General features: G+C 40.4%; 3 protein-coding genes and 1 pseudogene across 7 annotated transcripts in view; all 4 read left to right on the top strand.

Moving 5' to 3' along the window:
* Window positions 1-1,834, top strand: part of LOC306870354 (transmembrane channel-like protein 2-B) — a gene marked incomplete at both ends in the record, with an annotated part of 10,680 nt that extends 8,846 nt beyond the window's left edge. Inside the window, 5 exons of the mRNA XM_079417581.1 lie at window positions 1-119; window positions 925-1,050; window positions 1,143-1,221; window positions 1,311-1,431; window positions 1,596-1,834. The exon at window positions 1-119 is cut by the window's left edge and continues 121 nt beyond it. Coding sequence (XP_079273707.1) covers window positions 1-119; window positions 925-1,050; window positions 1,143-1,221; window positions 1,311-1,431; window positions 1,596-1,834 — 684 coding nt within the window. The remainder of the gene's footprint in view (window positions 120-924; window positions 1,051-1,142; window positions 1,222-1,310; window positions 1,432-1,595) is intronic.
* A 10,949-nt stretch (window positions 1,835-12,783) lies between these two features.
* LOC306869499 (cytochrome P450 1A1-like) lies at window positions 12,784-13,622 on the top strand (annotated as a pseudogene). Its single transcript has one exon. The product of its transcript is annotated as a cytochrome P450 1A1-like (transcript).
* An 18,391-nt stretch (window positions 13,623-32,013) lies between these two features.
* LOC306870426 (annexin A1-like) lies at window positions 32,014-36,620 on the top strand. Its single transcript, XM_079417690.1, has 13 exons — window positions 32,014-32,128; window positions 32,699-32,801; window positions 33,072-33,156; window positions 33,260-33,354; window positions 33,431-33,544; window positions 33,675-33,765; window positions 34,093-34,172; window positions 34,343-34,399; window positions 34,468-34,561; window positions 34,661-34,756; window positions 35,075-35,133; window positions 35,245-35,367; window positions 35,495-36,620. The coding sequence occupies exons 2-13, from the start codon at window positions 32,727-32,729 to the stop codon at window positions 35,546-35,548; spliced, it is 1,023 nt and encodes a 340-aa protein (XP_079273816.1). The 5' UTR covers window positions 32,014-32,128; window positions 32,699-32,726; the 3' UTR covers window positions 35,549-36,620.
* LOC306870424 (major facilitator superfamily domain-containing protein 3-like) lies at window positions 36,504-64,066 on the top strand. Of its 4 annotated transcripts, none has more exons than XM_079417687.1 (7): window positions 36,540-36,620; window positions 37,502-38,234; window positions 47,483-47,630; window positions 54,403-54,503; window positions 58,892-59,001; window positions 62,041-62,281; window positions 62,391-64,060. In XM_079417687.1, the coding sequence occupies exons 2-6, from the start codon at window positions 37,544-37,546 to the stop codon at window positions 62,242-62,244; spliced, it is 1,254 nt and encodes a 417-aa protein (XP_079273813.1). In that variant the 5' UTR covers window positions 36,540-36,620; window positions 37,502-37,543; the 3' UTR covers window positions 62,245-62,281; window positions 62,391-64,060. The 4 variants fall into 4 exon arrangements, with proteins under 4 accessions (XP_079273812.1, XP_079273813.1, XP_079273811.1 ...); XM_079417688.1 differs by having other exon boundaries at window positions 36,542-36,611; window positions 62,391-64,061; XM_079417686.1 differs by having other exon boundaries at window positions 36,504-36,620; window positions 62,041-64,066.
* Window positions 64,067-72,089: the final 8,023 nt, after the last annotated feature.

Below are 72,089 nucleotides of genomic sequence, written 5' to 3'. Positions count from 1 at the left end.
GCCTCACGTTCTAACAACTTCTACATGGGACTGCTCCTCCTCGTCCTCTTCCTCAGTCTCATGCCTGTGATCTACTCCATTATGACCCTGCCACCGTCCTTTGACTGTGGACCCTTCAGGTAGCTCTTAAACCTTCATGTTGCTAATACTTGAAAAGACATGCTCTGGTTTAAAAAAAAAAAAAAAGGCTGAAAAAGTACAGAATGCCTGAACTGCAATAAATTATTCAGTAAGAAGAGATGTATTGTCCCTGTTTATTTATTTGTTAAATATGGAAGCCCATTTTTGCCACATTAAAAAAAAGTTAATCTTTGTTCAATCATAATTATTACATTAAAAGTCAAAATTATGAGAAAAATTCATAGTTATGAAAAAAAGGAAAATTATTAGATAAAAAATAAGAATTATGAGATACAATGTCAAAATTATAGCATATATATCAGAAGTAAGACATTTTAAGTCATTATGACATAAAAAGTCAACAAGTCTTAATTATGACAAAAATGTTTGACATATTTCATAATTATGTAATTTTATCTCGTATTTATCTCTTTATCTCAATTATGATTCACCAAAGCATGATTTGTGTATGTGTTAGAAAAGGGCTTCCATAATTAAAGGCAAAATAAAAGAGGAAATATTATAAAATACTTAATATAAAACATCAAAAGGGATTATATAAACAGAAAATGTTTGTCAATTGCAGGTTATTTTGGCTTAAAATGTTACAAAAACATATTGCTACAGTATAACAAGCTTGGTTCGTGTTGCTCCATCAATATGAAATAAAAATGATTATTTTTTCATTTTCATACATTTTTTAGACCAACAATTTTTTTTTTCTTTCTAAAAGGCCTAAACCGTAAACTCAGACAGAAATATATATTTTTTCCTGAGCAATATGAAATCCATGTCTCTCCACAGTGGTAAAGGTAAGATGTATGATGTGATCATGGAGACTATAGAGAAGGACTTGCCACCTTTTATGGCGGACATCTTCAGTTATGCATCCAACCCAGGCCTCATCATTTCAGCAGTCTTGCTCATGGTGTGAGTAGTCACCTAATCACCTTAAGTATAAAGATATATGTTATATTATTTAGCTTTTAATAAAACTATCTGTCTGTCTTGTCTCTTGACAGGTTGGCTATTTATTATCTGAATGCTGTGTCCAAAGCATATCAGAACGCTAACTTGGACTTAAAACGCAAAATGCAAATGGTTGGTAAATATTTTGTGTAAATGATGGTAAAGTTCTCTGACATCAGCAGTGTCAGCAATTGGTTGTTATGTTCTGCTCCATCATTAAGCAAAGAGATGAGGAGAAGAACAGGAGGAACAACAAGGACAGCACCAACCAGGTGATGAAAGACCTGGAGGATCTTATGCCCAACAAGTCCCTGATTCCCCCACCATCTGCTGAAGAGACTGGTCAGTGGGCTAAACAACTCGTTCAACTAGTCATGACTTGTTTCTTTTGCTGTGACATTATGAGACGCCTTCAGACTCTTGAAATCTTAAAACTTTAGTGTGTAAGTGTCTTCATCCACAATGAAGTTCCTGTTTCTGTGACAAACCTGCCATTTTTATTACAGAGAAACCAGCTGACCTGCTCAGCAAGTCACCAAAGGTGACGGGCAAACCAGGTGCTGCAGCCACTGGGAAAGGGGTACATGTTCAGAAGGATGTGTCTTTGGCTGCTGCAAATCCTCGAGCTCCAGTGACTCGTCCGCCAGGTCCCAGGCCACCTGGGCCTCTGCCAGGTAATGCCCGCGGACCTCCACCAGGTCAAGGGATGGGAAGAGGTAGAGGTGGACCACCACCACGAAGATAGTGCATGAAGAATGCACACACACACTCAAAGAGTTTCTTTTTGTACTGTATACTAAATTTGGAACCAAATCTAATTTTAATACTATTACGCAGTGAGGAGGACCTGCAGTTAATATTTTTGTGTAAAATGTAAATATTTGTGTAAAATGTATTTGTATGCTACTGAATGTGCAATGTGCAATAAAATGTTTGGTTTTACATGTCTGTGGTGGTTTATTCAGCAAATAAATTACTTTATTATTGCAAACACATCCGGATTCTAGGATGAAATAAAACATGTTTTCCTTACAGGATTACCTTATTATGACCCTTTTTGTGCTGAACACTTTGATAGTTGCCAGAAGATGAAACCTGAAAACATGAATTAAACCTTTAATTATAACCTATGCTTTCAGTTTCACTGAACAAAAGACATTTAAATGCAACATTGTACATTATAAACAGCAATTTCAAATTAGTTTTGTTTGCTTAAGCTTATTTTATTTATTTTTAATTTGTACTGTTAAATGAAGGTTTAAGTAAGGAAAGCTGACCCAGAGTTCGGTCATTATTTCCACTTTTCCCTTATACCACATATTAAATAATTAAGTAGGACAGTAGCCTACTTGCATTACAGGATCGTTTATGGCAAATGTACCTCCACAAGGATAAAATTACTGTTGGTACACTGTACTGAAAAATAAGTCGGCTTATGTACGTTTTTGAAATGTAATGATTTGCGTGTTTTTATTGTTGTCGTCGTTACGACATGCCCACCTATTATATTTTACAGCGCAAATGAAAACCAAACGTCAGAAATAAAGCTCTACATTTTATCTAATTTTAAAACCCTTTTAAGGTGTCCTTGTGTATATATATTTCAGAAACTTTTTCTCAAGTAGTTTATTTCAATAGTGGTCTCAAAGGTAAGATACGCATATTACTTTTTTTAATTTACCTATTTGGCCTTTTCTGTTCAGTTCTCTCTTCAGCAGTTTATACACTTACCATAACGTAAACAGTATATATACAATAATAACTGTTTTATTACTGTAGTTTTCATATCCTTAAATCTTTTTCTTCAAAGCTATTGTCACAGGTCGAGTGGGCCAAGCTAGACTGCACCCACCCCTGAACCAGGACCACCTCGAGGAGCGTGTCAGAGGGAAGAGTCAGAGACAGAGAATAAATTTAACAAGTTTTATTTTGAAGTAAAAGCAAATTGGAAATCCTAATCTAAAATCTTCTTCCTTGTTGCCCTCAAAGATCGAGGGTGAACGATGCTGCGACTAGAGACTCCCCCGCCCTCTTCCTCAGTGCAGACCCTGCAGCAGATGGCCGGCGAACAAGTGGATGGTCAAGTAGGTCTTTCACAAGTGGGGATGCAGTTGGCAAGTGAGCGGTCCGATAAGTCTGCCCTGGTAAGGAGGTAATTCCAACCTTCCTTCCTTCTTTCACAAGTGCGAAATTTGGGGCAGATGGATATCAGTCAGGTGCGTATACGGCAGGTACACGGTCTTATGGTGGGGTGGCTAAGGGAGTCTTTCTTGGGTAAGTAGATAATTCCAACCTTCCTTCCTTTTTTCACAGATACGGAATTTGGGGCAGGTGGATATCAGTCAGGTACGTATACGGCAGGTACACGGTCTTATGGTAGGGTGGCTAGGGGAGTCTTTCTTGGGTAAGGTGTGATCGGGCTCTTCTACTTTCTTTACAGCACCAGAGCAGGGCCTTCAGCAGGTACACAGCAAGCCGGTGAGTAACTAGGAAGGGGGCACACTGAATGGCGGCTCCAACACGGCACACTGTTCCCACGCTTGCTCGCGGCGGGAGCGGGCACTTCTCCAGTGCAAGGGGGTTACAAGTGGTAACGGACTCCACGTCGACTGCTGAACGGGGATTCTTCTGACACCGACAGAGTGGATATTCCAGACAGAGTGTGCCAGCCTCACGTTCGTGACAGAGGGACAGCCCCTTCTCCCAACACAGGTGACTATAAGGATGCAGCAGACTCGAAGTCGACAGGCTGCACGGGGCTCCTACTGAGACAGACAGAATGGATGCTGCAAACAAGTATACAGTTCACATGCGCTGACAGGAACAAACACTTCTCACAATGCAGGTGAGTTGCAGGAATACAGCAGACTCGAAGTCGACGGGCCGAACAGGGCTTCTTCTGACACAGACAGAGTGGATATTTCAGACAGAGCGTGCCAGCCTTACGTTCGTGACAAGGGGACAGTCACTTCTCCCAGCACAGGTGGGCCACAAGGATACAGCAGACTCGAAGTCGACAGGCTGCACAAGGCTTCCACTGAGACAGACAGAATGAATGCTTCAGACAAAGTATACAATTCCACATGCGTTGAAAGGAGCGAACACTTCCCACAGTATAGTTAAGTTGCAGAGATACAACAGACTCGAAGTCGACAGGCCGAACAGGGCTTCTTCTAACACAGGCAAAATGAATATTTCAGACAGAGCGTGCCAACCTCACATTCGGGGCAGAGGGACAGTCGCTTCTCCCAGCACAGGTGGGCTACAAGGATGCAGCAGACTCGAAGCTGACAGGCTGCACGAGGCTTTTACTGAGACAGACAGTGAACATTGCAACAGGACATCTCCTCTCCTATTAGGGCAACAGAGGGGTTAATTCAAATCCCAGATGATAATTCTTCAACATCCAAACAGTTAAAACAGATCAATGTCACAGAACTCTCACTATTGACGGTAGACCAGCATAACACAGGGAGAGTGCACGGCAAAAGGGGATGTATCTTCCACACACACGGCAATTCCACTTCAAGCATATAATGTGGGGGAAACGTCAATCATCGGCACTGCAAACTCACTTCACAAGTGCAATTTAAAGCCAGCACTCACCCTTGGGTCTCTGTGCGAGGGGCCGTGATCATCAATACTGCTGAGGATGGTTTAGGATGTCTTTCTTCACATACACAGGCAGAGTTCACCTCACCATTTTTAATGGAGGGAGAGATAAGAGATCGGTAATGAATCAATACAATCCACTCAGTGATATTTTTAAACGTGATCCAAACACTCCCAGCCACATCCAATTCAGTGTCAAACACATGTAATTACGAGACTCCGTTCTCAGTTACTTAGCTCTCCTCCAATGCAAACGGGGTATTTCACTCTCCCTCTGTTGTCCTCAGGTCTCTCATCAAGCCAACACTCTCCTCTTCATTCACCCGTACTCAAATAACTGCAACCACCCAATAAAACAACTTCTCACGGGGGAGGAAAGACCAACCACAACCGCCTCTCTCTCCTGCCTTTTATCCTCTCAAATACTGACGGGGCTTCTTCCAAACTCTCCGAGTAAATTCCCCACACCTGTCGCCAATCTGTTGGGGTTGTCATGACAACAGACACACACTCAGGCCGGGGGACGGAGTTTCACTCACAAGTGTCCCACCGGAAACACTGCTTCAGCGGGAATAAGTTCCATATGCTTTTTGTCACATCGTGACATACCCCCCCGCCAAACCGTTCTAGTCCCAAGAACGGTCTCCAGACACCCAGTCTCCATACCTGGCTGGAGGCTGACCTCGATTCTCTCGCTGGGACCGTCGAGGTGGGGAAATGGGTGCTTCAGGTCGTGGCCCTAGGCCTAGGCCTCTCGGAATCACTGCCCATCCTACCAGCGGGGGCATCCCGGACGTCTCGACCGGTGGGTTCTCTACAACACATTTTGGATAGTTTGGGCAAGGGCGGATCAAATTGCGGTGTAACACCCGTTCGGGGCCCGCCTTTCCTTCTGGCCGCAATACATATACAGGTTGGTCTGGGTGTGGCTGTCGCTGGACGACAAACGGCTGAGCCTCCCATCGGTCACTCAATTTCCCCTTCCCTTGTCGGCGATTGTCCTGCACCAGCACCCTCTCCCCTGGCAATAGCGGTGCCTCTCGAGCCGTCCGGTCATACAACCTCTTGTTCTTTAGCGCTGCTTGATTAATCTGGCCAGAGACTCGTTCGTACGCCGACTGGAGGCGTTGGTGGTGTCCCGTCACCCAATCTGTCAAGCTACTTCCCTCTTCCCCTGCAGTGGTCCCCAGAAGCATATCCATCGGAAGTCTCACATGTCTGCCGAACATCAGGTAAGTGGGAGCGTAACCAGTGGTACTGTGCACACTGTTGTTATAGGCCTGTACCATCGCCGGAAGCCTGTCGACCCAATGGCCTTGCTGTTTCTCCTCTAAGGTTCCCAATAAACTCAACAAAGTCTGATTAAACCTCTCACACCCCCCATTCCCTTGGGGGTGATAGGGAGTCGTGTGGGTCTTCTTGCATCCGTATATTTGGCACAGCTCATGGATCACCCTGGACTCAAAGTTGGTTCCTTGGTCTGAGTGGAAGATTTCAGGACATCCGAATGGTTGGATCACATACCTCCAGAGGGCGTTGGCGGTAGTGATGGCGGTTTGGTCCACAGTTGGGATGGCCCAAGCGTACTTGGTAAACAGATCGGTCACCACGAGGATGTTCTGGATCCGATCCACTGGCCGTCCCAAAGTCAGATAATCCATGGCCACCATATGCAACGGTGCCTTGGCCTGAATCGGGACCAGCGGTGCCCGTGCCTCCTTCCTGGTCTTAAACAACGTGCAGCGTGGGCACCTCTGAAGGTAAGTCCTCGTGGTACCCTCCATCCCGGGCCAGTAGAAGTGTCGCCTCACCAGTGCCAATGTCCTCTCTTGCCCCTGGTGTCCCATCCTAGTGTGATATGCCTCCAATAAAGCCTGACAACACCCTTCAGGGACCACGATTTGACAGACCTCATCGCCCCACCTTGGGTCCTGGAGGGCCCTACAGAGCACACCTTCCTTCAAATAGAGTCTCTCCCTCTGTCCCAGCAGGCCCCGCACAATCCGAGTCTGAGCCCGGCGTCCCGCACCCTCGGGCCAGGCCTTCTGTTCTAGCCATGTTCGAACCAATGTTACATCTCCATCTTCGCCCTGCCACAGCCTCCATCGCTGTGGGTCCCACCCCCAACAAGGGGGGGGTTCCTCCGGCGTTTGCCCCGGTGCCTCTACAACTCCCACCATCAATCCCTCGTCGGACCCCGCTTCTGGTGCCGGTACCTGACCTGCCGATCCTTCGCCGGGTAGCCTAGATAGTACATCGGCATTAGTGTGTTCTCTTCCTGGCCGGTACTGGAGCTGATAGTCGAAATTGGCCAGTTGTGCCGCCCAGCGTTGCTCCACCGCCCCCAGTTTAGCAGTCTGCAAATGTACCAACGGGTTATTGTCCGTCACGACCCGTACCTTGGCTCCCCACAAATAATCCTTGAACTTTTCACACAACGCCCACTTTACTGCCAGCAACTCAAGCTTAAAAGAACTGTAGTTGGAGTCGTTCTTCTCCGTTGGATGTAGACTTCGGCTTGCATAGGCAATTACCTTTTCCTCTCCCTGCTGCTTCTGTGCCAAGACGGCCCCCAAGCCGAGGTGGCTAGCGTCGGTGTACAGGATGAAGGGTTGTGTGAAGTCGGCATAGGCTAGGATCGGGGCCTGTAGTAGTTCCTGCTTGAGCTTCTGGAAGGCGGCTTCACAGGCCGGATCCCATTGGATCGAAGGTGACCCTCGGCCCCGGACTCGTCCCGTACCTCCCAGCAACTGGTTGATCGGTTTAGCGATTTTAGAAAAATCCTTAATAAATCGCCTATAGTAACCCACGAAGCCCAGGAACGAACGAACTTGGCGCACCGTCTTGGGCGCAGCCCACTCCTGCACTGCCACCACCTTCTCCGGATCAACTGAGATCCCCACCGCGCTCACCACATGCCCCAGGAATTTAACTTCTTTGCGGAAGAGCTGGCACTTGTCGGGCTGGAGCTTCAACCCATATCGCTCTAAGGAGCGAAAGACTTGCTCTAGGTGCTCAAGATGGGACTTGAAATCTGGAGAATAGACGATGACGTCGTCTAAGTAGACGAGGGTGGTATCCATCAGTTGGTTGCCTAAACAGCGCTGCATCAGCCGTTGGAACGTGGCTGGGGCGTTGCAGAGGCCGAACGGCATCCGGTCCCATTCATATAGGCCGAAGGGGGTAGTGAATGCCGTCTTCTCCCGGTCATGCTCATCCATCTGCACCTGCCAGTAACCGCTGGCCAAGTCAAGGGTGGAATACCAGGTGGCTTGTGTGAGGCTCGTGAGAGAGTCTTCAACTCGAGGCAACGGGAAAGCATCTCTTTTGGTTACTTGATTCAGCCTTCGGTAATCCACACAAAATCTCCAGGAACCCGTTTTCTTTCGAACCAGTACTATTGGGGCGGCCCAAGGGCTACTGCTCTCTCGAATAATTCCCTTGTCGAGCATCCCTCGCAAAAGGGTGCGGACCTCTGAGTACAAGGTCGGAGGCACGGGTCGATAGCGCTCTCGGCTGGGTGCAGCGTCCCCAGTTGGAATTTGATGTCGTACCACATCCGTGCGGCCGTAGTCCTCATCGTGAGTGGAAAACAAATGCTGCCATCCCATCAAGAACTCTTGGAGTTGCCCCAATTGCTCTCCCCCTAGTCCTTCACCCCGTAAAGACTCCCCCATCAGGTGGGCAGGCAATCCTCTTCCTGTCTCTCCCGCCCCCGGACCTGCTCGTGCCAGGGCCACCTCGACCACTGTCGGGCTCACTCGATTGAAGTTAACTTCACCCTGTTCACGAACCTGCTGGGGCCTCACTGAGGTCACTCGGGCCAAACGCTGGTGACGATACAAATGAACAGGGAAGAGGTTCGTGTTCCTGACCCGCACTGAGACCCGGCCCCCCTGAGCAGTCGCCAATCCTCGAGCGACTTCCACCTTGGGACCATCTTCATGGGGTTCCACCATGACCCATTCTTCCGGACTATAAAGTCGAGGGGGTAACCTGGCCCAGACCACAGCCTCGCTCTGAGCTGGGATGGACAAGGCGTAACGGCAGGCCACTCTTCCCGTGCTCTCCCGGTCCCCCTGTCGTTCAGCCAGACATACCCGGCGGCAATCAGCCCTGATGCGGTCCCACTCCTGGCCGGCCGATGTTGTAGCTGCTCGAGCCGGTCTACTTCGGAACAGCTCCTCCCAACAGTCCGAAATGACGTTCATCCCAATCAGGGCACGATGGGACCCCAGGCATGTGTCTCGTACGACCACCACTCCTTTCTGAGGCACTACAACTCCATGAATCTTTAGATCGGTCACAAGGTATCCCACATACGGAATGTTGAGACCATTCGCCCCACGTAGCGTCAACCAGGGGGCTTCCGCAGGCGGTCGACCTTCGGTGCCAAACAACTCATGGGCCAAGCTTTCGGTGAATAGGGTCACTTGGGAGCCTGTATCCAAGAGGCACTGTACTTCCTGGTCATTGACCTGAACCACCACCACCGGGCAACAGCCCACCAGGCGGCTCCTAGAAGATGTAGGCAGGGAGGGGTCTGATAAGGGGGTCCCGACCACTTGACCCACAGTGGCCGGAAACTCTAAAAACCCCCTTGCGATGCACGTCGTGCGGGACACTGACGAAAGTAATGCCCCGGCTCTCCACAGCCGTTACAGATGGGACGCCCATGCTCATCCCACTGAAATCGAGAGCCCGAAGGTCGAGAGGGACGGCGGTCGGGGGGACGATTCCCATCGGAGTAAGCCCGCTCCCGCGGTAAAGAGGACAACTGGAGGCGTTCTCGACGAAGCTCCTCCATAAAAGATTTAGACAGGTCAGACATTTGTTCCCGCACATCTCTCTTCAGCTCTTCCCGGAGGGCCTGCTTCCAGTCGGGTGCCGTAGTAGTCGAAGGGGTGCCAACAACATTCGTGGCTAGACAGCTAGGAGGATCTACATTCTCCGTATGATCATGCTCAAGGGCCAGTGCTTCTCGTCGAAGCTCTTCAAAGGTCAGGTTCGGAGTTCGTCGAACTTGCACCCGCAGACTCTGACGCACAGGGCCCTCCCGCAGCCCCAATAAAAACTGCTCTCGTAGTAGAACCTCTCCGCTTCCCAGGCCATGATCCCGTTTCCCCGTAAGTCTAGAAAACTGCTCTCGTAGTTGTAGGGTAAATGCCCGAACAGATTGGCGAGGGCCTTGCCGAGAATTGAAGAACTGCATCCTCAGAACAGCTACCGGGGTGGTGTCTCCATATTGTCCCATGAGAAAGTCAAAAATGGCCTGGACAGTCGCTCGAGTTGCTTCCGGTGCTGCCTGAACTTCTCTTCTCGCTTCCCCTTCCAAGGAATTTAAAACAAACTGAACCTTCTGCAGGGCACTCAGACCTTGGAGCCCTGCCAAGTACTCCACCTGAACCTTCCACATCGACAAGCTCATTTCGGATCCCGGGCCTCCATACTTCGGAGCCCACGGGGCCCCCATAAAGATCGGCATGACGGGTTGCCGTGCCCCGGGCTCTTCCTCTTCTGCCATCTCAACCTCCGGTCGCTCAACTCGAGGTGGACCCTGCCGACTACGCCAGAAATCTGTCACAGGTCGAGTGGGCCAAGCTAGACTGCACCCACCCCTGAACCAGGACCACCTCGAGGAGCGTGTCAGAGGGAAGAGTCAGAGACAGAGAATAAATTTAACAAGTTTTATTTTGAAGTAAAAGCAAATTGGAAATCCTAATCTAAAATCTTCTTCCTTGTTGCCCTCAAAGATCGAGGGTGAACGATGCTGCGACTAGAGACTCCCCCGCCCTCTTCCTCAGTGCAGACCCTGCAGCAGATGGCCGGCGAACAAGTGGATGGTCAAGTAGGTCTTTCACAAGTGGGGATGCAGTTGGCAAGTGAGCGGTCCGATAAGTCTGCCCTGGTAAGGAGGTAATTCCAACCTTCCTTCCTTCTTTCACAAGTGCGAAATTTGGGGCAGATGGATATCAGTCAGGTGCGTATACGGCAGGTACACGGTCTTATGGTGGGGTGGCTAAGGGAGTCTTTCTTGGGTAAGTAGATAATTCCAACCTTCCTTCCTTTTTTCACAGATACGGAATTTGGGGCAGGTGGATATCAGTCAGGTACGTATACGGCAGGTACACGGTCTTATGGTAGGGTGGCTAGGGGAGTCTTTCTTGGGTAAGGTGTGATCGGGCTCTTCTACTTTCTTTACAGCACCAGAGCAGGGCCTTCAGCAGGTACACAGCAAGCCGGTGAGTAACTAGGAAGGGGGCACACTGAATGGCGGCTCCAACACGGCACACTGTTCCCACGCTTGCTCGCGGCGGGAGCGGGCACTTCTCCAGTGCAAGGGGGTTACAAGTGGTAACGGACTCCACGTCGACTGCTGAACGGGGATTCTTCTGACACCGACAGAGTGGATATTCCAGACAGAGTGTGCCAGCCTCACGTTCGTGACAGAGGGACAGCCCCTTCTCCCAACACAGGTGACTATAAGGATGCAGCAGACTCGAAGTCGACAGGCTGCACGGGGCTCCTACTGAGACAGACAGAATGGATGCTGCAAACAAGTATACAGTTCACATGCGCTGACAGGAACAAACACTTCTCACAATGCAGGTGAGTTGCAGGAATACAGCAGACTCGAAGTCGACGGGCCGAACAGGGCTTCTTCTGACACAGACAGAGTGGATATTTCAGACAGAGCGTGCCAGCCTTACGTTCGTGACAAGGGGACAGTCACTTCTCCCAGCACAGGTGGGCCACAAGGATACAGCAGACTCGAAGTCGACAGGCTGCACAAGGCTTCTACTGAGACAGACAGAATGAATGCTTCAGACAAAGTATACAATTCCACATGCGTTGAAAGGAGCGAACACTTCCCACAGTATAGTTAAGTTGCAGAGATACAACAGACTCGAAGTCGACAGGCCGAACAGGGCTTCTTCTAACACAGGCAAAATGAATATTTCAGACAGAGCGTGCCAACCTCACATTCGGGGCAGAGGGACAGTCGCTTCTCCCAGCACAGGTGGGCTACAAGGATGCAGCAGACTCGAAGCTGACAGGCTGCACGAGGCTTTTACTGAGACAGACAGTGAACATTGCAACAGGACATCTCCTCTCCTATTAGGGCAACAGAGGGGTTAATTCAAATCCCAGATGATAATTCTTCAACATCCAAACAGTTAAAACAGATCAATGTCACAGAACTCTCACTATTGACGGTAGACCAGCATAACACAGGGAGAGTGCACGGCAAAAGGGGATGTATCTTCCACACACACGGCAATTCCACTTCAAGCATATAATGTGGGGGAAACGTCAATCATCGGCACTGCAAACTCACTTCACAAGTGCAATTTAAAGCCAGCACTCACCCTTGGGTCTCTGTGCGAGGGGCCGTGATCATCAATACTGCTGAGGATGGTTTAGGATGTCTTTCTTCACATACACAGGCAGAGTTCACCTCACCATTTTTAATGGAGGGAGAGATAAGAGATCGGTAATGAATCAATACAATCCACTCAGTGATATTTTTAAACGTGATCCAAACACTCCCAGCCACATCCAATTCAGTGTCAAACACATGTAATTACGAGACTCCGTTCTCAGTTACTTAGCTCTCCTCCAATGCAAACGGGGTATTTCACTCTCCCTCTGTTGTCCTCAGGTCTCTCATCAAGCCAACACTCTCCTCTTCATTCACCCGTACTCAAATAACTGCAACCACCCAATAAAACAACTTCTCACGGGGGAGGAAAGACCAACCACAACCGCCTCTCTCTCCTGCCTTTTATCCTCTCAAATACTGACGGGGCTTCTTCCAAACTCTCCGAGTAAATTCCCCACACCTGTCGCCAATCTGTTGGGGTTGTCATGACAACAGACACACACTCAGGCCGGGGGACGGAGTTTCACTCACAAGTGTCCCACCGGAAACACTGCTTCAGCGGGAATAAGTTCCATATGCTTTTTGTCACATCGTGACACTATTTAGAGATTGAGAGCTTAGAATACAATGGTGTATTATGCTTTATGCGTCATAACTTCAATTATTTCAATATGTCACAGTCATTTGCAGTGTCTGCCATGTATCTTGAGGAGATCTCCCACACGACTGGAGTGACTTTGTTCCTCTGTGCCTTCGCTATGCTCTTGCTGGCTCTCCATGGTCGACAGAGAGAACTGGGCTGCTCCTTGCCACCAGGTCCCAGACCTTGGCCGTTAGTGGGAAACCTTTTCCAGATGGGGGAACAGATCCATTTGTCATTAACAAACCTGAGGATTCAGTATGGAGATGTGTTCCAAATGAAAATGGGTTCTCTTGTAGTGGTCGTTTTTAGCGGCTATTCTACCATCAAGGAGGCGTTTGTACTTCAAGGAGAGGCGTTTGCTGGACGTCCTGACCTCTTTACCTTCTCTGCTGTTGCTAATGGCACCAGTATGACGTTTAGTGAGAAGTATGGAGAAGCTTGGGTGCTTCACAAAAATATCTGCAGAAACGCCCTGAAGACCTTCTCCCAAGCCGAATCCCGAGACTCAAGCGCTTCTTGTCTTTTGGAGGAACGTATCTGTGCAGAGGCCGTTGAATTGGTGGAGGCTCTGAAGAAACAAGGAGATGAGGTTGGAGATTCAGGGGTTCAACCCTGTTAAGTTGCTAGTGACCTCGGTTGCCAATGTGGTTTGCACTCTCTGTTTTGGGAAGCGGTATGCCCATGACGATAAAGAGTTCCTCACAATCGTCAACATCAATAATGAAGTGCTGCGCCTCTTTGCTGCAGGGAATCAAGCAGACATTTTTCCCATCTTCCGTTACCAGTCCGTCTCTGCAAAAGCTGCTCCAGTACATTGACAGAATGAACAACTTCATGGAACGCAACATCAGTGAACATCTCATCACCTTTGATAGGGTAATAATGTTCATATAAACTGATGAGAAGAAAAATGTATTCCAGTGTTTCTTGTATTATGTGTGTGTGTGTGTGTGTGTGTGAAGGGTTCATTTGCAAAAACAGATAACTCAGTTTTTAACAATTCTCAGAAATCATGTTTTTTCCTTGTGCATTCCAATTAATCTCAATCAAACTGCAGTTGGGTTATTTTGACTAGGTCAAAAAATAACTAACACAATAAAAACATGATAACATAAAAAACATGATTTTTGAAAATTTTCAAAAATGAAGCCGTCTTTTTGAAAATAAACTCATCATACACATACATACATACATACATATATACATACATACATACATACATATGTGTGTGCATGTGTGTATATTGCTCAGTTGGGGACACTTAATTTCTAGTGATTATCATAAATTTGATTTAGCTGATACTATTTAAACTAAACTGATCTAGACAATGACATCTCTGAACTCAATAATGGAATGCCTTAACTGAAAATTGAGTGTTTAATCTTATTTCTATACTACTGACACTCTATCCTCCAATTTGATACTGTTAAGTGCTCTGACACAATCTGTATTGTTAAAAGCGCTATATAAATAAAGGTGACTTGACTTGAAAATATAGTCAATTCGCGAATAGGATTTGAGTTGCAGAAAAGAAAGTGAAAGACTTAGCAGAAGGGTTTAATAAACGCCAACTATCCACTGAGGATGAGGTTACACATTGCTAAAATTTGTCAGAACACAAAGCTTGAGAGTGTGATTCCTTTGGTCCAGATCTATCTAGGATATGCAACATTACAGAATTCATATCTGCACCCAGTACAATTTCAAAATCTGAAAACTTCAAGAGATAGGTTGTCAAAACAGAGAAAAAAGTAGGGTCAGGAGTGCAAGGGGCATAAACTGAGAGAAATATTCACCACTATTGTTTTTATATGTGTTATTCTACAATCTGTATCACAACCTTTATCTAAAATAGTAATATTTAAAGTCCTCCGGACCAATATTAGGACACCCTTGGTTTTAGTATCCGAAGATGAGTGAGATACCACTTCATAAAACTTATTATTACACCTGTGTATATCCTCCTCTTTCAAATGGGATTCTTGAACTAACACTATATCAGTCTTTCTTCTTCGCAAAAAATCCAGAAAACCTGTACGTTTGTGAGGGCCATTTAGTCATTAATATTACAACTCAGAATATTAAGGTCAGTCATAGGCAGTGTTGTGCAAGTTACTTCCAAACTGTAATACATTACAGATTACTTGTTAATGTTATTTAAAAGTAATTCCTTACCTTACAATATTACTGTCTCAGAATTGTAATGCGTTATATGACTCCTGAATTACTTATGAGTTACTTTCACCAAAATATCTACAGAAGTAGAACTTAACATTTTAAAATGACAAAATGTACTAGAACCCTGCCCTAAATTACTGAAATAAAAGATAAATTTGATGAAAAGTGTCCGGAATAGCCTTTGCGGCCAGGGTAAAAAATAGTAGCCACTGAAGTCCATTTGCAGGTGCATTTATTGTGCAGACGATAACCAAATTTCCAACAAGAAAACCGTGCTACAAAAGTGCACCAAGGAAGTACACAAATTATATAAAATTTAAAAAGTCCGTTCACTGCAACTGTGAAGCAGGACACGAGTGAGATCACGCTACACACTATTGAGGCAAGAGTACCCCCAAACAATCTCCTGTAGCCATTTTACATCTTAAGCCCCTCCTTCTGGAATTTACCACTCTATGGGTAAGTTTAGGCCCAATTACAATATACAACCTTTAGACATACAAATACACAGTACATATTAACCCCAAATACAAAAACAGTTTTAAACACACAAGACATAGGCCTAAAAACCCAACCAGATACACATTTGTTTCACTAATACTGTATATCTGTTAATCTGTATAAACCTCTACCAAATAAATGTATAAATGAGTCTTGTGGTTATTTGTACCATGAATTTATGTATAAACAAAATTTATAGATGCTGTCAGGTTATTAAACATCCCCAATCACACAAACACCTTGACATGTACACACTTCCCAATTACATTAACATTAACCCAACATACATCAACCACATAACACACAACATTTAAATGGGTCAAACATTACAGAAGTCTGTGTATACAGATGTCAGTGCCGGTGTTGTGCCCAATTCTGACCCCCCGCCAGATTATTACCCCCATAGTATTGGTAGGTTTAGGTGTGGGGGAGGGGTTAGGATTAGGTAATCAGGTAGCGATTTCAATGAGAGGGGGTAATAATTTGGCTGGGGTCAAAAATGGGCACAACACTGTCAACCAGACCGTGTAACGCAGCACGCTGTGTGTGTGTGTGTGTGTGTGTACGTTCTGCGGGTACGTGCCCATAGTTCATGCATGGTCACGGGCTAGCTCAGTGACAAAAAGATAGCTTTGATTACTGAAATAAAAGATAACTGATATTTTTTTTTTATTAAATGTCATGTTAAAATGTTATGAGAGATGGTCATAAAATGGTGTAACATTTTTAAAGTTGGAAATGGTCCTAATTTAAAACAAACATATGTCCAGTTATATGATGGAAGTTTACACGTCTTCTTCCACAGGCTGACCTGATTTCAATTTTAAAATCACCTGTGAAATAAACAGAGAATATAAATAAGAGAAAAATGTGTTCACCAATTAAAAAGGTGTGATTTTGATCATGTGCACACCTCTTTCAGCTGAGCAATTTCTTTGCTGTCTACGTTCCTCTGAGCATTGTTGGTGATGGCTTTCACTCGAGTTGCATAGCTGTAAGACATTATTGCATATACCTTGAATAACAACTGAAAACTTCTGTAACAACTCGCTACTCTCAGTCACTGAAGCCTTGCAGATTGCAAAAGCTGATTCCAAATAATCAGTTCTCATTCTGCTGGACCTATCTGCCACTTTTGACTCTGTGAATCATCAGATCCTCCTGTCCACCCTCTCATCACTGGGCATCACAGGGATTCAATTTCGTTGGTTTGAATCTTATCTCACTGGTAGGTCTTTTAAGGTGATCTGGAGAGGGGAGGTTTCCAAAGCGCATCAACTGCTCCCTGGAGTTCCTCAGGGATCAGTTCTTGGACCCCTCATCTTCTCCATATACACTACATCACTGGGTCCTATCATACAGGCACATGGTTTCTCCTACCATTGCTATGCTCATTTCAACCAGATGATCCAACGGTAGATGCATGGATTTCAGACTGCCTGGCGGACATCTTGGCATGGATGAAAGAGCATTAACTACAGCTGAACCTGGCAAAGACTGAGCTTCTTGTCCTCCTTGCCACTCCAACTCTACAGCATGATTTCACCATCCAGTTAGCCTCATCAACAATTACCCCATCAAGTTTGGTCAGAAATCATGGTGTAATCTTCCATGATCAGCTGAATTTCAAAGACCACATTGCAAAAACTGCTCGATCTTGCTGGTTTGCTCTGCACAACATCAGAAAGATCAGGCCCTTCCAAACGGAGCATGCTGCACAACTTCTTGTCCAGGCCCTTGTCATTTCTCGACTGGACTACTGCAATGCTCTTCTGGCTGGACTTCCATCATCCACAATCAAACCTTTACAAATGATTTAGAATGCAGCAGCTCCACTGTTCTTCAATGAACACAAAAGGGCCCATGTCACACCTCTCTTTATCTCCCTGCACTGGCTCCAGGTTCAAGTTCAAGGTATTGATGCTTGCATATAGAACAGCCACAGGCTCAGCACCCACCTACTTCTACTCACTTTTGAGAATCTACATCTCTCCAGAAGTCTGAGATCTACGAGTGAGCGACGTCTTGTGGTACCAGCACAGAGAGGCACAAAATCACTTTCCAGAACTTTTTCGTTCACCATTCCTGGCTGGTGAATAAACTTTCCCACCCCTATCTGGAATACTGAATCCCTGACAATTTTCAAGCGACACCTGAAAACTCATCTCTTTCGTCATCATTTGACGAAATAAACTGCTTTCTCTTTCCTTAATCTCTCCCCGTCTATCTTGTACTAATCTGAACAATTCCTGAAACTTTGTATTGAAAGCACTTCCTGCGTTTATTTGCCTCTTTGATGAATCGCTTATTGTATTCCTCAATTGTAAGTCGCTTTGGAGAAAAGCGTCTGCTAAATGAATAAATGTAAATGTAAACTTAAGTTTTAAAATGTATTAAGTAGCCTTTATACTCCAAAACTATAAATATGCTTGTGTGGTAAAAAACATTTATAAAGTTGCAAATTTAATCTGGGAGTGTATTAATTTATGTAACTGATTTCTTCATTTTGAGTTCTGCTAACTTATTAGGGTTTACAGTGATATGTTCAAGTTAACAAATCTTAAAAAAAAGAGAGAAAAATATTATCAACCTTAATTTTCTTAAGTAGAAAAGGAATATATAAAGGAATTAGGGCTCTTTTCAACAGTCAAGTCACATTTATTTATATAGCACTTTATAAAATACAGATTTTATACTATTTGGAAAATGTCAAATCATTTTTCAGCTCAGTTTAGTTCAGTGTTGTTTTAGTTCAATTCAGTAACTGTAAATGCTGCAAGGTTCACCAATTATATATGAAATAGGTGCAATACGGAAGGCAATATGGTCATTATTCAGCTCAGTTAACTAACAGTGTCAGTGTTGAAAATTGTTGCTCTCGGTTTTTGTTTTCAACTGATGTCAGTGCAGTTAAATTGAATATATCACTGAATATTAATTGTCTTTTAAACCCCAGCTGAGCAAGATAACAGTAAAGGTGGGATAGAGCAGCCTCATGCTGCCATTACATGTAACTTAGGTGACTGTGGACGTAAGGTTCAGGCAAGGTACTTGGTTCTCACATGAGTGAGGTGAGAGTTTCATCCAGATTGCAGTCAGAGGGAGAGATGTTGAGGAACATGAGGGTCTTGGCATTGCCACCCAGTGAGTCCTGCATGAGCTGGGTCAGCTTGTTGTTACGGTAGGGCACATGAGGCTGCTCCATTGACAGAGCTGAAATTACATCTCCAAGGGCACTCAGAGATTTGTTAATAGAGTTGGCCTCCTGGGGAAAAACATACACAAAATGTGGGATAAACAGACTGTTGTGAGAGGTGTTAGAAAAAATCCAAGACAAAAGTTGGGGGTGAAAAGATTCTGGAATAAAAGTGGGGGAGAATAAAAGTGAATAATTAAGAAAGTGTCTTTGCCTTAGCAAAATATTAAGGATGTTAAAATAGCAGAAACACTTTTCAAAGTAAAAATTTTAAATTTTAAAACAACAGTCAAGAAGACAAGAAGCATTGGACACTTTCTGATTGTTAGACTTTGTGAACATTTTAATAATCTTTGCAAAAGTGATGCAAGCGCATTTTGATGTTCAGGTGCATTTGAAGCCAACATGAAGTGTCCAAATACTTTCTGGGACCACTTTTAGTCAGCTTTTATATTTTATTTGTTCCAAACAACCTTCAGCTGGTCGTCTTTGGCGCCAGTTTTTGCTGCTCGTTCACTTCCTGCCAGGTCCACCAGACTGAGCTTCCCGAAACTCATGCTTCCATTGGTCAGATTCCGGCTCTCAATCATGATGCCAATGATCAGGTGAGAGCGGGAGCTCTCTACATTCATCTCTACAAAGAGATATAATCAAAATGAAATTATCTCAAAATAATTCAATGTAAAAAAAATAACAACTTGCTCTAAATCTGCATTGTTTGAGGAGAACACACGTGTCTCTCTTATATATAATAACTCTAAATCTTTCATTCAGGCCCTTTCTCAGACACATTATACAGTTAAACTCAAGGGCTACTTCTTTGTTATAAAGTTGGCTTCAGTGCCGGATCATCATGTTCTTACCATGCATTCATACTGAGTGTAACTAAAGCAATTACTCCAAACCATTCAGCTGGGGTCTTTTAAAGTTTCATTAGCACATACTTGTGGCCGCAATGTGGCGGTTTGCACAGCCCTGCTCAAATAATGCAAAGAGTTCGCCAGCGCTGGTGGCCTCTTTTGTCTCTGCTCCCTGTGTAAACACAAGCCCCTTTCTGTCCCTCTTAATTTCGATTCGCTTGTTGAAAGCTTCAGCGGGGCTCACAAAGAGATCCTGTAGGCGGTCATTGTACAGCTCCAGCATGTAGGCTGAAACCTGAGGTCGGGCAAAAGAAAAAAGTTTAATAACTATTGTACATCATCACAGCTTAAGAAACACATACTAATGTGTACCTTAAACTCAAATTTAGACTCATTATCCTGGATGATCTCAAAGATCTTGGTGAATGTTCTTGGAATGATTCCTGGCTTCCTCCGATCTCTGTCTCCAACCATTGTGAAGGTTTTCCCTGAACCCGTATGGCCATATGCAAAAATGCATACGTTAAATCCATCAATCGCACACTGGATTAACCTGAGAAAAATTTGTATCTTAGCATCTTGGGGAGATCTGCCCAAATGTCACATTTTGTATATTTGAAAGAAATAGTTCTCTAAAAAATTATATTTTGTTATCATTTCAAACCAGGTCATTTGTTTTGTTGAATACTGAGGGGAAGATTCTAAAGTAGTTCTTCGCTCTTTTTATGAACAATTATTATAAATTAAGCGTCTGAAACTAAGAGTATACTTTTATAGTGTTTTTTGTTGTTGTTTTGAACTTGTTGAATTTTGGAACTTGACAGCCCCAGTCCTCATTCACTTCCATTATATTGAAAAGAGACCCAAGGATATTAAAGTAAAAGTCGTGACGTATTGTCAAGTATGGTGACCCATACTCGAAATTGGTGCTCTGCGTTTAACCCATCCAAGTGCACACACACAGCAGTGAGTAGTGAACAAATGCACACACACACACACCGTGAACACACACCCGGAGCAGTGGGCAGCCATGCTGCAGCGCCCGGGGAGCAATTGGGGGTTCGGTGCCTTGCTCAAGGGCACCTCAGTCGTGGTATTGAGGGTGGAGAGAGCGCTGGACATTCCCTCCCCCCACCTACAATTCCTGCCGGCCGGGGGCTCGAACTCGCAACCTTTCGATTACGAGTCCGACTCTCTAACCATTAGGCCACGACTTCCCCACTCTTCATAAATTATTCTTCTTTATTATTTTATACTTTATTATTATATTCTTCATAAATTCACTTTTTGTGTTCCACAGAAGAAGAAAGCCATTCAGGTTTGGAGCAACAAGAGAGTGAGTAAATGATGACAGAGTTAAATTTTTGAGTGAGCTATTCCTTTAATTTCCATGTTTAGTACAATTAATTTTTCATCAAAATGAATGGAAATGTTTGGGTGTCACACTTACCCACTGGATTCCGTGAAGACCTCCTCCTGTGTGCACTCTGGGTTGAAGATCTTGTCAAACTGAAACTCACGAGGTCCTCGAGAGGTCTCCAGGATCACAGAGTAGTCATCAAGACAAGCGACGATGGTGTGACCTCTTTTAGCCTGCTCTGCACGAGTCAATGGCCTTATTCGACAGAATACTCTGATTTTACCTGTACAAGACCAAACATTAAAGTCAGAGACAACCTGTTTGATTACTGACTTTTAGTGAAATAGTGCAGAATCTTAAATACAGTATATTTATTATTTATTCTACGCCATCACCTTAGGGTTTTTTTTTTTCAGTATATTTTTTTTCCCAGTTGTAGACAAAATCCAATTTTCGATGTGAGCTCAGATTTTTGCATCTTTTAAAATTTGGAGTAAATTGTCTTGATAGAATTTTCTGATTTTATCCAGCAAGAATGCATTCAATTGCATTCAATTCACTGACAGGTAAGACATTTATGTTACAAAATATTTGTATTTCATATGTTGTTTGTCAAGATTGTCAAGATTTGTATTACCGTTTCCACAAAATAGTAAGTACACTCGTTTCAGCACTGATAATAATAAGAGCATCAAATCATGTGACACCGAAGGCTGGAGTAATGGCTGCTAAAAATTCAACATTATCATCACAAGAATAAATTATACTTTAAAACAGATTAAAATAGAAACATAATAATAATAATATTTCACTGGATTACTGTTTTCTCTATATTTTTGATCAAATTAAACGAAGCCTTGGTGAGCATGAGACTTTTAGCAAAACATTAAAAATCTCTATCGACCCCAAATTTTGAATGGTAGCGTGCTGTGCATATCAAGAATATTCTTCATTAAACACCATACATGGGCAAAAAGTACCTGTAGCTGGTTTTCAAATTTTTTTGTTGTTGTTGTTTTTTTGGCATTCATCTGTTTTAACACAACTTTTAAATATAAAAAAAACAATGTCTGGGAAAGCAGTCAAGGGTCTTGGAGATATTTGGCCCAAAGCCGCAGAATAAACACTACAGACCCACAAAAGGGATTTTCCAGTTCATGTTGTATCTGGCAACAATTCCTATTTAAGAAACATTTTTATGTCTTCAGTCAAACTGTATGAGTGTGATATACTATGCCTTTCATATCTTCCACCATGTTGTAGTACATTTTTCTCAAGGTTCTTTCAGTTGTGTAGTTTTCAATAATCTTCTTGTTTTCTTCTTTGATTTGCTTCAACTAGAAAGACAGACAAGGAATATGAGCAAAACAAGAAAAACTGATTCCACGCAATTCAATCGCAATGACATTTTAGAGAGTTTAATATTAGTTTAGATTATACACTAAAAGATATGCTTTTCTTGGCTGTCGTCACCTCAGTTTGCAGTAACAACAGCTGCTGCCCCACACTTTTATCAGTTTCAGAATTTAAGAATCCATTCTTTCGGAAATCCTCCTCAAATTTCTAAAAAGAGAAAGTAATCGTCAGTATGGAGTGAGAATGCGTGCAGAATAAATGTGTGTGCCATACTCTGACTCTTTCATCCAGCTCTGCTGTCCATGCCTCAGTCGTGTCAGTCTCTAAGAATAACACAGAAAGGAATCACTATATACGCATCTATAAAGAGACTACTATTCATTTACACAGTTATCAATTTGTCATATTTACCAATGACAGTGGGTTTAGCCCCTGCTCTGATGCACTCCAAAGCCACCTGCATGACCTCATGATGGAGTAATCTGGCCTGTGAACCGTCCCCCACCTGTGGCTCCACCCTGAGTTATTATGTGTAATTCAGTTAGCAGATGCTTATGTTCAAAGTTTGATAGTTTTAAACTATATTCTGACTCTTTAGAAACCATGCCATGCTCCCACATTTTCTGCTGTTCATCCTCTTGTTCCTCAAGGCTCTTCTGGCTGGACTCTTCTACAGTTTGGTCAAGACTTTCTTTAATCTCCGCCAGACTTTTTTGGTTGTCTTCTGCCATTTGGTCAAACTGCTGTTTAGCCTCTGTTAGCTCAGCATAAACATGATGAGCCTGGAATAAACAATGCAAAAAAGCTTTTTTGTTCGGTCATTATAAATTTATAGGCCAGATTTCAAGGCTAAAAGTTACATTTTTGTTAGTAATTCATGTTTCATTTTTAAAAATATGACTGCTATCACTGTGTGCAATTCATGTTGTGGAATAAAAAAAGCAGTGTCTTTAAGTAATGTTTTCAGACTTATTTTTACTCAATAAACCTGTTGTATAACAGCACTGAGAAGGCAAGCATATGCTGACTGTTCCACATGATCTGTCACATGCTCTTGTCCTTCCATGAGCATTGAGATCTCTCTCTCCCTCTTCAAGAGATTATCCTTCAAAATCTCCAGCCGAGCTTGAGCGCCATCTAGTGGTACATCTGCATCACTGCTGTCCTGTTGGTACAGAGCAGAGTTCAGTCTCACATCAATAAAATATCAATGCCTGGTAAATACTACAACATGTCCTGCCATGTCCAACGAATGTCAATGTCCAACAAAGACATTCTTCAGAGCTGGAAGTGATGTTTTTATTGATTTTCCTACCTTTTCTTCAGATGTATTTTCTGATTCTTTCTTCTCCGGAATGGCCTCAAGCATCTCCTGAACCTTCCCCATCTCTTCTCTGGCCAAATGCAGCTCCCGCAGTGCTGTTAAACAGACAGAGACTCAAATACCTTCACCTGTTCTGAGTTTTCATTCACATCTTAACATTTGTCTTTTTAATCTTGTAAACAGCGTAAAATATTAACCTATATAGCTCTTACTTGATGCCTGGTGGTTGTGAAGGAGGTCCAGTCGGGAGGAAAACAATTCCATCATCTTGTTCTGTAAAAGTTTCCATTGATTCTTTTAGTCTCTCTCTTTCTCTGTCTATACACAACACACAAACAGTTTATGTATGTATGTATATGTGTAGGTGTGTTACCACAATCTGATACCTTTTCTTGATTCCATGAGGCCAAGTCTTTTTGGTTCCTCTCCTGAAGCATTTTGTGTTGCCCCTCAAGTTTTTTATTTAGATCCTCTAGAGTCTGATCCCGGGAAAATGAAATATTACGTAAAAATAGCCAGATGACAGCAATATGACATAATAATTAAAGGGATAGTTATAAAGTTATTTTTGTTTTCTTTGCACACAAAAAGTATTCTTGTAGCTTCATAAAATTAAGGTTGAACCACTGATGTCACATGGACTAATTTAACGACGTTCTTACAACCTTTCTGTGCCTTGAATGTGATAGTAGCCTACCCTTGCTATCTATAGACGGTCAGAGAGCTCTCGAATTTCATCAAAAATATCTTAATTTGTGTTTCGAAGATGAACAAAGGTTTTATGGGTTTGGAACAACATGAGGGTGAGTAATTAATAACAGAATTTTTATTTTTGGGTGAACTATCTCTTTATCCCTTCAAAATGTTATACTATTCATGTCATTAAGATTATATCATGTGTTTCGGTTTAGCCCTGAATTAGCAATTACATGTACTGTGTTCAAGCCAATGAGAATTTAGCAAATGAAGGAAGTAGTTGATGATGCTTGTGACTCACCTTGACCTTCTCCTCCCAGTATGCATTTTTTCTGGCCATCTTTTCCTGGTAAATTTCTAGGATTCTCTTCAGGGTGTTAAGCTTATTTTGATAATGCGTCCTCGTTCTAAGAGCTGTTTTTTCCTACACACACATAAATATACTTAAGCATGCATAAAATCACAATATAGTTGTTGTTTGTCTGACTGAATGATCAGTAAACAAGCATATCACCTGATTCTCTCGTGATGCTATGTGAAAGTTCTCCTCCAGTTCTTGAATTATCTCCTGATGTCTGCTCTTCATTGCGATCATATCATCTCTAATCTGTTGGTATGGTAACAGTCATATAGACAACTAAAATACATAGTGGCCATTTTATTTTTTAAGTTTCTTCATGATCGTCCATAGAACTGTTAAAATTTTATATTAAATAGTTTACCATTAAAGCTTGAAGAAAAAAGCCACTTGGTGAGTTTTTAAACCACAATATCACTTGTGTAAAAGTGAATCACTATGGCCACTTTACTCAATTGATTTATAGTACTGAATTATGTCTAGTATAATGTTAAAGTAACACATGGTTTGGTGTTGATGAAGAGGTACTTGAGCCTAACTAATGAAGTCAAAAAGTTGCGAAACGCTGTTATATGTAGTTGCCTGCATACTAAATTTCTTAAATGAGTACCTTCTTTAATGCTAACGACTCTGCATTGGGCAAACGAAACAAAAATGACTCAAGGTGTGTACTGGAACCTGTTGAGATTTGTCTTTTTTGAGAACTAGTAAGAATTCTTGGTTTTGAGTTGTTCAAGAATGTGTGGTCATGAATGGGCCTTGAAGAACCAACAACACATGACCTCAGATGAGGCGTCTCATCCCCACCCTGTGGCCCCAGGACAACATAGCAGTGACGGACATGTGACTAGTGCAAGAAGCAAACCAAAACTCGTTGATAACAAAAATAATGCATTCTTGAACCAAAACATTCTGGCTTAGGTTACATTTGATGGATAAATCTATTCATAAATACAACAAGAAAACAATGCAGAGTGCACAATAGTCCATGAAGGAGTGATATCTACATACTTGGGTTATGCATAGCTTGGCAGAGTCATATGGGATAAACATCTTGACATCCATTGGCGCCTCATCTTCAGGAGGTCTTACACTCACACTCACAGAAGACACATTGGGTGCTGTGATTAAAATCGGATGGAAATAAATACTTTTCGATCAGGATTTAAGTATGCCCATTCTTCACTGGCAGGACCTACCTTTGCCATTGCGTTTTGGACCACGGTGCCGGTCTGCGCCGATCCAGCACTTGAACGTATTCCATTTGAGTCTACCTTTCCTCAGCCATGAGACCTCACATTTAGCTGCACCTTCAAATATTAACATGAAGTTACAGTGACATTCAACTCTTCAGGCTCTGTTGGGGAGTCTGGAGGTTATTTTACACAGCCTTGGTGAGCATTTCCTCTACATGGGGGATAGATCAGTGACAGTCGAATGTCTAGTATTGATATGCCAAACAACAGGGTGCAGTAAATGTACAGTAGCAATGTCAATTAGCTAGATTGGTAATTGTCAAATGCACAAACATATCCAATTAAACAATAGCATTCAAGTATAGAAATTTATTTTATTTTTAACATTTTTATAATTGATTTTAAATATTAAGTATATGTTCTTTTACAATTGTACATGTTTTACATACACATTACAAATACATAATTTTAGTTTTTAATTATTATTTATTTCTTTATTTAAAACTAAATTAACATATTTAAGGATTAATTAAATATGCAATAAAGTGAGAGTTGAGCACAAAATAATTACTGTATGCACAACAATTACATAACTATCGCACAATAACACTAAATAAACCTTTTAAATGACCTAGACATGTCTGTACATGACAAAACACATTCGTATTTATACCTTGGGTTTGTTCACCTAAAAATGAAAATTCTGTCATCAACTTCTCACCCTTCTGTCATTCCAAACTGTATAATTTTTCTATTGTCTGTGGAACACAAAGGAAAATATTTTGAAGACTGTTGGTAACCAAGCAGTTTTTTTTTTGTCCACTAATGAAGTCAGTAGGACCCAAAACTGTTTAGTTACCAACATTATTCAAAATATCTCCTTTGTGTTACACAAAAAAAGGAGTAAATGATGACAGTCATGATTTTTCGGTAGACTATTCCTTTAAGTACTCAAATACAGAGATTATTTTCACTTCTTTTTTATGCAGTTTCTTCTTGTAACATTTTCAGTGGCATAAACATCATGTTGAAACGCTTGTTCCAGATGTGCTCGCTTAAAAGACAAAAAAGAAAAATGTAAATAAATCAAACATTTTTTAAAGAAGATGGTTAATGTGCCTTTTTAATGTTTTAAATTTAAGTTTATAAAATTAGGTAAAAAATATTTTAGATTAATTAGGTGTTAGTTTAATGTTAAGCAAATATTAGACAATATTTAGAGTTTAGGCTATATTTAGATTCTGGGAGGTGACAGGAACATTCAACCCACCTCTATCTTTACCCTGGTTTAGAAGTGTATTATGGATGTTACGTGGTCTACGCCACTGGACCTCTTCTCTCAGATCAGGAACACTGCCTGGCAGTTCCTCTGATGACACAATGGGATGAGAAAGTACCACTCGTGTGGAAACCACTGAATCATCCTGATATCGAGAAAGGTCAGTAATCTCCCAGGCACCTAGATATAGTGAAAGAACACACGGTGTTTTAACCTGATATTAGAAAATTAGATGTTCATAGCCATCGTGGTGTGGTTTTTAAATCTTCTCATGAAGTAATATTTAATACAGTTTTTCTACTAAAATCACCCCATTAACAGGGACAACAGCACATTGATAAAGACTACTGAGTAATTAAGGAAAAATAGGCCTATATATCAGAGGTGTATCCTCCGAAGAGTGCCTCCTCAAAAAATTGGATATGAATTTTTTTACAAATCCACCCCATTCCCCAACAATATTACAAAATATGACAATAAAGTGTATAAATCACTTGATTTTCTAAAGAAACACTGTCCAACAGCGACACCAATGGGTACAGCGGGAGTCGGTGTCTGTCATGCCTCCCCTGTGCCCATTGGGTTTTTACAGACTCCTGTGCGGTGGGTTTAGTAGAAGGTAATTGAGACTGAATGGGAAAAGATCATGTGTGAGGAGGCAATCGGCTGTGATTGGTTCATGCAATAAATTCCACCTCTTGTGTTCGTGCACGTTCCTCATTCACAAATCAGTCTGAATGAACAATATAATAGTGTTAATGGGAAGACAATTTTTTTTTAAAGTTGGTAAACACCTCACACACTTAGCTATAACCACTTTGTTACATCTAAATAAGCATATGAAATTGCCTAAAAACATGATCTGTGGGAGTTGGTTTCACATGATCTGAGTGAGTAATCGGCTTGGTGAAATATAAAGTAATTCTCTGTGTCTGTGACCAATATTTACCAAGCTTTGATGACTGATGATTCAAAAAATGAAAAAACAGTTAAAAGTTAGCTATTAAAAAGAATAGTAGAACATAAGTTCTTAATAAAATTTATATTTTAAATTGTTACTGCCTTGAGTCATTATTTTGGAATAAATGTAAAATGCTTCACAAATGCTAACTTGATGAGATTCATACTTAGCTTTAATAAATAGAACGCTGATCACATTTTAATTAAGAAAATGTGTCGAGACATAAATTTACATTTGATAAAAAAAAAAACTGTTAGGATTTTGCCTTCTTATTTCAGAACCCCACTGCACACCACTGATATATATATATATATAGTCTGAGAGTCTGATAACACAAAACTCAAGTGATGTATTAAGATGAACGGAAGGAGTAGGCACTTGTGTGAATGTGATATTTACTTACGTTGTTTTGCTGCTGGGGCAACAGTATGGTTACGTAACTTCCTGCCCATGAAGTTCAAAGACATGGACACATTTTCTGCTCCAGAATTGACATACATGAAGCCAGAGTGTTCGTATCTCTGTTTTGTTTGGAAATGAGACAAAGCACACGTCACAGTGATACATTGCAACACTGTTTGCAGGCTACACTCAGACGTGGCTGTACATGACACCATGGCAGCAGGATTCCTTCACACATACAAAACATGTAAACTGAGCAATGCTGTTCAATAAGATACATGCAATTTAAATAATACTGTAGCTTTTTCCCAACACATTTTAGGAATTGTCTCTATATTCCCCATTCCTCTGAATATATATTTAATAGAACAGTAAAATCATCCCCCAGTGTATTTAATCTTCATAGCATTTTGCTAGCACAGGTTAACCAGGATTAAGCAGTGAGGGTGTGAAGACTCTTTTCACTATATATACAAAAGCTACCTCTGGCTATAAGAAAGAAAAAAAACTTACATTGAATATAATTTGGTGAATCAGTCAGATAAACATTACCATAATCAGTAAAATCATCACTATCTGCTTTACGAATCAGATTAAAAGAATCAGTAAATCAGAGGGATTACCTGGATTCAGGATGGCACTTGACTGCAGTTAGTTGCAGGAAGACCTGGCTGGCAAACATAATAGAGAAAATCTGGAAAGATGGTTGTTCTTGTGAGGAACCAAACTCTCAACGCTTGTTAAATATTAACCTCAGTGGATGAGGTTTCAGGTGGGATTAGTTTGCTTGAATGGCCGACACAAGCTGCGGACTGTCATCAGGTTTCCAATGTGGGAGATAGAGATTGTAACTAGATCTAGACAGGCCTATCTCTCTGGTACAATGTTAATGGAAAACCTACATTGTGATCATCCATCAGGTTTGTGAATTACTGTCTTCCCTTAATAATTTACTACATATTTTTCATGAATTAAGAACCATATGAGCAGACATCATGTTCTCATGACCTGCCTGGTATCTGGCTCCATGCACCTGCATTAAAAAAAAAAAAAAAGTACAAAATATAGTAAAAGAATAGCAGCTGAAATACAGTATACATGATATGTGCATAAAGAAAATAATGCAGAGAATTCTGAAAATGCCTTTTTTTTTTACTATATAAATACATGCATTGCCTTGTTAAACTTAATATCAATTTCTTCCATAAATAATCAAGTAATTTGTGCTTTTAATTTGTGCTTTTAATTTGTCTACATTAAAGTCAAGTTATATTTATTCATATAGTTCTTTATATAGTACAGACTGTTTCTATATACAAAGGTACATACTTTTTAAATACTTTTTTTATAGTATTTTTTTTTTTTGGTGTGACATTTTAGTCACCTGTCAAATTGAAGGCAACATAAATATAATAAAGTATAGTCCATCCTTCTGTCAATAATTACAGGGTTTTAATATGCTTAGTGGAGTAGAAAGAAAACTCTTTGCAATATAAATTAAAGCTGTCATAATTTAATACATATGGAGTTGATATTGAGCAACATAACAGGTTGTGCTAGGGGATGTTAGGCAGAAATGTTTGAACATCACAAATTAGTAGATGCACGTTCATGACAAATAAAGAAAAAGGCCAGTTTAGACTAGAGGTTTACATGATCAAGTATAGGGTGTTAGGAAATACTGGAAAAATCTAAAAGGGAGAAAACATGTCAAGATCTGTTTGGACAGTGTTAGGTAATTAAAAAATTTATTAATGAGTAAATGGTAAAATAAATAAAGGAATAAATTACTTGAAAAAACAAATAAAATAACATTTTAATTATATTTTTAAATTATAAAAAAAAATTTTTTTTTACTTTATTTATTATTTAATCATCTTTACATTTATTTGTGACCCTGGACCACAAAAACCAGTCAGCTTTCCATTGATATATGGTTTGTTAGGATAGCACAATACTTGGCCAACTATTTGAAAATCGCTTTTAAAGCTGTTCAAATGTAGTCCTTAGCAATGCATATTACTTTAGGCAGCGGCTATTTGCACTAAGTGTAAATATCAATTGATGCTATTTACACTAAGAGCAAATAGCAATAGATGCTATTTACACTAAGTGAAAATAGCAGTATTTTTTTTAACAATATGCTATTTACACTAAGTGCAAATAGCTAGATTCTATGTTAAAATAGCAAGATTGTCTGCTATTTATACTACTTATTGCAAATAGTGGCAATAATCTGCACCTCAGTATTGTAGTACATTATAAAACAGTAGGCAATAATAACATGTTGAGTGTAAATTATAGTTTTAATTCAAATTATTAAATGGATGCCACCTTATTGGAACAATAAAGCCCTCCCTACACCTACCCTAACCTTACCCGATACTTTGTTTTCAACTTTTGGATTATTTCCTTCATTTTTATTGAAAATAAATGCCTTTCCGATGCGATATGAGAATTGAAAAGGGAGAAAAAAAGTTTGGCAAAAGGCGGGTTCGAACTCAGGTCAGCCATATCAAAATTCACAAAACTTATCATCTTCACCACTGAAACAAATGTTAAACTAACAACTTTTTTTAGTGTTGACTATCCCAATTACACGTTGGTGGGCGGAGTTAGTGTAAATAGCCTTTGCCAACAAGGCGGGCAATAGACACTCCGATTACTTTATTACTCAAAAATGAAGTTTTGATATATTTACGGACGGTAGGAAATTTACAAAATATCTTCATGGAGCATGATCTTTAATATCCTAATGATTTTTGGCTTAAAAGAAAAATAATCATTTTGACCCATACAATGTTTTTGGATATTGTTACAAATATACCTGTGCTACTTAAGACTGGTTTTGTGGTTCAGGGTCACATAAAGCTTGCTGGGTTTTTTCTTCTTCTTTTTTTAAACCACTTGACTCTAAATCAGTTGCAGCCTTTGTTCATTGCATGCATGTATGCACACAGAAATGTTTCATTCTGGTTTTACACAAGGTTGCACTATTTTCATTTAGCCTGCTCTGAAACAGCTTATAAAACAAACTCAATAGACATGCCTTGAATTTGTGAAGAAGACGACTCACTGGACCTAATTTCAGGTTCAAGTGTCGCATGAGCTAAAACAATGGTTGTCTGTTGTTTACTAATCATGCTGACTGCCATGCCAGTGGAAAACAATATAGGCCTACGCCTCCTGACTTTTGAAGTGAGTTGGCCATACACAATGTGATCATACACTGTCTAAATACAGAACATCTCGTACATAATTCACCTGGAGTGTGTATGGGTTATTAAGTCTGTACAGTATTACCTGTAAAGCATATATGAGCATATATGTGAGCATATATTTCCTTTTAATTAAAAGTATGGTCATGTGATCTCATGATTCAACTCAAATAATGTAAAATAAAACAGCTTTTATTAAGCTACTGAAATGATTAGAATCTTTTTGCTATATGCTTGATTTAAAACAGTAAAAAAAAAAAAGAATTTCTTTGTTAGCTATTTTCTTTAAAATAAAAGACTGATACTGCACCTTTAAAAGGAAAAAAAACTATGCAAGTTTTTCTTTTAGCGTACCATGAAAGTGGGTGTATAATAGGGGAAGGAGGAAAGCAGTCTGGCCGAGTCAACGCCCTGCTGTAACGCAACAGTTAAGCTGATGTTGCTAGGTGTGGCTCTGTGAGTATAAATACAGCTCAACACTCTCCTGCTGCTTGCTTGCTGTGTATTCGGTCTTGGTAAGTGGGAAACTGGGATTTTCATTACTTCTTACACGTTGTGTCCCGACAGTGCTATCGGTATTTTTGTTTAATATGTAATTGTTGCGTATTTATGACAACGTTGTTTTTGTTTATTGAAAAATAAGATGCAAATGAGAATAATAAAAAAAGTTGCTTATGAAAGTTATGAGACAAAGTTATGTTACTTAAAGAAGTTATTAAAGACTTTGCACACTCTGAACTATAAAATTCCACAGCCTGTTTTTGTTGTTTCAGTATTTGGATGTGCTGTCAGAGTTTAACGTTCAGTTCATTTGGTGAATCACTTCCTGTAAGATTAATTCAAACTGCTAGAAAACTTGGATGATCCATTCCTGAAAAACTTTTATTTTATTTTATTTTATATATATATATATATATATATATATATATATATATATATATATATATATATATATATATATATATATATATATATATATATATATATATATATATATATATATATATATATATATATATATATATATAAGGATCCTGCTTTTGATATACTGTATGTATTTTAATATGTTCCAACATGCATTGTAGGTTGAGCTGTTGAGTTCCAGGTGCCAAAATGTCCTTCGTCAGTTCTTTTCTTGAGCAGCTTGCCTATCAGGGCATGCAAGACAACACCGTACAAGACATCACAGTAAGTTTGTTCACTTTCTGGAAAATTTTGAGCAGCACCAGACCGAATGAGTCAGCGATAGGAATGTACTCCACTCCCCATTCTAGCCACTTTTATCCTGTTAAAGGGCAAGAGCTTCAGTATTTGTTTCCTTCCTAAAATTCGCTTCTTGAAACTTTTTATTTTTATTTTTATTGAATGGGCTTCATACACCGGTCTACTGTAAGTTAGGTTGTGATTATGCGTAGGCTATTTTCAAAGGATTTTAATAAGGGTCTCTCATGTCTTTAGGAGGGGCAGGGCACAGTGAGGCCTTTTGCTCAGTTTAATGCAGCTGCGGATTCAGGCGTCTTAGACAAGGCTATTAAGGCAAAAGGTAGGTATATGAATGCTGAAAAGTGAAGATGAATAAAATGCATTTACATCTTTGCATTCTGCATCTGTTTGCTCTGTTGAAAGAAGTTTCTGCATGTTCTCAGGTGTGGATGAGGTCACAATCATTGAAACGCTGGTCCGCAGGAGCAATGCCCAGCGCCAGCAAATCAAGGCTGCTTACCAGCAAGCAACCGGCAAGGTATCACATTCACTGCACTTGAAATGAACACATTTTTACTGTCTGGATCCTCACCTATCACTTCTCCTCCATGCAGCCTCTGGATGTAGCCCTGAAAGCTGCTCTTAAAGGCGAGCTGGAAGAAGTAGTTCTGGGCTTGTTGATGACTCCTGCTCAATATGATTCCTTTCTGCTCAAAAGTGCCATGAAGGTAACATTATTTTCAGACTGTTGATATAGATAACATTTACTCCACATCTGGTGGATATTTTAATAGACGACCACTAGACCTTGCACATAAGATTACATGGGCTGCATAACTTAAAGTCTTTTCTCTTCAGGGTTTGGGCACAGATGAAGATACACTTGTCGAGATTTTGGCCTCCAGGACTAATAAAGAGATCCGAGAGATTAAACAGGTTTTCAAACAAGGTAACATTAATGCTACCTTGTCATCCAGTTATCCTTAAAATGTTTATGGCATGAGTGTCTAATCTTGCTTCTGTAGGGCCAACATCCTGCAGAGTTTAGCCCTAACATGCTTTAACACCCCTGCCTAGAAGTTTCTAGTAATCCTGACGATCTTGCTTGGCTGGTTTAAGTGTGTTTACTTAGGGTTTGAGCTAAACTCTGCTGGACACTGCCCCCCCCCCCCCCCCCCCCCCCCCCCACCCCACCCAGAGCAGGATTGGACACTCATGGTTTATAGTATGTGAATGCAGTATATATAAAAACTGAATGTATGACTTGTATTTATAGAATATAAGAAGGATCTAGAGGCGGATATCAAGTCTGAGACGAGTGGAGACTTCAGGAATGCCCTGCTTTCTCTCTGCAAGGTCGGCTTTGCTCATAGTGTTTCTCAATTCTGCCCCTCCCAGTACTGCATGCTTCAAATGCTTTCTTATCTAGCACATCTGATTCTACAGCTTACTAGGAGAGTGACTTGTGACTTGAATTGGCACAAGATGCTTTTGCTCGTTGTTAAACATTTTATTTGAATTCGCAGGCTACCAGAAGTGAAGACCGGGTTGTGCAAGAGGACTTGGCTGACAAAGATGCCAGGGTAATTAAACGTGTATGTGGTTGGTCATTGTGTATACATGTCTTTTTGACCTCTGATTCTGCCTGTAGGCCTTGTATGAGTCAGGAGAGAAAAGAAAAGGCACAGACTGTGGCGTGTTCATTGACATCCTCACTTCAAGGAATGCTTATCACCTGAGGAAAGGTATGGTTGACTTCCACTTCCCTGTTTTCAAAATAATTAGTGCAATTTTCTTCTAATCCACTTTAGTAATAATAATATAACCTTTTCTTTTATATTTAGTTTTTCAGCTGTACTCCAAGTACAGTAAGGTGGATGTTGCAAAAGCCATTGATCTGGAGTTGAAGGGTGATATTGAGAACTGCTTGATTGCTGTTGGTGAGACACTGAAACTTTTGTATCTGTCTATTGCATTACATGCTGCATTTTAAAATGGTATGATGTGCAATAAGTTCACTGCAAACTTTTCTTTGAATTGCTGCAGATGCTCTCTTAGATGTACCATACCTTTTAAGACTTTAATTACTTTCTTACAGTATGACGAGTGCTATTTTAATGTTTCTTTTCTTTTACTATATGCAATAATATGACAATGTTATTTTAAGCTTTGAGCAATGAAACAGAAGCTGGCCTTTGAATGCAATTTTCAAAATAAATATTTTTATCTTTTCTAATTGTGACTCATCTTCTCAATAGTGAAATGTGCTGGAAACAAACCTGGTTTCTTTGCTGAAAAACTAAATCAGGCAATGAAGGCAAGTGTAACTAGCAATTCTAACGGATCCATTTAAAATTACATTACAGCGGTTTTAAATATATCGCAATTAAAAACTAAAAGAACCACTTTTTTGATTGTATTTTCACAGGGCTCTGGCTATAAAGGCAAGATCTTGACCAGAATATTGGTGAGCCGCTCTGAGATTGACTTGGCCAAAATCAAGCAAGAGTACCAGAGCAAGTTTGGCAAGAGCCTCTACCAGGACATCCAGGTAAATAAATCTTAGTTAGCGAATTTTAAATAGGGTCATCATTACACTCTTCAATGCATAAACCCAAATTAATAAGTGTTATACTGTATAGATTCAGTTGTTAAACATTGTGTTTTGTTTGTTTTAGGATGACACCAAAGGAGACTATGAGACGATCCTGCTAGCCGTGTGTGGCAATTAATTGGTGTCACCTAATGAATGTATACAGATGAAGACCCACCAGCTATCAATATATGAATTATACACCCCATATAAACAAGTGTAGTAGAATGAAAAACCTTTTTGATAAATAAAAACTTGACTAGATGCATGTCTGTATAAATTCATGCAAATCTTCTGAAGTGGTGTGTTATGTATGGTGTATCTTTTCATTTTTAAAGTCATGTTGACTCTGAAAAACATACACAAAATGGGAGTTTAATGACTCGGTGGTCATAGAAATGGTCACATTAGCACAAATAGTTGTACTGGTTGGAATCCAGGATGTAAACTCAAGTGTGACTAGAGTCATACAAAAAAAGATTTGTATTATAAACCAACTCAAATTTTTGAGGTGCCTTTAAAAGGTGCTCCAGAAGGTTCTGTAAAGTCCTCCTCAAAAATCTTAATATTTATATATTCAGTCTCCTGTGCAGTCTCCATCATAAACACAAAGCGCCTGTTGAGTAGGTATTTACGAAGGGAAAATGTGCCAAAAGTTCTCAGTTTTTACGTGAACTTGTGTGTTTTATAATAAATATGAACTGTAAAAAAAACTATTAATTGCTAAAGTAAATGATATCATAATGGCCATTTAATTCAAGTAAAAGCTATATTACTTTTGGATAAAGATGTCTTTGTTTCTCAAGACAATCCAAAAAAAAAAACAATTAGCCTGCAACAGGGTTTATACACTTTCAGTAGTAGGCTATATACCCGTTACCACAAGAGATTGTGGATGACAAATTACAACTTAGACTGTGTGTCAGAAACATGTTTGGCTGGAACAATGAGTGTGGTAGGAAAAGAGAAAGTTTGAGACTTTAAGAGAGAGGGCTTGATTTCTTTACTTACACTTGCGCTTAATGCGCTGCAGTACCGTTGTTTTGACGAGTGGCGCTGTTGATTTATGAGAGCGCTCTAGAGGGCTGTATGTTGATTGGTTGAAAGAGTGCGTTACGTCAAGCGCTCCCGCGGAAGTACCGAGGATTGGAAAATAGAGGTTATGCTGCATAGAGCACAGCGGGTGAAGGAGACATTTACCTGTAAATACAGTAAGGTATTTTCTGAACTTGAATTGTGTTATTTGTACATTTCTATGTACATAATTTCTGTTGTTCGAAATCCTAATTGTAAATCTCCCTCAAGCAGCACATATGTTGTGACAGAATGGATTGTTTATGACTCTAAATGAAATCGTTCTTGAATATTGATTTCTGTAATATTTATTTTTTTTGTGTCTAGCAGTTTGCAGAATGTATATGAAACATATCTAAGGAGACTTGAATTAGTTATATCAGTTAAATCCAGCTGTCATGAATGAATGACAATGTGCAAACAATGAATGAATGAACCACTCAGCACTCTTTGCAATGCTAGTTTGTCTTTTTAAGTTTAGAGACTACTTGCAAAACCATTGTTTTTTTTCCCCATGCACTTGTCAGTTTTTAAGATTCTGGACTATTTTGGTTCCATAATATGTCTTCTTTCAAACTAGTGGAAAGTAAACATCCAAGATATGCGTTTATGTTACTACACTTTTTTATGTTATTACATATCTATTTGCGTCTGATTTCAAATACAATATCTTTAAAAGGCGTTTTCTCAAAATTAGCTTTTTTTCTCATGCAGATATCACGAGAAAGAAATTGTCAGAAATATTCCATTCAATAGCACTTCCATAAATCAAATTTTATTTAGTTTTATTCCTATCAGTTTTAAGGTTTTATTAGTTTCTGGGTGTTGACAATATTTCATGATTCATGGAGTGATTAAATAAAAAAGACACTCCAGCAAATGAACTGTAATCAATCAACTGAGAAAAGTATGATGTTATAAACAGTTAAAAATGTCACTGTATTTTCTTGACTAGAAAACATTATGTTAACTTATGCTGACAAGTTCATGTCAAACACTATACTTGTGTTGCTTACAGAGTACAGCCATGAGCTGAGGCTCCCCAAACCCGCCTTTCTCAATGATGAACGACAAACTGGTGTTCCTGGGTCTCCTTTACTTCATCCAGGGCATTCCGTATGGCCTGCAGTCGTCTTTGCTCCCGGTGTACCTGCGCGGTGCCGGTCACTCCCTCACCCGCATCAGCCTCACCAAAATCCTCTATTTCCCCTGGGTGCTCAAGGTACTCTGGGCCCCTCTGGTGGACCGGACTGGCACCAAACGCTGCTGGTTAGTGGGCACAGTGGCTGGTCTGGCTCTCACCTGTTTGGTGAGTGCTACCATCTCACCTGATGTCCAGTACATGGGCGTAGCGGGCTCCTTGCTCGCTATGAACATGCTGGCATCAGTGCAGGACATTGCGGCGGATGGAGCGGCTGTGCGGCTGCTCAGGGGGCAGGGGGAGGTGGGTTTGGGAAACACCATGCAGGTGGTGGGCTATAAAGCTGGCTCTGTGTTTGCTGGAGGGGGGCTCCTGGCTGTGATTAATGTTGCAGGCTGGGGCTGGATGTTCGCACTGCTGGCCTGTGTTTACGGTGGTGTTGCTCTGTTCGTGTGGGGTGCCCCGGTGTTGGATGGAGAGTCGGCGCGGGGACAGGGAGAAGGACGGAGAGGGTCAAAGGATGTGATGCAACCCTGGAAGGTGTGGAGGAAGCTCTTGTCTGTGCCAGGAACACCATGGACGATGTTCTACGTTCTCACTTACAAGCTAGGTAAGATATTTGTCGTAATTCAATATCAGATAGATTGAGTTAAATGATTTGGAGATATTAAAGTACATTTCCATTTCCCTCTAATTTGCTGAATAAACTGAAACACACCTATTGTTGAGCATTGAACTGACTATATTCATACAGTTAAAAAAATGAACTGTCATTTCTACATCACCAGACAGAACAGCAAAATAAATAAATTCATAATGCAGGTTTTTCCAAAAATGTATAACTTTCCCTCTGCCCCACTATTCTGATAAATGAGTTACTTTTTTTTATTAAAATGTGTAATTCTTTTAAATGTATTTATATATCAAATATATTTGTATATAATTAAATATTCTGTACACACACTATTTTAAAATAATAATACATTTAAAAGAATTACACATTTTAATAAAAAAAGTAACTCATTTATCAGAATAGTGGGGCAGAGGGAAAGTTATACATTTTTGGAAAAACCTGCATTATGAATTTATTTATTTTGCTGTTCTGTCTGGTGATGTAGAAATATATATATAATATATATGGTAAAAAATTTAAATGTTAAAATTATTTCTGTGTTCTGACAACTACAAAAAAAAAGTACACAATAATTCCTTATGTTATTTACCAGGAAAGTGACATTTTATACAATATCACAATAGAGAGGTGATGGGAAAATTATAAATGTTTGGTTTTTTTCCCCCCTCCCATTCTTTCATTCATTATCATGACTGACCATGAACTTGAAACAAAGTCATGGTAGTGTGTTTGTCCACAAGATGGCAGTCTTGGCCTTTTCCATGCTTACTGTCTCATAATTCTCAATGGTTTTGAAGCATCAAAACATCAGGAAATTATACACAGTTTGGTTACCCACTTTAATTCAGAATGTCTGTACTGGAACTGATATTGAAGTCTTTCATTTAACTTTGCTCCAGCGTTTGACCACAAACCTAACCTAACTTCTGTGACATGATCTGAATCAGGAATATAGCCATAAATAGCAGCTAATGAATCACTTTCAGTGAGCTGAATGTGGTGTTTGGCACCAGAAGGGGATTATGTCTGGATTAGAGTCTCTTTGTGTCTGCGGTATTTTCATTGAAAACTGAATTTAGAAATATGTGCTGCACTGCTTATGTCAATGTATTTAGTTTGTGCTTAATTTGAGTGTAATGTTTTGTTCAGAACAATTTAATCAGAAAACCAAGCTTTGTGTGTTATGTGTATGTATCTCTGGCAAAGAGAGCGAGGTGGCACTGTAATCGGATGAGCTTCAGCAGACAGGACAAGCGGCAGCCCCCCTCTTAATCTGTTTTATAAGGTTTCTCCGCCGATCTTTATCATAATCACTATTAAACAGCACTCTGGGTGACACAAACTAGTTTACTAATGCACTAACATCTTAAAAGTGTACACTGAAAAACATAAACTTTACTGTCTTGCTTTTCAGTAAAGACATATAAACATATTTAAAATAAGATACATTTACTTGAAATTAATTTGCATAAGATATTAGTACGTTTTTCAGAGAATATGGCCTGTATTAAGTTTATTTTTGTTGCATAAATCTAACAATACTTTGTGCAGTTTATGCTTAAAGCCAAAAAACTATTTGCCAATGGGATAAGAGAATAAACTTTCAAGAAAAATTCAAAATGTATTCTTTAGAAACAAGTGTAGTAAATATTTCTTGCTGTTTTGTTTTTCATTTACATTTAAGTAAGTTTTTTAGAAGAGTGTACTTTTTCTGCAAAAAAACCCAAAACAAATATATTGATTTAGCTGTTTATCAATAAATATTAATTAAACAATAAAATCACTTTAAAACTATTAACACACATTTATAGTGAAGATACAATATTTTTAGTCTGTGCTTAGAATCCACCAAGCCTTTACAGTACATGGTCATTTTTATTTTGATTACATGATTTATGTGATCATAAATATTACATAGGAATTCACAAACTAAATTTCCTTGTTATTTACTTTAAGTTTTAATACTAGGTTTATTGGATTCTAGAATAATGTCTAGGTGTCTTACTAAGGTGAGAAGTCAATCACACTTTGCATGAAATGCTGTTGCATGTCATCTAGTGCCTCTACTGCATCACAGGTTGTTACCAAAATGTGTTACATATATTTTATTTTCTCTCTGCCCAAGCGTTGATAAAGGGTGATGGGGGACAGTGGTGGGATTGAGGAGGCTGGGATTGGGCCAGACGTGGAGTTTCCCTGGGAAGAGTCCAGCTGGAGGCGGGAGTGTTCTTGTGGGGGTTAAAGTTTGATTCACTATGGGAGTAGAATGCCACTTTTGCTCTGTGTCTCTCTGCCTTTCATTCTCCTTCTCCAACTGTATATGTACATAACACACACTCATACACACATGTATATTGCCTGATGCTGCCCTCCCTCTGTCCCGCACAGCAGGGGCCAGGGAACGGAGGGGTATGTTGGGGGGGGGGTGACGCGAGCAGGAGGCCAATATTTTCCAGAGGGAACGCAGAGGACTGCAGGGGGGATGAATTAATGAACACCCACCACATGGTCAACTATGAGAGAGAGAGAGAGAGAGAGAGAGAGAGAGAGATATGGTGGGGTGCAGGGGGCATCGGTTATGACAAGAAAACGCGTGAGTAGAGAGTGTTGGAGAACACAGAATACCAAGAAAGAAGATAAGTAAAGTATGTGATGTCTTTTAGTTGACCTACATTGTTTCCCCATTGTCTGGACCATTGTGTAACTCGGGTGTGAACATTAAAAAGCATTCTGTTTAGATATGTGAGCTTACAGTACATCGCACTTTGAATAGGATGCGTCTCCGTTCCCTATCCATACCACTGTATCTTCGCTCACATTCACATAGTTAACGGTGCAAGTGATAGTTCTCCGTGCTTTTGTTTCGTCCAAACAATTATGTCATTGTTTCCCAGAATGTAAAGTGAATAACCTAGACCTTTGCGGATTCTAACCTCAGAGGTCCGTAGAGACTTGTATGGGGCTTGTCGTTGGTTGAGGAGCATTTACAATGGAGTTGTGTGACCTGCTCAAGTACACACATATGCAGATACACACGGCATAGTGACCTACATGAACTGGGAGGGGCCCAGGTTCCTCAGGCTGTTCCCATGCTGAAGACTCTTCGAATGGGTTGAATATATGTTTAAAAAAATTATAATTTCATTTTAGTTTGAACTTCTTTGTGTAATTCCTAACTTAATTTCTTTTTTTTTTTTTGGAAATGCAATGGCAGAAACTTAAAAATGAGTTTCAAATCTTGCATCCGGTGAACTTGTCAATCACCACCACATAATTGTAGTGTAGTTCATTACCTATTCGCTGTCATAATCGTTCTATCTCATCTTGAATCTGTTGTCCATTTTTGTCTTCATCTGTTCCCCATTATCTATCGTTGTTAACTGAGGTGAACTGATAAAGCATCTCTTCTCTCTCTCTCTCTCTCTCTCTCTCTCTCTCACTTCCTCCTTTCTCCTCCCAGTGCCTCCCCTCTTCTTCTTTCCTCCACCGTGTTTTTGTGGATGTCTAATGAAATCCCATGTGAAATGGACATTTGTTGCTCTGAGATTATTTATAGACATAAATAAGCAGCCTTGTTGTTTGTTTTCAATCCCTGCTTTAAAAAATAATTAGTTTGAAGCAGCGTAGGAGAAAAAAAGAGACTGAGGCAGAACGCTGAAATGCATGTTTAGCTGCGCATATGAGATGATCAGCAGCATCTGAACTCTTCAATGATCATCTTTGGTGTTTTGTATACATTTACACTTCTGTGTTGACACAATGAACACTATTTGTTCTGCAGTGTTCCCTTGTTATGGTTAGCAGATCCACACAGGCAGGAAGACGAGGGTTTCAGGCAAAACAGGTATTTTAATAATATAAATCAATTCACTGGTACAAAGCTCAAGATAACATTAAGACACGACAAACTAGACTAAGGAACTCAAGGCTTATAAAGAACAGGGAACAAAGGAGCAAACGAGATAATTAACACAAACAGGTGAAAGGACTAAACGATGATTAATCATTAACTAAACTAGAACAGGAACTACCAAATAAGGTCAAAACAGAACTAAAAGTAAACCAAACCGTGACAAATATCGGGGCGGGCGCCCTGGAGGCTGGAGCAGGGCCAGGACAGGGAGGAGACACGGGAAGGATCAGGGGATTCCGGAAACCATGGCGGCTCAGGAGGCTTGGGGAGCCATCGCGGGACAGGGGACTCGGGAGGCCATGGCGGGACAGGAGACTCGGGAGGCCATGGCGGGATAGGAGACTCGGGAGGCCATGGCGGGACTGGGAGTTTGGAAGGTCATGGTGGGTCTGGGAGCTTGGACGGCCATGGCGGATCTGTGGGCTTGGACGGCCATGGCTGATCTATTTTTTCCGGAGGGCTTACACAAAGAACCATAGTGGCCATCCCCCTGGCCACTTCTCTTGGGGGCGCTTGGACAGTGAGGACTCTCGGGGGTGCTCTGGACAGCGCGGACTCTCGGGGGCGCAATGGCAGCGCGGATTCTAGGGAGCGCTCGTACAGCGCGGAGCTGGACAGGACCAGCGGATACATAGGAGACAGGAGACTTGGGAGGCCATGGCGGGACAGGAGACTCGGGAGACCATGGCAGGACAGGAGACTCGGGAGGCCATGGCGGGACTGGGAGCTTGGAAGGCCATGGTGGGTCTGGGAGCTTGGACGGCCATGGCGGATCTGTGGGCTTGGACGGCCATGGCTGATCTATTTTTTCCGGAGGGCTTACACGAAGAACCATAGTGGCCATCCCCCTGGCCACTTCTCTTGGGGGCGCTCGGACAGCGCGGACTCTCAGGGGCGCTCTGGACAGCACGGACACAGGAGATTTAGCAGACACTTTTATCCAAAGCGACTTACAAATGAGGACAACAGAAGCAATCAATTGAAGTATTAAAACAACTAAAAACAGATCCAAAACTAAAAGCCAAAACTTTATAAATACTACCTATACACATTTTATAAATAAATAAATAAAAATGACAAATGCATACAACAAAATTTCAAAACTTAACATTTAAATGAAAAATAAAAAATAAAGCTAAAAACAATTCAAAATATTAAAGAACAAAAGGTATAAGAGTATAATAATGATTCTAACATAACACTAAGCAAAACACCAAAAAAACAACTATATACAGTGGGTACGGAAAGTATTCAGACCCCCTTAAATTTTTCACTCTTTGTTATATTGCAGCCATTTGCTAAAATCATTTAAGTTAATTTTTTTTTTCCTCAATGTACACACAGCACCCCATATTGACAGAAAAACACAGAATTGTTGACATTTTTGGAGATTTATTAAAAAAGAAAAACTGAAATATCACATGGTCCTAAGTATTCAGACCCTTTGCTCAGTATTTAGTAGAAGCACCCCTTTGATCTAATACAGCCATGAGTCTTTTTGGGAAAGATGCAACAAGTTTTTCACACCTGGATTTGGGGATCCTCTGCCATTTCTCCTTGGAGATCCTCTCCAGTTCTGTCAGGTTGGATGGTAAATGTGGGTGGACAGCCATTTTTAGGTCTCTCCAGAGATGCTCAATTGGGTTTAAGTCAGGGCTCTGGCTGGGCCATTCAAGAACAGTCACGGAGTTGTTGTGAAGCCACTCCTTCGTTATTTTAGCTGTGTGCTTAGGGTCATTGTCTTGTTGGAAGGTAAACCTTCGGCCCAGTCTGAGGTCCTGAGCACTCTGGAGAAGGTTTTCATCCAGGATATCCCTGTACTTGGCTGCATTCATCTTTCCTTCGATTGCAGCCAGTCGTCCTGTCCCTGCAGCTGAAAAACACCCCCACAGCATGATGCTGCCACCACCATGCTTCACTGTTGGGACTGTATTGGACAGGTGATGAGCAGTGCCTGGTTTTCTCCACACATACCGCTTAGAATTAAGGCCAAAAAGTTCTATCTTGGTCTCATCAGACCAGAGAATCCTATTTCTCACCATCTTGTGGTCCTTCAGGTGTTTTTTTGTGTCTTGCACTGAGGAGAGGCTTCCGTCGGGCCACTCTGCCATAAAGCCCCGACTGGTGGAGGGCTGCAGTGATGGTTGACTTTCTACAACTTTCTCCCATCTCCCGACTGCATCTCTCGAGCTCAGCCACAGTGATCTTTGGGTTCTTCTTTACCTCTCTCACCAAGGCTCTTCTCCCCCGATAGCTCAGTTTGGCCGGACAGCCAGCTCTAAGAAGGGTTCTGGTCATCCCAAACGTCATCCATTTAAGGATTATGGAGGCCACTGTGCTCTTAGGAACCTTAAGTGCAGCAGAAATTTTTTTTGTAACCTTGGCCAGATCTGTGCCTTGCCACAATTCTGTCTCTGAGCTCTTCAGGCAGTTCCTTTGACCTCATGATTCTCATTTGCTCTGACATGCACTGTGAGCTGTAAGGTCTTATATAGACAGGTGTGTAGCTTTCCTAATCAAGTCCAGTCAGTATAATCAAACACACTCAAATGAAGGTGTAGAACCATCTCAAGGATGATCCGAAGAAATGGACAGCACCTGAGTTAAATATATGAGTGTCACAGCAAAGGGTCTGAATACTTAGGACCATGTGATATTTCAGTTTTCCTTTTTTAATAAATCTTCAAAAATGTCAACAATTCTGTGTTTTTCTGTCAATATGGGGTGCTGTGTGTACATTAATGAGGAAAAAAATGAACTTAAATGATTTTAGCAAATGGCTGCAATATAACAAAGAGTGAAAAATTTAAGGGGGTCTGAATACTTTCCATACCCACTGTATATGTGCATGTACAACCACACACACATACATACATAAATATATATACACATTTATAAATTCAATGTATATATTATTTCATTTCCATTTAATTTGTTGAAGTATTAAAATAACTCAAATTAAATACAACTAAAACTTAATAAAAGACCTATACAGACATAATAAATTCCGACATAATTGAACTAAAATGAAAATAAATAACAAATACAAATCAAACGACAGTATAGTTTATCAGTAATCCTAAGAAATAACACTGCCAAACACACATGCTAAAAACAACAACTTACTTACACATAGTAAGAAATGGTTATAAAAACTGAATCAGAAGTGAAACAAGTAGTAGGAAAGAGGAGAAATCAAAAGCGATACTTATATCCTTTGCCGGTGTCCCAGCCCGGTGGAGTCGCACGGTCGAGTCGATGGTCTTCACACGAGGAGGCCTTCACTCGACAACTGCCACGGTAAACTAAGCTTTTTTATACCCGTCTAACAAAATACTAATTGAAATTAGCTGGACACACTTTCCTTATTTTTCCACAACAAATGGCCAAGCAAGCGCAGGCACTGACAAGATACGCGAGACAGAACGAGACCAAACGAGATATCAGCACGTCTCACATACATACACTTACAAGCTGCTTTTAACTCCCGCTGATAAAGACTGCTTCTCTCAAAGAGTATTTCTTTACACCTTTTCTTTCACTGCTGGCGCTTGAACACACTTTCCTTATTTTTTCACAACAAATGGCCAAGCAAGCGCAGACACTGACAAGATACGCGAGACAGAATGAGACCAAACGCGATATAATAATAAAATATAATCAGTGTTGGGCAGTAACTAGTTACTGTAACTTAGTTACTGTAATAATATTACTTTTTTGCAGTAACTAGTAGTGTAACTAATTACTAATACGATTTCAGTAATAATATTACAGTTACCATCCATAAAACAGCTTAGTTACTTAGTTACTTTTGATGCCTAAACCCTGCTGATTTAAAATCCAACAATCAAATCATTCCTAGATTATTGTCATAATTTTCACGACTCGCACATGCATGTGATGTCCCCAGTGCAGCAGGCAAGCTTGGAATATGGAAAAGCTTACATTCAGCAGATATAAATATTGCATTATATTGATTTTGTCAAGAAAAAAGATGATCTGAACACTGTTGTGTAAGTTGTGGCTTTACTTTACTCTGGCATTACATCCCACCCACATCCCTCTGATCAGCATGTGGTACATTATATTACTATAATTAAAAATCTTTTTGGAAAATTAAACCGTTTCTTACAAACTTATGCGATTTCATAAAATACATAATGCAATATAATCGTATGTGGGAAACGGAGAAATTACAATTAGCTTCAAGCTACACATGACAATTAATTAGATTAATACAACATGTTTGTAATAACTTCTGATTGCGATCCACTGTGGATTTTGGTCAAATGATGAGGCAGAAATATGTTGATAGTAACATTCTAGAAGAATTTTATGTGGAAGATACACAGTTAAAACATCTGTGGGGCGTGAAGAAAAAGTATGTAACTAGTAGTGTAATTACTGTTGCCAGAAAGTAATAAGTAAAGTAACAATATTACTTTTGAAAGGAGTAACTAGTAATGAGTAATATATTACATTCTTTGAGTAACTAGCCCAACACTGAATATAATATAAAAGATGCACTGAATGTGAAAAAAGAGTCCCATTGTTCGTTGTTGCCACCACATTACAGACTTTACAACATCCTTTACAAATTTAGTTCTACTGTCAGACTCAATCCCCCACAATGAAAGCGATGTCAAAGCGCTCACGTGGCGCTGTCAGCGACCGTAGCAGAACTCCGACAGAAGTGTCTGATTTTTTTATTTGATTTTCTGTTTTTGTTTCTCACCGGTTTCATCCCGGGGACCCCGGAAGCGCAGTTTCTTTTTGACGGCGGTCTCAGAGCTGTCAGTCAGCAGGCTGTCTCGCTGTCGAACTGAAGGCAGACTCCATAAATAATGATAATGCCGCTAAATAATACACGGCGGCGGGTTATCAAGGCCTCTGTGCACCCGCTATCATGCAGCGACACAGGACTCTGTGCAGTGTAGCGGCAGCATTTTCACTGGCAGGTATTGTTTTTGTCACATTTGTCTGGGTTTACGTGACAAACGCTCAGAAAAAAAGTTACTAGAAGGCAAGGACTCATGTGTGAAAAAACGTGGCCTCTGCTCAGATTATCACTTTTTTCCATTCTCAGATAAGTGTTTTGTTTTGACTAAGTTTGTGTTGTGATCTGTGGATATTATCAGGATTTTAACACCAGCTTTGAGAAAAGTCTGATGCAATGTGATAAGAATCCAGCACATTTTCAATAATCCTCTCAATTTTCTTGCTCTTCTTGTTCTCTCTATCTGAAAGAGCGTTTCCAATCGTTGAACTGTGTGTGTATGTGTGCTGATGTAATCTTATATTTTCTGAACAGGTGAACAGGGGGCTATCACCATGTTTCCTCTCTTCCTGCTGGACCACCACATGACGGCCAGAGAGCTTGGGGTGTGGAACGGGGTGGTTGCCATGGCTTTTTCCATCTGCGGATCATCAGTCGGGGGTTTTTTGCTCTCTCAGTACAGGTAGGGAGTGTGTTTTGTTTTTTCGGTAATAAAGCTATGGTGAAACTGACTCCGTTCTAGCTGTAACGCCGTTTCCAGCCAAGTCACGCTTTTCCATTAATGTTGCAGGAATGGTGTTGGAAGACTTTGTTCTTTGGATTTCTACACCTTTTTCTATGCCCCCTCTTGCTTTATCGGTTTCTGTAGCCCACCATCTCTCTTTGAAAGAAACGCGGCCCTTTTCTTGTTCTCAGTGTTTTCTCACTATATCTCTCCATCCATCTCAGCTCCAGGCGCGAAAGAAGGAGAGAGAAAGCGATTGAGAGTGTATGTGAGAGATAGAAAGAGAGATAGTAATGAAAGTAAACACAGCCTTTTGTGGGAGCTGAGAGTAAAACAGGCTCAGGTGTAAGCTGAAAGGCCTCCAGGATGCATAAGGTTGGACTGCTTGAATAGAGATATACTTGTTGCTGATACATTGCCCTTGTCTACTGACTTGAGGCCGGTTTTTACTAGTTATGTCTTGTAATAGTTAAGATAGGGGTTTGGTTGCCTAAACCATTTCAAGAGCAGCCTGAGCCTTATCTTCCTCAAGCAGTATTGACTCATAGGCCTAACACCTGTTAGTGTGCTCAGAGAAAGGTATGAGGAAGAGGATTTTGGAGAAAGACATGTGCAGTGGTTCTGGTTTTATTTCATTCCAGACTTGAGGGTAGACATCCAGTCATGTATCAGAGTTTAAAGTGAAATGATACTCTTCATACTGGACATGTGCCATTTTCTCCAGGCTGGTTTGCTTTACCTTATGGCATCATGAAACAACATACATTTTAATGCCATTTTACAAACCACTGGAATGCATTACATGAGCTTCTGCACTTGCCGCTTACGTTGATGTATGCTTTAGTTAAAATGATGTCATGTTGGTCTATTAAAAGACTGAGAGTAACGTCACTTTTAGTCTACTGTCTCTGTGAACTACAGTTCTCTAACCATCTAAACAAGTTATTAGTGAGGTGATGCAGGACCACAGATTGATTTCATTCGGACCAAAAATTATTTTTCTTTTGTTTATATACTGTATATATATATATATATATATATATATATATATATATATATATATATATATATACTACTGTTCAAAAGTTTGGGGTCAGTTAGACTTTTTTTTAAAGAAATTAATACTTCTATTCAGCAAATATGCATTAAATTGATAAAAAGTGACAGTAAAGATGTTTATAATGATAAAAAAGATTTGCGTTTATATTAAGCAGCACACATTTTTTCAATATTTATAAAAACAAGAATGGAGTGTCTATTTTAGCCCGCCTTGTTGGCAGAAGCTATTTACACGAATTCGGTCCACCTGCGTGTGATTGGACTTGTCAACATGACAAAAGATGGTGGCCACTTAACAGCTCCAGTGGCGTAGTTGGTAAAGCGCGTGCCGGAGTCTTTTTGATGCGATTGACTCAAGTCCGAATCCGCCTTTTGCCAAACTCTTTTTTTTTTTTTTTCTCCCTTTTCAAATCTCATATCACATCAGAAAGGTATTTATTTTCAGTAAAAATGAAGGAAATAATCGAAAAGTTGAAAATAAGTATCGGGTAGAGATAAGGTAGGTGTAGGAAGGGCTTTATTGTCCCAATAAGGTGGGATCCATTTAATCATTTGAATTAAAATGATAATTTACACTCAATACGTTATTATTGCGTACAGTTTTATAATTTACTACAATAGTGAGGTGCAGATAATTGCCATTATTTGCAATAAGTAGTATAAAAAGCAGAAAATCCTGCTATTTTAACAGTGTAAATAGAATCTATGGCTATTTGCACTTAGGCCCAGATTTACTAAACAGGGCAAATTAGTGTTAGAGTGCTAGATTCTGCGGGTGATTTAATAACCATGCGCACATTACAGAACACAGACGCTGATAGATCGTTTCCATAATGATCAGTGCAAGGTACCAAGAGCAGTGCAAATTACCGCCTGTTTTAAGATATGCTTTTTTGGGCATTAAATAATGGCGCAAATACCAGTAATTTAACAAGCGCAAATGTTAGTAAATGACATTGCGCGATTCATTTTCATACTCTCCTTGATTGCACTAAGCATAAATTCTTGCATAAATGAACATGCCTTCAAAATACCAGGTGAGTGGGACAGATGGGCAGTCCTAAAATATGATAAAATCACAATCAGAGTTAAATATCTGCTCAAATTTTCTTAGCTCTTTTTCTCTCACTCTCTTTCTTTCCCTTTCTCTGTAACCTCTCCTTCTCTCTATGGTACCTTCAGATTTTTTTCTCCTCTCTCTTTTGGTCTCTCTCTCTCCCTCTCTACGCTAAAGGCAGTGTCAGTGAATGGGGAGGAATGTAAAGTTTCACACGCAGGGGGCTCGTTCATTCGGCACAGTCGTGCATTCAGGCCTTGCTTCCCACAGATTGGGTTTCTGCCGTTGTCTGTTCAGGGCCACTAAAAGCTAATTTGGACACTTATCCCGGCCCCATCTGAAACGCTTGAGTGGCCAAAAACTGACCCCCATACACTGATCGCCATCAGCAATCTGAGAGTACGAATCTTATCGGGCAAACTGCTCGTGTGATACGCCTGTTTTAGACTCGTTTTCAATCTCTCGCACCCTTCTCTCTCTCTCTGACTTGCTCGTTTTCCTCTTTAAGACTGTCTGTCTTTCTTACAGCTCTCTTTCTCTCCCTCTCCTCTCATCTGAGTGAAATATGAAAGAGTGTTATTGAGTGGATGCAGGGAGGGTGTTTGCATGAGAATGATGGCAGATTGGCTTTCTGTCTGACCGGCTGCTGTTGTTGACTGGGTTCATCTAGATCTAAAAGTCTGGTTTAAGATGACAGACGATTCCTTTCTCTTCTCTTAAAGTCCAGTTGACCTTTGCCCACATCGCCTTCTCTCTTTCTCGACTCTCTCTTTCTTTCTCTGTCAGAGGCCTCAGAGTCTACTCACATGGAAAGGACATTTATGTAAAGACACAATTTTTACAACCTTAAGGAGGAGTCAAACTAATTTTCATGCAACAGTTATGCATTACTGATTAAAAATATTAGATGTGAAAAGCAACACCGTAGAACCCGTGACTCCATAGTCTGTGTTTGATTGACAGGGCCCTCCGGGTGTTCTGATTGGAGCTGGAAGTAATTGAGGTGTGTGATGGTCACTAATTAGCAGGGGGTTAATCAGCAGTGGCTGTGGATCTTGGCGCGTTATTGATTATGTCGTAAAGGAAGTTCCCCTGAGGGATTCTCAACTGTTAATAGAGAATCAATTAGAGTATGTAAGCAAACGCACTGCATGTAAGCATGTGTACAGGAGTGTTTTTCTGTCTCAGTGTGGCAGTCCTGTGTGTTTGACCCTCATTAATGTCCTACAATGACTGATCTGTAAATTAATAGCCTTTAGTTTGTGGTAATAAAATATATTTTGTCTTGTTGATGTTATATTACATTGCACTCTTACATTGGTAAGAAATAATGCTCACCAAGACTGCATTTATTTGAGCAGAAATCTATTCAAGACAGTAATATTAAGGAAATATTATTACAATGTATAATTACAGTTTTGTATTTTAATATATTTTAAAATTTTCAGTAGGCATTACTCCAGTCCTCAGTGCTGATTTGGTGCTTAAGATACATTTCTTATTATTATCATTGTTGAAAACTGCTTCATATTTTTGAGGTACATTTTTTTCTCATAATTTTTAATAAATATAAAATAGAAACTCTAATTTATAAAATAGATTTATAGAAAATAGTTTTTTTTTTATTATACAGTCATGGCCAAAAATATCGGCACCCTTGGTAAATATGATCAAAGAAGGCTATGAAAATGAATCTGCATTGTTAATCCTTTTGATCTTTTATTTAAAAAATTACAAAAATCTAACTTTTCATCGGATAATAAGAATATCAAATGGGGGGAAATATTATTATGAAATAAATGTTTTTCTCAAATACACGTTGGACACAATTATTGGCACCCCTAGAAATTCTTATGAGTAAAATATCTCTGAAGTACATTCCCATTCATATTCACAATTTTGAGCACTCCAGGGTGATTATGAACATGAAATTATCCAGCCATGGCTTCCTGTTTCACAGAAATATAAATAGGAGGGAAAACAAAGCCCAAATTCCCTTAGAAAAACCTAAGAATATATTTCTGATGTGCAGCAAAAGATAATTGAGCTTCACAAATTAGTGAAGTGGCTTTAAGAAAAGAGCAGTGAAAATTCCCATTTCCACCATCAGGGCAATAATTAAGAACTTCCAATCAACAGAAAATGTTACGAAACTGCCTGGAAGAGGACGTGTGTCTAGGGTAAACGTACTTATTAAGCTCACCAAAATCTACATTGAGACATTTTTAGTGCACAAGATATTGGTTTCAGTACAAAAAGTTATGTTAAAATAAAATATTAATCTTTCACACAAAAATATTTAATTTTATTTTAAATGACAAAAGCATTTCAATTAAAATATACATCATTAAATTCAAAAAGTCTGGCTGTGCTTAATGGGTAAATTTTTGTACCCTTTAAGCACACCCCTGTTCCCATTAAGCTCCGATCATCTTTTATTAAAAATTATTGTTTATTTTAAGGAACATTTTTACAGAATAATTGTAAAAATATATATATTTTTGAAGGTACAAAGTCAATCACAAAAAAAAAAACAGAACACTGAAGTCAAGCAACAAGGAACATTATGAAACCTCTTTTTAAATGGTCGTTAACTTATCTAAAGTCTCTTAAGGCTGGAATACACTACACGATTTTCCCCCCGATTTTCCACAGATTTACAGTCTGGAGAAGTTGATGCTAGTTGCCAAAGATCAGAGCCAGTCTGCAGATTTGAGTCAACTGATTCCATAGAAAATTGATTAACTTAACAGCAGTGTAAAACGACAGACCAGCAATAAACTGTCAATTTATAATATAATGGATGTAAAAGTACAAGCCTGTGAAGTAATATGTTAGCGTAGCACACAATTTTATACAGCTAGTCAGCTAACTGTGTTCTGTAGCATCTGCACTATGTTGCTAAAACTTCTGGATCTAATGTAATTATTTCTCACATCCACGTTCTAGATTATAATATGCAAAAGTCTGAACATTAATCTCTTAATTAGTGAAACTTACCCAAAATAAAGGCTTAAACATCTAAAAAAAACACACATTTAAGAGGCTACTCTTTTGGTGAAAGTTTTTAGACAGCTTTCAAACTGGCCGCCAGACAGTGTGAACATTAAGAGTATGCAGAATCCCAGCATGTTTTAAAGCAGCTGTTTCTGGATTTTGGATTTTTTGCAGAACAGAACCCAAGTAGTTAATATTAATAATATACTTTCAAGTCTCTAGACAATAAGTGTGGGGGCCCCACAAGGATGTGTATTGTCACCATTATTGTACTCTGTATACACTAATGATTGTGTTTCACATTGTAATTCAGTCCAAATCTTTAAGTTTGCTGATGACACTACATTGATTGGTTTAATAACAAATGATAACGAATTGGACTATAGAAGGGAGGTTTCTACAGTGTTTGATTGGAGTTGCACACATAATTTGAAGTTGAATGTCCTAAAAACAAAGGAAATGGTGTTTGATTTCAGACGGAGGACAAATGCTGTTTTGCCATGGACTATTAATGGTCAGGACATTGAAAATGTTCAATGTTTTAAATTTCTCGGGATTACCATCGCTGCAACGTTAAAGTGGGATGACAACCTAAGAGGCATTATCAAAAAATCTCATCAAAGGCTTTTTTTTCTTAAGACAGCTTAAAAAGTTTGGCATATCTAAAGTTGGTATGTTCAATTTTTATAGAGCTGTCATTGAAAGCGTGCTGACTTTTTCACTTATAGTGTGGTTTGGTAGCTCCACAGCTCAGCAGAGAAATTAGATTAATAATATAACTCGGGTTGCTTCGAAAATTATTGGTTATGATCTTCCCACTATTGATGAGATTTATGTCTCACGTTTCCAGAAAATGCTTCTATGGTCGGATGAAACTAAAAAATTAGCTTTTGAGGTTTGGTGACCACAGGGATAAAAAGTACCCCATGTGTATTTTTGATGTTGTGGGCCTATATTTCTGATGGAGGTCCTGGACATCTTGCATCATGGATTCTATCAAATACCAACAGATAAAAAATCAATGAGTGACTGGCTCTGTTAGAAATCTTAAATGTTTGGATTTTCCAACCGGACAATAATCCAAACACAAACCTCAAAAACAACACAAAAATGGATCACTGAGCACAAAACCAAGCTTCTGCTATGGCCATTCCAGTCCTCTGACCTGAACCCTGTAGAAAATTAGTGAGGTGAACTGAAGAGAAGAAGCACCATCATGGAGCTGGGAATCTGAAGGGACTGGAGTGATTCTGGATGAAGGAATGGTCTCTGATCTCGTCAGGTGTTCTCTAACCTCATCAGGCATTATAGGAGAAAATTTAGAGCTGTTAAACTGGCAAACGGAGGTTTCAAAAAGTATTGAATAAAAGGGTGCCGTTAATTGTGGCCAATGTGTATTAGAGAAAAACATTTATTTGATAATGATATTTCCCCCATTTTAAATTCTTATCTAATGAAAGGTTAGATCATTTAATCTGTCCCCAACAAATAATAGTATTAATTTCTTAAAACAAAATTTAACTGTGGTTTATATTACATGTCATGACATTACATTATATTGCATATTTGTGGAGTTTGATATAACATAATTGAATTTTCTCTGTTTTATGTCCTCAGTATTGGCATGCTAATGAGACGTGTGTTTATGATGCGGACTGTCAGCATGGTCTTCCAGAGCTCACTTCTCGTAGTGCTGGAGCCCTCGCCCTTGATGAAAGGTGAGAAATACTCATACTTGTACACTAAAGTGTACAAACATGGCATTTTACCAGCATTGGTATTAGTGCAGACTTATTATATTTTATTTTGCAATTCAATATTATGCCGCTCATCTTTATGCTTAAAAACGTATATTACTGCCTGTCTTGTGGGTACAGTTTGTTTGTAAGAGCCAGGTAGCCCACCTGTACGTATGTGTGTGTGTATATATATATATATATATATATAAGTGAAATTGACCTGTTCTCTTCTGAGCTTTCTACTGTTCCCCTGCATCTAAACATCCATGGGGCCGTCTCTGGTTTCCAGTGTTTTCCACTGACAGGCTAAAGTGTCCATTTCAGCACCTTGCACAGAGTAAACAGGTGTTCAGGCATAGTGTGTCTGAATAAAACTCTCAATGCTGCATTAAACAACAGCATGTGATAAAAAAGGGAGAGTATTAATATGAATGTCATTTAGACCAGCATAGAGTTTATCGCTGTGTGGTGAGATCAGAATAGAGAAGTGAAAATCAAAACTTGAAATTATTTAAATGTTTTTTGTTTTGTTTTTTTAAACAAATTTGGTAATTTGACTATAAGTAAAATCCAAATGGGTAGGATAAGACATTTACAGTTTTTTAATGACAATATGTAATTATCATCAAAGCTAAATGTGTATGTAATTTTTTTATTAATTGTTTTTGCAAACAATGAGTTCATCAAATGGCAATGGCAAAAACTTCTTTGGCACTTACTTGACAATTTTATTTATTTTTTAATATATATATACAGCCATGGCCAAAAATATTGGCACCCTTGGTAAATATGATCAAAGAAGGCTGTGGAAAATTAATCTGCATTGTTAATCCTTTTGATCTTTTATTTAAAAAATTCAAAAAAATCTAACCTTTCATTGGATAATAAGAATTTAAAATGGGGGGAAATATCATTATGAAATACATGTTTTTCTCAAATACACGTTGGACACAATTATTGGCACCCCTAGAAATTCTTATGAGTAAAATATCTCTGAAGTATATTCCCATTCATATTCACAATTTTGAGCACTCCAGGGTGATTATGAACATGAAATTATCCAGCCATGGCTTCCTGTTTCACAGAAATATAAATAGGAGGGAAAACAAAGCCCAAATTCCCTTAATCATCCATCACAATGAGAAAAACCAAAGAATATATTTCTGATGTGCAGCAAAAGATAATTGAGCTTCACAAATTAGTGAAGTGGCTTTAAGAAAAGAGCTAGAGCAGTGAAAATTCCCATTTCCACCATCAGGGCAATAATTAAGAATTTCCAATCAACAGAAAATGTTATGAAACTGCCTGGAAGAGGACATGTGTCTATATCGTCCTAATTAGATTAGATTCAACTTTATTGTCATTGCACATGTAAGGTACAGGGCAACGATGAGGACGTAAGGTAATGCACGGTGAGGAGGAGAGTTTGAGTGGCTAAAGACTCTTGAAGGACCACAGCTGGAGAATTGCAGAAAATAGTTGAGTCTCGGGGTCAGAAAACCTTAAAAAAAATAGTCAAAAAGCACCTACATCACCACATGTTGTTCGGGAGGGTTTCAAGAAAAATTCTCCTAGCTCATCCAAAAACAAACTCCAGCATATTCAGTTATCAGACACGACTGGAACTGGCTTCTATGGTCAGATGAAACTAAAAAAATTAGCTTTTTAGCAGCAAACACTCAAGATGGGTTTGGTGAACACAGGGATAAAAAGTACCCCATGTGAAACATACTGCTGTATTTTTGATGTTGTGGGTTTATATTTCTGCTGGAGGTCCTGGACATCTTGTTTAGACAAATGGCATCATGGATTCAATCAAATACCAACATATAAAAAATCAATAAGAAAATTAGAAATCTTATAATGGGATCTTATAATCTTCCAACCGGACAATAAAACCTCAAAAACAACACAAAAATGGGTCACTGAGCACAAAACTTCTGCTATGGCCATTCCAGTCCTCTGACCTGAACCCTGTAGAAAATGAGTGGGGTGAACTGAAGAGAATAAGCACCGTCATGGAGCTGTGAATCTAAACCGACTGGAGTGATTCTGGATGAAGGAAAGGTCTCTAACCTCATCAGGCATTTTAGGAGAAGATTTAGAGCTGTTAAACTGGCAAATGGAGGTTTAAAAAATTATTGAATAAAAGGGTGCCATTAATTGCGGCCAATGTGTATTAGAGAAAAACATTTATTTCATAATGATATTTCCCCCCATTTTAAATTCTTATTATCCAATGAAAGTTTGATTTTTGTGAATTTTTTAAATAAAAGACCAAAAGGAATAGCAATGCAGATAAATTTTCACAGCCTTCTTTGATCATATTTGCCAAGGGTGCCGATATTTTTGGCCATGACTATATAATAACATTTTAGTTATTTTTATATATGATTTTTTTTTTATAAATAATATTTATGTGTAAGTAAATACTATGTAAATAAAATAACATTTAAAGATTATTTTTATTTTTTTATTAAAAAGGGGAAAAAATGGTCTGATTCATCGGAAATTGACAATTGTTGAGTCTGTTCACAGACTTGGTTTCATTTCATAAGTTGCTCCAGGCTCTTTATTTGTTGCCTTAAATATCTGTTTTAATATAAAAACCAAGTACCAGAGGCTGATATCTAACCAAAGCCAAACTTTCAGTATTGATCCAACCTAAGATCAGTGTTCTCTTTTCTGAAAATTTACCTTGAACTTTTTTATTCCGTGAGTCTTCTGTGAGATTCCTGTAGATCTGTTCTGATAACCGTCTTCATAGTCCTAGTGCTTTAATTCAGCACAATTCAAGCAAAACTTATGCATGAGCTGTATAGAAGTGATCATACAGAAGTTATGTCAAGCATACTCTCTCTCGGTTCAACTTGCTTAAGTGGATTTGCGTTTCTGTCTGCAGAAGCCAACGCTATTTCACCTTGAGTATTCTCACGGCTCACTTTGATAAATGAATAAACCCATATTCAAACCCTCTGCCTGTTTCTGTTTTCTCATTCTGTCTCTTTGAATGTTTATTTAATGAAAATTAAAAAAAGGAAATGGGGAAACTCTTGCATTTTAGCTGTTTTACTTAGTATTTTTTGCCACTGTATTACTTCTTCCCCAGGATGTCGTGGCTTTTTAGTCGAGATGTTTTTGTCAGCGAGCTTCTGTTTGACAACTCCCTCATCTCTCTCATTCTTATTCTCACTCTCCCAATCTCTCTTTCTGCCGCTCTCCCAAACGAAACGGAACAAAGCAACTCTGTACCCCATCTAACCCCCCTCAAAAAAAAAAGAAAAGAAAAAAAAGATAAAGTTCTGCAGAAAATATATTTCAATATTGTATGAGACTGGATGCCTCAGAAGAGCTGATTTTCCTTCCTGTGGTTCCTGGGTAAGTAATGGAGAAGTCTTGTTAGGCAGAACTAAACATTTCCAGTGAATAATTCAGATGGAGCTGGATGTGAAAGCTTCATTTTTTTTATTTTTTTTTTGGCAAATGGGATTCTGGTAATGATTGATTTGATATTCATAATTTTTAGAGGCATTAATGATAGACTGTCTGTCTCATGCTCTGGGTGGACATTACTGTGAATTAAATAATCAATTTCAAAAAGGCCAAAAAGACACTCATTTCTAAGTGTCAGTTGGGGCATCATGTAGAGTCAGATTTTAGTGTCTGTTTAGTTTAACTACTAGTCATTTGACATGGTTTTGTCTGCATAAATAATAGTCTGGGAGAGCTCAGTGTAATAACTAGCAAGTCCTGTTTCTAACATAGGTATGACAGTGTTGAGTATGAGTAAGCACACACTATAAGACAGAAGGTTTTTTTTTAAGTGTTTTGTTTTGGGGCTCCTGCTTCCAACTGGAGTTCTTTTGCTACCTTTCACAGTTTTATTGGCTGTTGCTCAGTACATGGTGACCAGTCATGCAAAATTGAAATTTGTCATACTGTTTTTTACAGCATGTCTCCAGTGAGATACTTCATATGCATTTCAGTAACTGTCTGCTTTAGTTTGGCTACCAAATTGGACAAAAGAAAGATACATTTGGCTGTCAGAGGATTATTGGTGCCCCAGCCTGTCGTTCAGGTTCTTTTCCAGATGTCAGAAATGCGTAGGAAAAATAATTTTGGATTTAGATGGTAACTTTAGATTACTGAGCACCAGAACATACAGCCACATGAGCAGCCTCTTTCCACAGGCCATATTTCTCATGAACAGCAAACACCATCAAATCTTCAGTGCAATATTTCAGAGACATTGTGAATTTTTACTTGCGGTATGTAAAGTCAAAGTCACAAATTCAAACTTGAAGACAAGAACACGCTGCAATGGGCAGTATTGTATTAATGTGGATTGTGTCTTCTTTCTCCCTCAGGTATGGCAGTGCTGAGTCTGAGTTTGCAGCATTTCATAGCGGGTCTCATCACCACTCTGACATTCACCACGATGATGAACTGCACACAGAGAGCTGAGGAGAGCATACAGGTATCACATGTTACCCTCTTCAACTGACCACAGCTCTTCATGCTTCCTGACAGATCAGAGCAAACTGCTTAGCGGCATCACACGTGTTCACCTAAAGTCAACAGCATGACAAATATATTGCTTTCTCTTCAGTTTTAACAGTCAAACTTTGAAGACAACAAAACATACATCTTACAGTTTTTGATAGTTTTTGACAGGTAGAGTCTCACAACAGGCCGTGAGCTGCAGAAAGCCTGAGAGTGTTTCCTGTCTGCCACATACGTGAGCACATCACAGCAGTCAAAATCTCATTTATCTGCCAGTCAATAGCTCCACTCAGAGAACTGAACAGTTTTCACACTCTCTTTAGCTCTGCACGTCAACCCATTTCAACTCATCAATCACCTACAAAGCATATGCATCAGAAAGTATATTCACATTCATAGATTTGACAATTTTTTTTAATTTTAATCTTTCTTTCTTTTTTAATTTGTCAAGATTATATCTTTGGTTGTATAAGTAGCCCAGTGGTTAGTTTACATTTTCTGACACATTTAATTATGTTGCTCATGTGGGCAATGCAAGTTTGAGACTGATTTGTGTTATTTCCCGACCCTGTTCCCAAATCTTCTACATTTTCTTCTTAAGAAGGTCTCAACAGTAACAACTTTCACTGTTTCAGTAACACTCCGAAAGTTTATTTTTGGTAAGATTTATTTTAAAGATATTTGAAAGATGTTTCTTATGCTCACTAATGCTGCATTTATTTGATCTAAAGTGCAGTAAAACAGTAATATTGTGAAATATTATTACAATTTAATATAACTATTTTCTATTGTTATATATTTTAAATTTGATATTACTCCTTTCTTCAGAGTCACATGATCCTTCAGCCTTCAGAAATTCTAATATATAGATATCTGGCTGAAGAGATATTTCTTCTTATTCCAACTTCATGCATCCTTGTTAAATAACTTTTATATATAAAAATAATTTATTTGCAAAAAAAAAAAGAAATTCTGGTGGCCACACCAGTCAGGCCAGCACCAGATTAAAATTCTTATTCTTTTCCTTAAAAATTTATTTTTAAAATATTTACAATAATATCTGTGAATAATACAACTGTTTATACAGATACAGTGATTATGACTTCCATGTTGCAAAAGACATGAAATAAACAAAGATGACTTACATTGCAAAAGTTTGAAGTAGCCTAATATCTTGTGTTTTGTAATTGCATGGGAATAAAGCAGCAGATGCATTTTGCATTTGTGCTTCTTGCAAAACAAAGCTTATGCAAGGTGCATTAGGTGTGTATCTTACATCAGCTGCTGCTTCTGTGTCACCATTACAGTGTAAAGACATCTTATCTGTCTATCATTAAACAGTCCATCCATATCAGCTTTATTCTTCACTACAATCAGCTCCCTATTTTGTCCCACTAATCTTGTGTTGCCTAATTTCTTTCCTTGTTAGTTCATTTGTTCATTCTTTCTATTTGTTTATTTACGTGTCCCCTAGATGATAAACTGTAGTTCTCACTGTTCATAGATATCTCTCCCCTCCCATGTTCTCTCATTTCATCCCCTTATTCATCTTTGACATGATTGTATTGTCCTGTTTAAATGGGCCTGCGCTGCTTGCATGTGATCTTTCACTGCTCTCTCAGCTATTTGTCACTCCATCAGCTCAATACGTGCTCAATTAATAGCACTAACGAAACTCATTTTACAATAAGAGAAGTGTATGTTTTCCCTCGGTCTCTAAGCAATTAAAAACTTCAGATTCACATTCTGAGGAAAATAACCTGGAGGAGGAATGTAAACTGTAGGTTAATTCGAAATGTTCTTATGACATACATACCGTAGCAAGAGCAGCTTGTGTGTGTTTGTTTTAAGGTGGTTTTAGCCGACCGAAAACCGATACTGTGAATGTTTGTGAAAAGGCCCTGGAGGGAGAAACTGAACACCTTAAACAAGTTTGTAGGAATAAAGGTACTTCACTTAACTTTAGTGCTGAGGCCATGTGAATGAATGGATTTGGCTTTGCTTTCCCAACTTGTGTGCTAAGAGTATGGAGAAAGTCTCTGGCGTCCAGACAGGAGAGAGGGATTCAGACTGATCTTTGATCCTCCTGTTGGAATTGTTTTAATGTGAGGCAAAAAGTAAAAAAATTATAAATAAGAATCATGTTAAAAAGCGTAATACATGTGAAAGGTCAAAAGCAAACATTTCAGTTGTGTGCATGCTCACGTGATTTATGGCATCAATCCGAGTTTGATTTTTTTTATTTTTCATGTTCTTCTCTCTATTGTTTCCTTTACTATCTCTGACAAAAGGGCAATGATATTTAAATTAGGGAATCACAATGTATATTGGTTGTCGGACAATGTTAGAGAAATTTGTAGCTTCTTGTAATTTTGTATGTTTATTTGTATTTAATTTGCATATTTTATTGTGCTTGATCATTTTCCCTATTTTTACATATAGTTTATCTTTGCCATCATCTAATGCTTACTTAAAGTTCATGTATTTGTATTTAGCTTTGATATATTTTATTCATAATTCTAAATAATTAAATTTTAGTTACGTTTAGTTACTAAGGCATTATTTTTAAATTTTTAAGAAAATTGTTTTAAGATTTATTTCAGTTAGTGTAAAAAAATTATAAGAGTTTAAGTTTAACAAAACTTAACAATTAACAACAGTTAATTAACAACTTAACAACAGTTCTTTATCAGCCATTGCCTGAAACATATTGGGTTTTTGGGGCAGAGTTTTGAAATTAGTGCAGCATAATATCACTTGCATAATTAAATGCAGGACCTTTGCAGGGTTTGAAAATATTTCATAAATCAGTGAATGAATGGCTTGTTTCACACTGGTGACATCTGAATCTAGCCTTACAGCAAAACACATTTCCCTTTCTTCCTTTATAATTTACTGTCCCTTTTTCATTATTCTCAAGAAAATCCCACAAATCGTCAAAAGTTAATGCTAAACCACTTTCTGTATTTCCCTCTCTCTCTCTCTCTCTCTCTCTCTCTCTGTCTATGTTTAGGCCACCCACTACAGTTTTCTGGCCACACTGGAGGTCCTGGGGAAACTGAGTTTTAGTGCCCTGGCTGGAGGTATGGTGGACACTGTGGGCTTTCCCATAGCCTTCATTCTCTTCCTCTTCCTCACCTCCAGCAGTGCCCTGCACGTGTGGAGAGCCACAGAGACTGGCGTCCTGAAGGAGCAGCTCAAAGAGCAGCCACAGTGACCAGAGTTAGCCTGTGAGAGAGGGTGTATATGTCTGGGTGAGAGAGAGGGAAATCAAATCTTGTGTTTTGCATAAGATACTGGTGGCCAAATAGCCAGTGAAATGAATGTGTTGTTTTTATTTGTATTTATTTATGACCCAACCAGCATTGATGTGACAAGAGCCACACAGCACTCTCACTGAAAGCCAGTACCTCACTGAAAAACACTGCAAATGCTTAACAGCTACATTGCACCTCTACAGCAAACTAGCTTTAAAGGTGCATGCTTTTCAACAAGAAGTCATCCTGAATGGCAAGCAGACTGAACTATGGCAACACTGTGCACATGTCATCTAGTCTGCCTGATGGACATCAGTCAATCATTTAAACAACAAAATGTGGTTAATCTATTACGTTTGATATAATGGACAATGATTCAAATTCAGTTCAATTCAATACAATTTTACCTATATAAGGATCTAGTCTAGTTTGGTTTAGTTAATCACCCTAGTCATTTACACATTTGATTGTATACAGCATGCATTTGCCTTAGAAATGCCTTTAGTTTTTAATCTTATGCCCTCTGCCATCTTAGATACAATTCCATCAGCTTATTGACAAATCAGCAACACTTTGGGAGCAGTATGAACATTGAATTGTGGTACTATGCTTAGTGGAGTGCATTTTTGTATTCGCAATGCAATACTTAAATTAAAGGGGTCATATCATTGAATATTCATATTGTGTTAAATATAAGTTAAGTGTATGATGAAAAAGCACTGTACCTTTTTACAGTGTTATACATCGATTCCGACTTGACCCAAAAATATCGCTTAACTCCAAAATAATTAATGAAAAGAGTGAAATGAGTTAAAAACCTTGTGCTGTTCCTGGTTGTGGAGCACCTGAAAATCCTTATCCTTCCTAGGATTATTAGGGAAATGTTAGGGAAAAGTGGCACAGCAGCAAATGCGATATCAAGATGGTGTCTGAACGTCTTAAAGGCACAGCAGCAAAGATCAAGGGCCGAAAATGGTCATGGCAAACTTAATTAGGGCTGTTTCGATGCAGAAATCTTGACTAACAGTGTAAGTGGACCTCAGGGAAAAAATCTTTTGAAAAAAGTATGATATGACCTCTTTAATGATTTTAAATACTGTACATTGTAACAGTTAAACTCATCAAGCTCATTTTTTTGAGCCGATACATGTTTGTTTGAAATGTTTGTTTTTGTATGAGTTGTCTGCATTTCCTATGCAATAACAAAAAATTATTCATGGTTATTACATACAACTTTGCTTCTCATACATGAAAAAAACTTTAAATTGCCTTATTATTATTATTATTTTAATGATTTACTGCAAAGCCAAAACATGTGGAGCTATTGTTGAGAGTATGTAGGCATGCGTGTGGGACATCAGTTTTGGAGGGGAGTTAAATTTCAGTTGCAAAAAAATAAAAAAACATCATCAAATGAAACTGCCGCTATATATGGATATAGCACAGTTACAGTATATGTTTTCCATTCCTGTTGAAAGCAGAAAAATCTTTAAATATAATACACTATAATATAGTATTATTATTCAATCTAATCTTCCACTTCTTTTTTGCATTTGTTTTCTTAGACAAATAGAAACAGACAGTCCCAATTAAATGCTACATTTTAAAAATGGTTACAAACTCTATATAATACTTTATGAAATAAGTGGAAAATGTATGGCCAATTGATGGTTTTTTGTCATTAAATCCTCTGATAAGCAAAGCCCTTAACAAACAAGAACCATTTTTGTCATTTTAGCTTGAACTAACGGAGACTCAAAAATAAAAGCTATTACTGAACCCAGAGTGTGTCTGCGCTTTTATGAGTTTATCAGACAAGAATTCAAAGCCATTAGTCTGTGTTATTAAGAGTTGCTGGGCCATACCGCTTAGGCTTTAGAAAATTCAATATTGTCTTGTGTACATTTATGTTTTATACACAGATCTAACAACTAAGTATTTCCCCCAGATGGAGCCTGGAGACTTTTCCCTATAAGGTGACGTAATATCATATGCTATTGATGAGACTGAACCGTATGCCCAGTTTATACCGTGACACTGTATACTCTCCCTCACCATGACTGAGAGATGATTCTTCCCGATCTGTCAGAGGGATTAGGAATCCTTACGTAATTCATGAATAGACCTGCACTTCACCCTTTCACTGTGACATTATTTCCTGGGTGGTTTAGCCGGAGAGAAAACGCAGGGAAGAAAGGAAGGGAACGTCGTCTTCACAGTCCACTTTCACAAAACCACAAGAGACCAAAAACTGGTCAAACAGAGAGTGTGTATGTTTACATATGAGAGCTACAGTGGTTTATTGCAGAGTCGTCAAAAGTATATTCAGAAATATAGATTTAAGGATACATTGTCATAAAATGTAGTTTATAGTTTCCCTTTTCGAGGAAACGTCGAACTGCGTCCTCTAGGGGTCGCTATAGGGAACACCGTCAGCGTGACCTGTGTCTGAAGCATACATACAAAAACACCACATGTTGGCTGGCGACAGCCTATGACGTCACTACCGGCGCGACCACAGTATAAAGGGGCGCCGGGAAAATATGTCATTCTGATCTTCGTCTTCAGAGACTGTTGAAGCGTGCATTCTATTGGTAAGAACGTTTTTCTACTGTTACCATGGCGAGCACTAGCAAGTCGTTTAAGCGATGTGTTCATCCGTGTCCTCGTTATTTGACACCTGATGACACACACAATCTTTGCGTCTTTTGTTTGGGTAAGGAGCGAGGGGGCAATCTGCGTGCACTGTGAGCTTTTTTCCATGAGAAAGCTCCGCTCTCGTCTGTCTCTCTTTTCGAGGAAGGAGGGGCAGCTGCCTGCTTCCCGCGTTTCAAGATCCCCTGATGCCGAGGCACGGGGGAGAATGAGATCGTGGGGCTCGCAGGCGGAGCTGGCTGATGAGTTAGAGAGGGGGCTTTCCTTCTCGCGCTCATCGGCCGCGAACGAGAGTGAGTCGCTGGATGATGATGATGCGATCTCTCGGAAGAGCAGGAGATGTCTGAGGGCGAAAAAGTTGAGACCTAGCCCTCTCAATCCTCCTGCCCTGCGTATGATGAGTTGTTGGAGGTTACGGAACGCGCCACAGCGATGCTTGACTTGCCGTGGAAGCGGGCCAAGGTGGTGGCGCCGCGGGGTTGTCTCGATGAGCGTTATCTTTCTGGCCATAGCCCCCCAGCTCGAGTGAGCCTTCCTTTTCTTCCTGATCTCCATGCGGAGGTTGAGAGGGAATGGAAAAAGCCGTTTTCATCTCGCATTCATAGGTTCCGGCATACTAGTTATGTTAACATTGAGGGGATGCGTGAAAGCAGTTATGAGTGGATGGCCCCTGTAGAAGAGACGCTAGCCATCTGTCTATGGGCAAGACATCCTGTCTCAAGGCTATCTCCTTGCCATCTAAGCCCCTTCAAGAAACATCTCGCTTAAATGGCAGGGCATATGCAGCAGCAGGTCAGGCTGTCGCTTCGTTGCACATGATGGCGGTGCTTCAGGCATACCAGGCTGATCTGCTGAAAGACCTGGATAAGGGTCAGGGCTTGTCGCCTGATGAGGTAGCTGACCTACGCCGCATTACGATTTGGCTCTCCGTGCCACTAAGCAGGCTGCCACTGCTATGGGCAGGTCTATGGCGGCCATGGTGGTAACGGAGAGACATCTGTGGGTAAATCTGGCAGATATTGGGAAGAAAGAGAGGGGCTTTCTTCTCGATGCTCCAGTCTCGCCTTCCGAGCTTTTCGATACCTCCATCGAGACGGTGGTCAAGAAGTTTAGGGAGGCAAAGGCGCGCTCAGCGGCCTTCAAAACCTTCATTCCAAGAAGGTCCAGGACTGAGCCCGAACAACGCAGGGGTCCTGGCCCATCTCCGTCTGGGGATCAGAGATGGGCACAGAAGGCTAGTGTCGCGACTCGTGCCCCGGGTCAAAGAGAGGTAGGCAAGACCTGAGGGAGGCACGGGTCAAAGAGAGGTAGGCAAGACCTGAGGGAGGTGATCCAGACGAGGCGTTCTCAACGCTGGACTTATGATGTGTTGGTTAGGTTCTATGTTTCATAGAAACTACCTTACTGATGGTCCGGACTCGACTCTTCGGACTTTGCCTCCGGCACTGATCTCATGCGCAGGAACCATGGATGGGTGAGTACGATCCAGTTATACAGTTCACTGGTATTGTGCAGCCATTCTTTGCATTCTTGGACCTGTCGTTTTGTGTGTTTTCACCTCTTTCCTTCGACTCAGTGCAGTGATGATCTCACTCGTCGTTACTATTCATCGGATCATCGGTGCTCTTGCCTACATCCGCATCATCCATTTAATGCTGAGCGAAAGATACTTCAACCACAAGGAGGCCCGGAGGACCGGGAGCGTGTGCAGAACTGCCAGACCAGCTGGACGAGCAAGTGACAGTGGATGTAGAGGTCAAGGAAGAGGAAGTAGAAAGTTTCAGTATGCCTCTACAAAACCCACACAGACACTGAGCACAAAGAGCAGCTGGAATAAAAGCCAGAGAGGCTCCAGCAGGCTGAAGCTCTCTTAAGTACTGACCCATGCGAGCTAAAACAACGCCTGTGAATGCCACCTGAGTTGAAATCCAAGTCTCTGCTCAGCAACGCGGCAACTTCAAACACCAACCAACAAAGTCAAGGTGAACTCAATGTCAACAAATGAACTGAAATAGGCTTGCAGACCACAAGGTGAACAGAAAGGGAAAACACAACACAGAATTTCCCCTGACAAGCCGGCCCAGGCCCCCCAGCCAAGAGTCCAAACCTTCGAAGGGGGGGCGAGACCCCACTGTTCACACTTCACCAGCCAGCAACCACAAGAGGTGAGGGAGGAGCTGATCACTGCAGACGCACACACCGTATGGCCCCATAGACCCCAACAAGACCTAATTGAAAAGAAGGGAAACCAGGAAACAGCATGTTGGAAAACAAGGCGAGACTTAGAGCTCTGGAGACACTGGAGTAAATCCAACTTTTATGTCACTTTCAACTCTTTGGCAGACCCAAAGCTGATGCTCAGAAAACAGAACTGAACTCTTAAGGCCCAAAGGTGTGCACTGAACATGCAGCCATACATGCATACTACCTTCTCAGTGATAAAGAGCTGCTGGGTCATATTGACCCTTTGCTGAAATTGAGACAGCCGAAACCCCGGGCTGAAGTGCGAGAACCCCTGCCACTCCAGCCAGACAGGTCACCCAGACAGACTGTCATGTCACCGAGGTCACGGGAAAATCTCACAGCCGGCCATGAGGAAAGGGCCTGAAGCCTCACGCGCTTCAAGGCACTCACCGAGCACACACCAGATCGGCCTTTGCAAGCAAGTGCACAAGTTTCCTATGAGGTCCTGTTGTCAACCATAGTGACAAGTTTCCTATGAGGTCCTTTTGTCAACCATAGTGACTGCCAAAGACACCTGCGTTTTAACTTGAAGTAAAATAACCAATGCTCAACCTGCTACTCCTTGGTTCTTGCAGACCTTGCAACCCCTGGGGAAGCCCTGTAAAGTGCAAGAACTTCCGGCCAGACCACACCAGAGGTTTACTCTGGTAAAAATATGAGACTGCAGTACCAGCATACACAAAAGGGGAACGGACAGCGACAGTGTGACACACAGACAGCGTGGCCAAACCCTCAACCACACAACCTGGGAACCTGGCCCCACTCTGAGCCACACCCCCTTTTTCTAAGAGACATCATGCACCTGCCGACAACTGCCAGTGCCAAAGCTGCTCTTCACAAGAGGCAAAGATGCAGAGCTAATGTCAACTATGTGGACTCACTCAAGACCATATTACATCATCAAACTCAAATGGCATCTGCACTCTACACCATGCCTGATTTACTCTCATCGTTTCATCTGACAGCTAGATTCACCAACTACTGCCTTAGTCCTGGTCTACACCAACAACATGGCCAGAACTAAAGGGGGGTTGCCCACTTCAGCAGAACACTGCTCCCACCGGAGCACTAACTACTCAGATGACAAAAGAGCCCTGCTCTGCACTTCACGAACCATCCAGCGATTTTTCCAGTTACAATGGAACATGGAAAGCGATCACAGAGATGTGCCGCAAACCTGTAAGGGCCCTCAACAGCCAAAGCATCAATACAGGGGACCAATGCACCCAAAGCCACATGGTCAATGGCCTTTTAAGGATGCAATGTTGAGGTACGGTGTGCCGGTGTTTTGTGGGTTAACAGCAAACCTCTCCCACAGCAACACTTCAAGCTGGACTCCCAGTCATCACAGTACAAGTGACAGCCATCCTGATCACCCTTTAAATCGCATCGGTTCACAAAACTGCATCAGAGAACTCCTCAGTTACACATACTCAAATTATGCCAAGCTCAGCTTCACACGCCACCTCCTTGGCTAGGAAAAAGATGAGTTTTCCACAATGAAGAAGAAGCCAGTCAAGCACCAACACATGTCCCAGGCGTGCAACAACATCACAAGTGCATTGCATGTTGAGCTATGGTCTCAACCAAGACCCACCCACCCATGACATGGCAGCCGTAACCAACAAGAGACCAACTTTTACTTCCATGGTACCCACCTCGCAGCCCTGGCATTAACCTAATAACTATCCATGGATGGCATTGCCTAAATGCAAATCTCTGACTGATCAATGACATTTATTCTTTGCCACCTCCCTGACCCCTCCAACCACCCTATCACATTGGTTCAACTAACTGCTGCTCCAGCCCTCAAATTTCTGCATGACATCAAACACATGCCGCGTGTGCTGAGCAACATCCTTTAATATGTCCCCGATGACCACACTACACCAAAGCTTGTGGTGCCGCAGTGACAAAGGGGGGTCAGGGTACAAGGGTATGCCCACAACGCACCATGTGCTGGACACCACAGTACCAGAGACACTTATGAGACACTAAAACAACACAAGGCCCCACTACAACACACTCCACTTTGGGTTTGCAATCACTGAAATGACACTTAGCTGTTTCACCACATATGGGCCTATAACACCATACAGATCTGTGTCAGTCCTCACTTTCCAGTCTGTCAGCATGTCACAGACTGCAAACCCCATTGCCCAAGGAGGAGATGTAAACACCTGGCTAAGAGGCATTACATATAGTCTCACTCACAAGACCATTGAACTTTTAATATTCTGAGTAATAGTCACGATTCGGAAGAGACTCCTGACACACGACCCAAGCCAGAATCACCACCACAGGGAGCTAAACGAGGCCATCAGGTCCCTAAGCTACGCTTTCACAGCCCAGCTGACACTAAGCAACGAGCACAGCCCCCATCGTCAGAAGGAGCTGCCCAAAAGCTACATAGACAAGCTGGCAGTGAAAGTCCAGGATGATATCAGGCATCAGACCACTGAGTTCCCGAGAGAGCTATTGCACATCTCACGCTGCACAGACAAGCTCGACGTGAAAACCCAGGATAAATTCAAGGTACCAGACGGAGTGAAGCAGGAAACAAAGGAAAAATTTCCTTCCCAAAAAGTGAAGTGACATTCAGTGAAGTGAAGTGACATTCAGCCAAGTATGGTGACCCATACTCGGAATTCGTGCTCTGTATTTAACCCATCCAACGTGCACACACACAGCAGTGAACACACACACACCGTGAACATACACCCGGAGCAGTGGGCAGCCATTTTATGCTGCAGCGCCCGGGGAGCAGTTGGGGGTTCGGTGCCTTGCTCAAGGGCACCTCAGTCGTGGTATTGAGGGTGGAGAGAGCGCTGGACATTCACTCCCCCCACCTACAATTCCTGCCGGCCGGAGACTCGAACCCGCAACCTTTGGATTACAAGTCCGACGCTCTAACCATTAGGCCACAACTTCCCAAAGACATGAGAAGACATCTACGGTCTGCACAACAGCTACTAGAAAAAGACAAAACTGACTTTAAGGCTCTGGAAGACCACCTGAAAATGAATTAGAGCCAAGAAAAACGTAGTCCCCCATCCAAGAATTTCCACACGATGGAAGAAGTGCATGGCCGCAAACCAAAGCATCTCCAGCCTTCACCACAGAACTCTTCCCTTCTAACAAAAGAAGAAAGCCCTCCATGCAGACCCTGAAACTGCACATGAGACGACTCTTAAAGACCTTGACAAACTGGCTAAAACATCACCCAGTTTGACCGAACGCGACAGAAGGCCAAGATATCCAGAAGTGGAAGTTCACGCGACTGACAGAAACCGGTTACACCTCCTCAGACCCACATCCAGTCCTGAGAGTCAATGTGGTGCAAAGGTCCATGAACAGGTGCATGACTGCACTTCCTCGGACCTTCAAACGGAACCACCGGAGAAGAGGGACCCAGGCAGCGACAATGCTGAACCTGACCAAGGTTAACACCCAAGCTGGGGATCCAAAGGCTGAGGAAAATTAGAAACCACCTGTCATCCGTCCTGTCTGATCCACCTGCCATCTGACCTTCATGGTCCACCTGCCGTTCGACCATCATGATCCACTGTTGTCTGAAAATGTCTCCAGGTGAACATCTTCAGCCAAAAGGGGGGATTCTGTAACATCTGCTTATGATCCTTGATGGTCGTTGGAACTTTATGTCTTAAGAGACCCCTTTTAGCCTTTTTACATTTGCATATAATTCACAGATCTGGCCCCACATTCGACCTTTATATGGGTGCTAAATTGCCAATAGTTGCCTCCCACTGTCAAAAAGACGTTAGACAGACTACTATCTATTCTCTCCATCGGACTTCAAACACATTCCAGAGAACTAAATGACCCTCAATACCAGACACCAATGGCCTTGCTGACCAGTGGACTACCTCCACGAGTACAACACACATAACAGACACGCATAGAGACATTTCCTTTATTTAGACCATAATCAGTTACAAAGGTATCTGGTATAGGCATGTGTTGTTTGTATGTTTCCTTATTATATTAGCCTAGTGACCACTCGTTATTTGTATTAGTAAGCTCTAAACACTCATATTCAGGTGTATAAATGTATCTCTGGTTTAATATATTTTAGATGTCTCTTTGTTGATATGAAAATGATCTGCTCTTTATTTCTCAAACAATGATGTACACTGTGACATTGTGAAATGCATCATACTATTCTTACGGTACTGTGGCAAGAATTACACCAATTGAGCAGAACAGTCATAAAACATGCAAATGAGGTGTCAGGTGAGACAAAGAAACACTTTCCCGCTGAAACTATGTGCCTTGTTATTGGTCAAACTGGCCAAAATGGGTGTTACAGGGAAACCAGATAAAACCATTCCCACACCCAAAAGGCGAGTTCTTCTCTTTACCTTCGGTGCCCTGGAGACACACATCACCGTGAGTTCAGTAACTTTGGCAATTCACTTCGGATCAACCAACCCATGGCTGGCATGACAAAGCTTTCACTCCTAAAGGAATTCATCAAGAATCTACGCATTATACATGCACCAGGACACTTTACTCAGCACCAACAAAACCAATATGCAAGTATTTAGATGTGCTTCTAGGCTTCGACCCCTTTTGATCAAGGTGATGTAATTCTTTGATGGTTCTAACAGGTTCTGTTTAGCTGATGTACAAATCCTGCCATTACGTTCTCTCTTGCGCACGAGCACTCTCTCTCTCTCTCTCGATGCCTTCCTTGTGTTGGCATCTATGTTTAATGTGTGTATGTTTGTGTTTAGTTCATTGTTACATGTTCCCCTGTAGTGTAGCTTAATAAACATCCATATGTATTCACGCTTGGTTGTCTGTGTCTGCGACTCACAGAAGGTCACTTCAACATTCCGGTTTTGCTACATGCTCTATGAGCAATGTATTAGTGAGGAAACTA

Source organism: Barbus barbus, assembly GCF_936440315.1.
Source record: "Barbus barbus genome assembly, chromosome: 5".
In the NCBI taxonomy this organism is placed as follows: domain Eukaryota; kingdom Metazoa; phylum Chordata; class Actinopteri; order Cypriniformes; family Cyprinidae; genus Barbus; species Barbus barbus.
The sequence above is the reverse complement of the archived record's forward strand: the minus strand, read 5'-3'. Positions and strand labels throughout refer to the sequence as shown.

Bases quoted from the DNA above. Each gene is read 5' to 3' on its own strand.
- LOC306870426 (XM_079417690.1), top strand. From the start codon at position 32,727: ATGTCCTTCGTCAGTTCTTTTCTTGAGCAGCTTGCCTATCAGGGCATG. The intron at 33,157-33,259 runs GTAGGTATATGA...GCATGTTCTCAG, and splicing joins CAAGGCTATTAAGGCAAAAG to GTGTGGATGAGGTCACAATC. The intron at 35,368-35,494 runs GTAAATAAATCT...TGTTTGTTTTAG, and splicing joins GCCTCTACCAGGACATCCAG to GATGACACCAAAGGAGACTA.
- LOC306870424 (XM_079417686.1), top strand. From the start codon at position 37,544: ATGATGAACGACAAACTGGTGTTCCTGGGTCTCCTTTACTTCATCCAG. The intron at 38,235-47,482 runs GTAAGATATTTG...TTTTCTGAACAG, and splicing joins CGTTCTCACTTACAAGCTAG to GTGAACAGGGGGCTATCACC. The intron at 54,504-58,891 runs GTGAGAAATACT...TTTCTCCCTCAG, and splicing joins GCCCTCGCCCTTGATGAAAG to GTATGGCAGTGCTGAGTCTG.